This window comes from Nansenia antarctica (assembly GCF_963989245.1).
Source record: "Nansenia antarctica genome assembly, chromosome: 15".
NCBI classification, from domain to species: Eukaryota; Metazoa; Chordata; class Actinopteri; order Argentiniformes; family Microstomatidae; genus Nansenia; species Nansenia antarctica.
Genome location: NC_137685.1, coordinates 28,836,195 through 28,908,283, shown reverse-complemented (window position 1 = coordinate 28,908,283; position 72,089 = coordinate 28,836,195). Strand labels below are relative to the sequence as shown.

General features: G+C 43.4%; 2 protein-coding genes across 2 annotated transcripts; both read right to left on the bottom strand.

The window, feature by feature from the left end:
* Nucleotides 1–909: 909 nt before the first annotated feature.
* LOC308171297 (neuronal acetylcholine receptor subunit alpha-4-like) lies at nucleotides 910–5,552 on the bottom strand (the record flags this gene model as incomplete). Its single annotated transcript, XM_080546131.1, has 8 exons — nucleotides 5,424–5,552; nucleotides 5,094–5,138; nucleotides 4,862–4,971; nucleotides 3,911–4,127; nucleotides 2,875–3,558; nucleotides 2,488–2,517; nucleotides 2,023–2,253; nucleotides 910–1,035 (listed from the first exon to the last, which is right to left on the bottom strand). The coding sequence occupies exons 2-8, from the start codon at nucleotides 5,121–5,123 to the stop codon at nucleotides 910–912; spliced, it is 1,428 nt and encodes a 475-aa protein (XP_080402257.1). The 5' UTR covers nucleotides 5,124–5,138; nucleotides 5,424–5,552.
* A 15,710-nt stretch (nucleotides 5,553–21,262) lies between these two features.
* On the bottom strand, nucleotides 21,263–66,279 carry LOC308171296 (uncharacterized protein; the record flags this gene model as incomplete). Its single annotated transcript, XM_080546130.1, has 4 exons — nucleotides 66,234–66,279; nucleotides 39,212–39,676; nucleotides 26,914–27,112; nucleotides 21,263–21,299 (listed from the first exon to the last, which is right to left on the bottom strand). Exons 1-4 carry the CDS (start codon nucleotides 66,241–66,243, stop codon nucleotides 21,263–21,265), a joined length of 711 nt encoding a protein of 236 aa, XP_080402256.1. The 5' UTR covers nucleotides 66,244–66,279.
* Nucleotides 66,280–72,089: the final 5,810 nt, after the last annotated feature.

Below are 72,089 nucleotides of genomic sequence, written 5' to 3'. Positions count from 1 at the left end.
GAATCCTATTGAGATGCTGTGGGGTGATTTGAAACGGGCTGTGCATGCAAGACAAGACACCCCTCAAACACCACACATCTGGAATAATTCTGCACGGAGGAATGGGAAAAACTGTGTCAGAGATTTCATTGAGGTTATTTCAGCCCAAAAGTGCAATACCAGCTATGAGGGCAAGTTAGTTTTCTTTTCTTTTTTTAACACATTTCACTTACTTTCAGAATGTCCTTTTGGCCATTTATTTGTTATTTATAGCTCATGGACCTCAATATATCCTGTGTATCAACAGCCAGTCCAGGTGCGTCCCAATGATCTAAAGCAGCAGCGTCCTCCTCTCTCTATCTACATATCCTAAATACAAAGGTTCCATCTCACAAAACATAATGGGATGTAAAAACTTTGACGCTCAATATCTCTGAACGACCCTAAACGGAGATAGAACCTTATAATTCTAAGCTCACGATACTGACCTGGAAACACAGGACAGAAGAAGACAAGAGGGAGGACGACTTTCAGCTGATGGTTTCATCTGTTCAGGTCTATAATGTCAGTGCAGAAGAACAGTAGGAGACAAAGAGATACGTAAAGGCAGCACTCAAGTTGAGGGGGGGTGGCATGGCCCCCCTGAAATAAAAACAATCAAAATCATCCCCCTTCTAAAACTGCCCTCCCCCCTTTCTATCCCTTATGTCATTTTATCAATGAACGTGGTATTACTGCTATTTCAACATTTAGTTTTGCGCATATTGAGTAAAACACTGTGGGCGAGGGAGGGGGCACGCACACATGCAATGACATTTTTACCAAGTCACTGACGCTGTGGGGATGCTAAAATTGTCCCCATATGATAAAATCCACCATCCCCCCTGATTGTCTTTTACAACTTGAGTCCTGAGTAAAGGAATGGAGTTTCTAGATCATTCCAGCCAGCCAAGGAGGCAGGAAGAGGCCGACGGTCCCCAGGATGCACACCAGGATGAACACACAGAGGAAGATGCGGTCGATCACCATGGCGACATACTTCCACTCCTGCTTGACCTGTAAGGCAACGGACACAACAATACATCCGTGTCTCAGTCCAGTCAGAGAATAAGACAAGACAATGTTGATTATTAGTTCTGTTATTATGATCATAATGTTTCCTTATTATGTGAACCGGTTTTAACTCTGTTGTAGTGTGTTGTTGTGTAGTGGTCATGTGACCTTGAAAAAGGTAGCCACATCATGAACTCACTGGCATCATTTATGGTATTTGTGTGTGTGTGTGTGTGTGTGTGTGTGACATAGATGGTCAATCATTAAATACACATTTCATACAGAGAGTAAAAATTATTGGGCTCTATATTATTTTCAGCCGGCATATAACGGAAGCAGGACGCAGGTGTATTGTTTAGTTTGCGTCGGCAAGTAACAGGTGAAAATACCACAGTGCTAGGCTAGGGGGCGCTGTCTCGCATGCACTCAGGTGGGCTGAATAGCGGTCAGGTGCACTGAACAATTCTGGCCTTAAAATTAAAAGCACTAATATTACAGACACGCCCCCCCCCTAACACCAGCTCCCACGTTCGCACTAGAACTTGTTTTTTTTACGTAGAACAGCACAGAACCCATAAGGTTGTGAAATAATTGATTTCTCTTCCAAAGCATGTAGTGCTTCCAAAACATTACACCATACTGTATTCTTATTCAGTCACTCATCCACCTAATGTAAAAAGGGTAGGCGCATTAATATAGTTTTTTGTTTGGTACTTTTGAGTTTTCTGTTAAGATGCGTAAGTGAAATTTTGTTTATAAAAGTTGCAATGTTTTGATTATGTACTCATGGGGAAAAACCATACATGTAAAAAGTGTAGGCGCAATAAGCCATGGCTTCAGCCTACACCTTTTTGGTCCTGGTGTTACGCATTGTGACTGTGTAAATTTGTTATGTTTTTAATGTTTTTAATGTTTAATATCTGTATTATGAATTGACCAAAATAAACATTCTCAATCAATCAATCAATCAATCAATCAATCAAAACCTACAGAGAAGTCCATGTCCTCGGCTCGGAGGTGGTCAGCGATGTACTGCACCCCCTCCACAGCCTTCCACAGGGAGGGGGACAGGGAGAGGAGACCCTGGGCGTCCCCGGAGTTGCTGGAGCCTCCAGCCTTGGTGCCGTTTGCCCGGCCTGGACCCCCGCCGCCTCCTGTGTGACGCCGACACAGGACAGGACAGCTCTGCCTCCTCTCCTCCCCCAGGGGGTGGGGCTGGTTCTGGGAGAGAGGCTGTGGCTTACTGAGGCTTTGACCGTTCAAGCTCTGCGATGGAATACAATGAAAATGTATTGTATGATTTTTTGGGGGACAAGCTGATATTTGTCTTCTGCCTTTGCTGACCCTCCAACACATACGCACACATACTCATACACACACACACACACACACACACACACACACACACACGCACACCTCTAAACTGGGGGTCCTGAACCAGCATCCATGCATTACCTTGGAGGCCACCTCGTGCAGGCTGCAGTACTGGATGCTGCGAGAGCGACCGCAGACAGAGCTCTGGGGCCTCTCTCTCTCTCCCAGGCCATACTGCACACTGAGGGAACGGAGCTTAGGCCTGCCCTGGCAGTGGTGGTGGTGGGGGTGGGGGTGGTGGTGGTGCTTCTCCCTGGGGCGATGGAGGTGGGGGTGGAGGGGAGGAGGAGGAGGAGGAGGCGGTGTGGAGCAGCCTGGCCGGGTGGAAGAGAAGGAGGAGGAGGAGGAGGAGTGGGGTGGTGGTGGGGGTTCCTCCAGGAGGATGGTGTACTGGCTGTGGCTGGAGGAGAGTGACCCGCCCAGACCCGTCTCCGTGCGCCGACCCAGGGAGAGAGAGGACGAACGGGCCAAGCTGTCCTGGGGGGCACCCTGGGGGGAGGTGGCGGAGGAGGAGGTGGAGGGGGAGAAGTAGGGCTCGTCCACGGCCCCGGGCCCAGAACACACACCGCTACCCCAGACGCCACCCCCCCCCGCGCCGCCGCCGCGGCCGACCCTGGTGCGCATCATCTCCACGAGCTTCCCGCCGTTGACCTCTTTGACCACGGCCGGAGGACGCCGTATGCACAGGACGCCGGGCACGACCTCCAGGAAGACGGCGCGCACCCAGCGCGGCATGGTGTGCGTGCGCGGCGAGCGGTGGTGCACGTTGAGCACGAAGATGGTGATGATGATGGAGAGGGTGACGAAGATCATGGTGAAGAGGAGGTACTCGCCGATCAGCGGGATCACCAGCGAGGTGGAGGGGATGATCTCGGTGATGAGGAGGAGGAAGACGGTCAGGGAGAGGAGGACGGAAATGCACAGGGTGATCTTCTCGCCGCAGTCGGAGGGCAGGTAGAAGACCAGGACGGTCAGGCAGGAGATGAGGAGGCAGGGGACGATGAGGTTGATGGTGTAGAAGAGAGGGAGCCTCCGGATGAGGAAGGAGTAGGTGATGTCGGAGTAGACCTCGTGGCAACATTCGTACTTCTTGATGTTGTAGTTGGCCACGGCGCTGACGAGCACCCACTCGCCGCTCTCCCAGTAGTTCATCTGGCGGTCCAGAAAGAGGGGCAGGGAGAGATGGAGAAAGAGAGAGGAAGGGAGGGAGGGAAAGAGAGAGAGGACAAAAGAGAAAGAAAGCAAGAGACAGAGAGATAGAGAGAGATGAGAAATGATAAAGGCATTCCGTTCATATTGACCCATAACAGACAATGTGTCCTCAACGTCACAGCCTGGAATGTAATGACAGGGGAAAAGAGCAGAATTCTCACCTGGTCCACGGTGCTGGTCACTCACCTGGTCCACGGTGCAGGCCCACTCCCCTGGTACACATTGGCTGGCCCACTCACCTGGTCCACGGTGCAGGCCCACTCCCCTGGTACACATTGGCTGGCCCACTCACCTGGTCCACGTTGCTGGCCATGCTGACCAGGTCGATCTTGGCCCTGTCGTAGGTCCACGAGCCAAACTTCATGGTGCAGTTCTGCTGGTCGAAGGGGAAGAAGGTGACGTCGATGCTGCAGGAGGACTTGTAGATGGCCGGGGGGACCCACTTTATCCAGCCGTCGTGGAAGAGGTGGGCCTTGGTCAGGTGGGTGATGGTGAAGTCACCGTCGGCACTGGAGAGGAGAGAGAGGGGAGTGTTGTGGATATAATTGATTCTTAATAGATTTAGTAGAACTTACAAAGCACAAAGAGCTTAGATCAATTGTCTCCAAAGAGGCCTTTTATTAAGCCAATGTTTACATGAGCGCAGCAGCAAGAAGCAAGCAGGAAGCAAAAAGCCCCCAACGATGGGCGGGACTCATATTTATAGAACTGTCCTTGGTCATGAGGTCACCATTCTTGGGAACCAATCATATTATACAAATCTGTGATTACATAAGTTATGGGCCCTGTCCATAGTCAGAATGATTCACTGCGCCACAAATCTTGGCTCATACCTTACAGGAAGGAAATGGGCCTTCCTTGAGTGCTAGATTCTGCCCCGACTTACAGTTCTCAGTATAACATGATATAAAACCACTACAGGAGCCAAACGAATCACACATGTACTGTACATTCAAGCTACAAGCACGATTCGATTGGAGTGAGATTGTATGCAGATGGAGAGGTAGAGTATCTTAACTCCATGGTTAGTATGTGGATGGAATGTATATGTACAGCATTCTGTATTTAGGGTATTTGGATGGAGTTTATGTCTATTAGGGGAGGCTGGTTGAGGCATCAGCTACCTCCACCAGCCTTCCCTGATATGTATATACTATCATGTATTTGAGGGTGGTGGGTAGCCTGGATGTTGGGGGCTATAGTGGATCAATAATGACACTTTGGGGTGAAAACCTAAACGTACTTGTTGTACAGAACGATGTCTGGTCTCCAGATGAGCTGTGAGGGGATCCTCATGGACGTGATGTTTTCATATTCTCTAGGGTTCCACCTCAGTTTGTAGTCGTACCACTCCTGAAAGAGCAGAACCAACAGTAACAGTATGGCAACACAAACAGACAACCTCGACACCAAATCGCTGTCCAAAAACTGCTGTTGTCGACAGTATCCATATGATTCAATGGAGAGATACTCACTTGTTTCACCCAGACATTTGTGGTCATCATTTGATTTTTCTCGTCCTTGGAGGAAAAGAACAATGAGACAGAGTTGGCTGTTGGAAGGGGATACGTACTGTATGATCACGGTCTTAAATGACTAATAAAGTGCAAATTCATGGTACCCCTTGAAAAGAAAGGTCACATGTTTCAAGTGTCATACTGTACTATTAGCACCACAGATTCTAATTCATTATGATAAGGGAACGTAATTATTATAATAATTACGTATCATTATTATAATAAGGGAACGTAGGATTTACAATGTAAATATCACAGGAGTGAAATCAATGGTTCATTGTCCCTCACCACGTCGATGAGCTGAGCGATGGACAGGCCGAAGCGTACGCTGACCACGTCAGTGGTGTTAGCCACGGGCCGTGCTAGCTTGTTGTAGCGGCTGAAGAGAGTGTTCAACAGCCTGTCCTCCGCCTGAGCCCTGGCCCCGGGGTGGGAACACTCTGGAGGAGGGGAGGAGGGGGAGTAGGGGAGGGGGGAGAGGGGAGGAGGGTAGAAGGGGGAGTAGGGGAGGGGGAGAGGGGAGGAGGGTAGAAGGGGGAGTAGGGGAGTTGGGAGAGGGGAGGAGGGTAGAAGGGGGAGGGGGCAGAGGTGGGGAGGGGGGGAGGAGGGTAGAAGGGGGAGAGGGGAGGGGGGAGAGGTGGGAGAGGGGAGGAGGGTAGAAGGATGTTGTTTGGGATGAGTAGGATAAGGATGAGAATTAGGGGGAGAAACAAAGGGGAGACAGAGAGACAGAGAGACAGTCAGAAATGAGAGGAAGATGGAAGATGGAGGGATGTGAAGAGGGGAAGGAAAAAGGAGTGATTTTAGCGGGAGGGGGGAAGAGGGAGAGAAGGAAGAAAAACAAACATTATTTTACATACAATTACACATTACACGTAAACATACAGTATTCATCGTAAAGTGTATATGCGACCTGCTTGGATTGTTTTACTAACGACACAGTACACGCTTCATGGTTCAATCCCATTTGATGTCCACCATTGATCAACCTCCAACCATCCAATCTCCATCTGCTTCATATTCCTCCCCTAAAATATAATGGATCAATACCAGCACAATGGAGCTCTTCATCTTTGGAGTTTGCATGCAGGGAGCATACACTACCTTCTCATCTATCCTTCTCTTGGCCTTCAATGTAATCCCTGTGTTCTCTAGAGTAATCCCATCATGGTAATACCAAGATGCCTTTCCCGTCAGTAATATCTGTACATGAACTTGAATGACCTACAAAACGAAGTCATATAACCATAGCAGTGGAGGCCGGTGGAGGTAGACATCGGAGGATGGGGCTCATTGAAATGCATGGAACGGAATAGGGAATGGTTCCTTATTCCATCCCATACATTACAATGAGCCCCGTCCTCCGATGTCTACCTCCGCCAGCCTCCCTGAGCCATACATTCAATTGCGTGACGCAAGATGTGTGTTCTTTTGGCTACATCATGTGGCTTATACATTTGATCATGTGTGTATCCTGACTTGGTTGTTTGAAAAGATCTCAAAAGAATATAATTGATGGTATAATTTGGGTTCATTCACAACTGAGACTACCTCTTCCCACTAGAGGGCGCTGTTCGTGAGCTTAGGTTCTAAGCTCTGTTAAGAATAAGGTTCTATCTCTGTTTAGGGCAGTTGAGAGATATTGAGCGTGTTTTATGAGATGGAACCTTTATGAGATGGAACCTTCGTATTTTATTAATTACTAACTAAAAAATGTCAACATTAAAAAAAATAACACCACACAGGCATTATTAAACACCTAATGGATCAGAAACTAAATTTTGACAAAAATAACCTTATAATTCTAACGTCACGTGTTACAACATAGAGTCCAACAGTTTCTACTAACCTTATGTGTGCGTTCTACAACGTAAGATTAGATCAGATTCAACTTTATTGTCATCGCATTGTACAGAGCACTGAGACAACGAAGTGTAGTTTGGCATCTAACCAGATGCAAATAGTGGCATAGTGCAAAAGACATGATATTATAGACAGTGCATGATATTACAGTGTAAGGTATTACAGTGAGTATAAATAAATTAGTATAACATATACATGAGATGAATATCAATTGATATTCAAAGTATATGTACAGCTGAACAAGGGCAATAGGTATTGAGGTATGTTACATGTAATGTAAGTTGTATAATTGGAGACCAATAATTATGACCATAATAAATATGGTATGTGTAAACAAGCAGTTCAATTGAAGTCCTGAGTGTGCAGCCAGTAGAGGTATGGGGGGGGGAGGGGGGTACACTGATACTGGGAGATCATGTTCCTCTTGTTGGGGGGTGGAGGGAGGGTGGGGGGTTCAGCAGAGGAACAGTTGCAGGGAAGAAGAAGCTGTTCCTGAGCCTGCTAGTGTGGGAACGGAGACTCCTGTTCCTCCTCTCGGATGGTAAGATGATAAGCCCCACCACCTCTACACCAACACGGCAGTCGTGCTGCCCGATCACGTCTCTTCACAACACTGGCTCCCCGCTGGTGGAATGAGCTTCCCACGGCTGTCAGAACTGCAGAATCACTACCCATCTTCCGTCGTAGACCCATCTCTTCAGGTTACACCTTAAGATCTTATCAACCTAATTTTTCTGGTTTTCTGCTCGAAATGACATGCCCACAGTGAATATAGAATATCTCCACAATCACAAGGGCCTTCATAATGATCTTGTTATCAAATGAAAGCTAACACCTGTGGGGTGGCTGTAGAAGTGTCAGAATCAACATCTATGTTACTGTGTCAGAGCAAATAGAGCTAGAACATTATAAAACATCTCAAATTCAGTCTCCGCCTAAAAAAACAACAGCTTTTACAGTGAATATCACCTTGGAAACCTGATAACGAAGCCCAAATCATCTAGGAATCAGTACTCCAGGGTCTTAATAGTACTTGTGCCAAAGTCGATGCTAGTAATGTGAGCAAATGCAACTTTGTACCTGTTTTAGTACAGGTATGTTTAGACGGACACCTATATGTTTAGGCCATTTGGAGATATTGTGGCACCATCTTTGACCTTTGACCTTTCTCATGTATCAGATTTTTCTCTTTTTTTTGGGGGGGGGGGGGGGGGATTTTTCTCATTTTTTGGGGGGGGGGGGGGAAATTCGGGGTTGAAACCGGACATGACACATTCTCCAGTTGGAGAAAACTGGATGTGACTTAGGCCGTGTTTACCGTCTCGGGAAAAAAATGGTGGCATCGTATAGCATGCAAAGTTGTGAAAAAAATGTAAAATCGATGAAGAGAATTGATCGAGGTAAACTCTTTATATCACTTCGGATCCACATGGGGGTCCGTTGGCTCCTATGAGGACTGCTCCTCCTGAGACATCTTCTGCCCCTCAGCACTGCGTCTCCTGAAGACACCCGCTTTTCCCCTCTATTGTGTCCCTAAAAACGTATATTGCCCCCCTTGTACGGTTTCTCTGTTTCTCCCCCCCCAAAAAAAATGTTTAGAAGAAGGTGATAGAAGAAGGTTTTTCCTTCTATCAATGGCCCCGGGCCTGAGCTGGATTACTCTTCCTGCTACGACTGGTGGATTGATGATTCACTTGCTTACTATTCAAATGTACAAATGTATCAGTGTAAGTCGCTTTGGAATAAGGCGTCTGCTAAATGCCAAAAATGTAAATGTAAAAATGTAAATGTAAGCCTCACTTTAACACATGTTCATATCAATGAGAGAATTGAGCCTTTGGAACCCGGATCGTCAGTAGATACTGAGGTAAAGTATGATCATGTTAAACACATAACAATGTTATGTCGTGTAAAGGAATAGAATTAATTTGTAAAGTCAAGGTGAAGATAAAAAAATTACTGAGTTTCCCCCACTGCAATCACTATCATTGCACACAGTTTTTCAGAAGTAGAATTTTCCTCGGCTACACTGTGGTTTATCTGTCAGCTGCTGAACTCTTGAACGTGTATCTCTCTATGTACTCCCCCTTCACACTCCACAATACCTTTTTGCCTTTATGTGCAAGAAAGAGGGTCATAGGACATAATAAAACATATCTATGTATAGCTGCTATTTACTGTACCTTGGAGAGGGAGAAAACACATTTCCCACGAGATGATAGGAGTCGATAGGAGACATATTGCTGAAGTTCCCAACTTCTCTTGTTGCCCATAACATGGAAAACAATCAAAGTCTCCTCCTTTCTTTGAGCTGAACCACCATCTGTCTTTCACTCCTGGTTTCCTTTGATTGCCTTCCTCTGTTGACTGATAACCCGATCTTTACCTGGTCTTTTTTTTTAACAAAGTTGGCCGAAAATCAACATTTCAAAACTCCTGTCACTCCTGTCTCTCCTCTGTCTGTCACTCCTGTCTCTCCTCCTCCGTCCCTGAGTGATGTTGACTTCAGTCAGGTCTGAGGCTGACTACTTTCCTGTTCCATCCAAATGAAATACATCAAAATGATATCCTTGTGTTCAGGTCAAACATAAATGAATCCCCCCCCGCCCGCCCTCTCTCCCCATCCTCCTCTCTCTGTTTTCTCTGTTTTCTCTGCTCTCTCTGCTCTCGCTCTCGCTCTCTCTGCTCTCGCTCTCGCTCTCTCTGCTCTCTCTCTCTCTCTCTCTCTCTCTCTCTCTCTCTCTCTCTCTCTCTCTCTCTCTCTCTCTCTCTCTCTCTCTCTCTCTCTCTCTCTCTCTCTCTCTCTCTCTCTCTCTCTCTCTCTCTCTCTCTCTCTCTCTCTCTCTCTCTCTCTCTCTCTCTCTCTCTCTCTCTCTCTCTCTCTCTCTCTCTCTCTCTCTCTCTCTCTCTCTCTCTCTCTCCCCTCTTCAGACCCAGGGAGAAACATTCCCCGCCTCAGGCACCTGCGTACTCTCACTCAGAATGGGTAGCAGGTCACATTCTTATTGTGTGCTTGCCACTATCCATTAAATGAGCTTCAACCCTCCTATCCATAGAAATGTCACAACAATATACTTCTTTTGTTGGTTGGCAGACTTTCATCTTACCGTTGCTATACAGTATGCACAGTACTCAAGTTGTAAAAGAAAATCAGGGGGGGATGGTGGATTTTATCATAATGGGGACAATTCTAGCATCCCCACAGCATCAGTGACCTTAGTGTTCAGTGACTTGATAAAAATGTCATTGCATGTGTGCGTGCCCCTCCTCGCCCACAAGCTTGCTTTCCTGGTGGGACAGAGCATCCACAGAGAGCCCAACATGAACCTGGATGACTTCCTCTACTACCTGTGAGAGGGGAGCAACTACCTGAAGAGCACTTTGGAGTGAACTTGCCTGCCCTCTCTGCCTGCACTGCCCTGCCCTGCCTGCCCTCTCTACCTGCCTGCCCTGCTTGCTGACCCTCCTGATCTGCCTGCTTCATAGAAGCTCTGCCCCTATTCCCCGGAATCAATAAATACACCCAGCTTTGGGTTTTACTCTCCATCTGCCTCTTGTGTTCTGCACTAGTCTGGTTGTCACAAATAAAGAGAGTTGACTCAGTAGTAAGAGGGCATTGGCTGGCAACCATAGGTATCATCTTTCATACAAGCACAACATTGACTTCAGAACATCCATTTCTGGGGAAAAGTAACCACACATTTCACTTTCCCCTTTGAACATCCAGAGGAAATTAGATGCAGTATGTCCATCCAGAATCCATGTTCAGCTCTGTTATGTGCTTTTCCACAAAAACAGGCATTTCCCATTGATCTTGGCTACATCAAAACAAATGATGTTGATGAGACGGACCAGAGAGGGACTACGGAATGCAATCATAAGCAGCATCAAAACATGTCTTCTAGTTTAATGCTACTGTACATCTTAATACATATAACAAGATTAAAAAATATATACATTCCACATAATTTGATTATTACTTTCATTTCTTAATTCGGGTAGCACAAGAAAACATTGAATTAAATATTGAGTGACAATTACTGTAATGAATACAGTATGTAATTCATCTTATCAACTATGATGTTGTGTATGGTATCATTGTAATCCTTGACCTTCAAAACATGGGGGTAGACATCATTTGTTCAGTGTTAAGTTATCATGTTTGGTTCAGGAGATATGAAGCAAAATACATTATTCGGCTATGGCGGAAAGGAAAATGCCCGCCATGGCCACCTGAACATTTCATGATGTTGTGTATGGTATCATTTTAATCATTGACCTTCAAAACATAGGGGTAGACATCATTTGTTCTGTGTTATCATGTTTGGTTCAGGAGATATGAAGCAAAATACACAATTGGGCTATGGCGGAAAGGAAAATGCCCGCCATGGCCACTAGGAGGAGTTTTTGCGAGGGCTCCACGTCTGAAAATGTTCAGCACCCCAAACTGTACAAGTGTACCAAGTTTTGTGCTTTTATGAAAAAGTGAACAATTTTTTCACATATTAACCGGACTATACCAACTAGTGGACATATTTTAGATTGGAGCAAATCGCATGTGACTTGATTACGAAAAGGGGAGGTAGAGCTCTCCCCGAAATGTCCGTGGTCGTAGTGATTACTGCGCCGTTATACTACCAAAAAGTAGTTCTCTCTCCTACCCAACTGTATAGCCTACTATATAACTATACAATGAGTATGTGTACAGTGTATAGTAAGACATTTGTTTTACTTCCTTTGAGTCGAAAATGCTGCCCGTGTATTCAATAAATAACATATTTATAGAATTCAGTATTCTGTGAACCAATGAATGACACGAGAATTGTATGACGTGCGCAGTGATACTCAGGGGTGAGAAGCCCTACAAATGACCTGATACAATTCGTATCGCAGACAGTTGATCAGATTTGAAAGAAGTCACTTCTATGTAAGTACATCTAAGGCGTTCTGTGAGGAAATAGAGCTAGCTACACGATGTTTATGACCTTACATGCTGCCAGATAATCACTGTCAAAGTAATTAAAGAATATAAGCTTTTAATTGAGCCACATGAGATGGTTTCAAGTCCAGTTGCCACCAGTTGTGATTTTAGCGAGCTAGTTTAGACAGACTGCCTGTTCTAACGCGATGTTTAAATGTTCAATAATATTAGCCAGTTAGTAATTAATACATCTAAAGCAATGCATTTTAACTGTAGACTACAGAAGCAACGATGACTCTATTAGCTAATGTATGAAGTACAAAGTGGTTGTTAGTTAGCTAGCTAAGGCTGGTCTCTTGCCTCGTGCAGCACTTTGCGCCAGTATGTGGTCACGACTGTGTAAGTAAGTAAAGTAAGTAAAGCTTTATTTATATAGCGCCTTTCGTACATGAAATGCAACTCAAAGCGCTGTGGTCACATAGACATGTGCTCGTGACTGTCTTTAACCATCTATGGCACCTTGTTGCCTCTAGCCATTATTGGCCTTTTACATTCACACAATGCATCCCCAGTTATGATGCAATACTTAGAAAAAGAGGCAGGGCCGTAAGGAACCAATAGCAGTGTTTGAATTTGTCACATGTCTCTCTGGAGGCCATGCAGCATCCCTTTCTTCCAGACCTTCCCACAACAATTAGCTTAGACATTTCTGTCCACAAAAATCGATTAAAAACATATTTTCCTGGCCTTTTTCAACTTTGAAAAAAATATATTCACAATAATAGGTAAGTAAAGCTTACTTTCTAATAGTTTAATTTACTTTATTTGCTAATTAAGTAATGGAAACAATCCTAGTCCCTAAAATTAACTACTCTGTCCATTTACCTCATAACCATAAAACCAGACTCAACAACCTAAACAACTCCATTGAGAAACTTAGCCACATCCCCCAAATCCCCCCACAGGACTTTCACACCTACCAAGATCTGATTCATTGGACAGTATGGACACCCCTTACAGGAACTAACATTTGGACTCTCTGGCAGAAGTCTTTAAACTAGTGACCCTCTCTAGCGCAGACCAGCGGGAGAGCGGTACTAATCCCCATCACCTAGAAACGAGTGTCAAAAGCATCTTCAACCTCTCTAAGTCCTTCCGACCTACCCCAGCCCAAATTTCCCTACTCAAAAGGGGCCTCTCCTTTATCCCCACCCTCGACTTAACCAAGAGGTCTCGCACGCGATTACAAACGGAGGCTCTCTCCTACCACAGGCGTCTAGAATTAATAGCCTTCTTTGATAAAGACCCCGAAAACACAGTAGAGATCCCCCGGTTCCTACCCAAATCCACCTGGGAACCTTCCTACACCCAACTCCCCCATTTACTATCCTGTCTGAGGCAAGCGGATGACGAAGCCATCTCCTCCATGCCCCTTCTCCGGGAAACCCCCAACCTACTACCAGAAGAAGTCTCAGCCCTCAAATTACTCCAAAATGACCCACACATAATCATCAAACCGGCAGATAAAGGCTCAGTGGTCGTCGTTTTGGACAGAGACCAATACATCACTGAAGCCGAAAGACAATTAAATTTACCACAATATTACACAAAACTAGCGGCACCTATCTTCCCCAACACTGCCTTAGAAATCTTTGACATACTGTCAGAATTACACGGCACAGGCCACATTAATGACAAACAAATACGCTACCTGGCCGGTGAGGTAGATCCACAAGCCAGATGCTTTTACCTCCTCCCTAAAATCCATAAACCCCCTTCCTCGTGGCCTAAGCTACTTGAGATACCAGCGGGCAGACCCATAGTCTCAGACTGCGGCAGCGAGACCTATGGTATTTCAGAATATATTTATAATTTCCTTAACCCCCTAGCTACTCTTCACTCTAGCTATGTTAAAGACACTTACGACTTCATAGCCAAAGTTAAATCAGCCCAGTTGGGCCCCAATGACCTACTCTTTTCAATGGACGTAGACAGCCTATATACTAACATTGAAACTGCACCAGGGTTAGCGGCAGTCCGCAAATGCCTATTGGAGAATCCGGTAGTGGGTCGACCGGACTTTCAAATTATGAGACTCCTGGAAATAGCACTTACCAAAAATGATTTCAACTTCAATGGCCAAACCTACTTGCAGATCAAGGGAGTAGCCATGGGCAAAAAATGTGCCCCAGCCCTGGCAGACATCTATATGGCAGAATGGGAAAGGACCATCCTCCCCCTCTGCCCCCTCAAACCATCTTACTACCTCCGGTACTTAGACGACATCTGGGGCATTTGGCCTTACTACAGGGAAGAATTCAAGGAATTCGCTAATATACTAAATTCCCACCACAAATCCATTACCCTCAAACATAGCCTTGATTTTAACTCCATTGATTTCCTAGACACCACAACCTTCAAAGGAAATAATTTCCCCCTTACAGGTAAACTGGATATTAAAGTGTTTTTTAAGGACACTGATACCCATTCCCTCCTCCACCGAACTAGTTTCCATCCTCCCCACACCTTCAGAGGCCTAGTAAAGTCCCAATTACTTAGATTCCACCGATTCCAGACCTTCCCACAAGAATTAGCTTAGACATTTCTGTCCACAAAAATCAATTAAAAACATATTTTCCTGGCCTTTTTCAACTTTGAAAAAAATATATTCACAATAATAGGTAAGTAAAGCTTACTTTCTAATAGTTTAATTTACTTTATTTGCTAATTAAGTAATGGAAACAATCCTAGTCCCTAAAATTAACTACTCTGTCCATTTACCTCATAACCATAAAACCAGACTCAACAACCTAAACAACTCCATTGAGAAACTTAGCCACATCCCCCAAATCCCCCCACAGGACTTTCACACCTACCAAGATCTGATTCATTGGACAGTATGGACACCCCTTACAGGAACTAACATTTGGACTCTCTGGCAGAAGTCTTTAAACTAGTGACCCTCTCTAGCGCAGACCAGCGGGAGAGCGGTACTAATCCCCATCACCTAGAAACGAGTGTCAAAAGCATCTTCAACCTCTCTAAGTCCTTCCGACCTACCCCAGCCCAAATTTAGAAACAGAAAACATAAAAACACAGACATGCGTGATAGAAGCCTCTCCATGGTAGAGGCAAGCAACCATACTTTGATTAGAGTCAGTTTGAGGATAAATGTCGATATATTCTGACAGATTACATCTCCATGGTAACGCCATCGAGGTAACATCAACAGATGATAAGGAAGTGGTGGGCGTGGTCTCAGGGGGGCACAGGAAGTGCTCAGGGCATGGTGACATCACATCCTCTCTCCTCCGATAAACATTGGCTGTGTTCGGAATAGCGTACTAGCATACTCAATGAGTATATACTGCATACTACCTACTAAATTCATAATAATACTGTAGTATCCGAAAACCAGCCGACCATTATGCATCCGCCGGGAGCGGCGAATTTAAACCTCCATTTTAAACCTCCATTTGCTAAAATATGTAATTTTGGCTTTACAAGTGTTAACATGTCATTTTATGAAGTTTTAATATGTTTTCAGGCGAGAAAGTAACCACATATATTCCCAAAATGTGTCCAGTTTACCAAAACAACACGTTTATATATCTGATCTGACGATTTTTTGCGCCTTCTGTTCGCTAGCTGCGTTCGTAAATTCGCCCTGGAAATATGATCAGCACTCATGGAATGCCTCTTGTCCAATCAAATTACCTGGTCCCTTTATGACGTTGCACCCAGTGTGCGCTCCGGCGCTCTCAGAGCGATTTTAACTTCTCCCTTCATCCAGGACACCTTGTGCATAGTCTACCCACAAATAGAGTGCTTATATAATAAAGTTCCATGAACAAGAGTGCTCCAGGCACAGGCATATGGATGCTTAGGGTCATGGTCCTGTTGCTCACGGCCATACTAGCCTGAATACGACCTGTCGTAGAGCGGGATAGCAACGGGAGCGTTTTGAAAATTATTGTGTGCATGAGAGTTTGGTGTTTGAATATTTGCGTAGTTTGTGTGAGTGAAAGGAGAGTCAGTGTGTAAGAGTTTATTCCCCCAGCAGCTTGCTGTGAGGGGGGATATTTTAGTTTTTTCGTTTTGTTTGTACACGGACGGCTCAAACATGGTAAAAGAACTCGGAACGACAGACGACACGACTAAGAAAACGGACACCGGCATGGCGAAAGAAGGAGAGAGAGAGAGAGGAGATGGAGAGACAGAGAGGTAGAGATGGAGAGAGGGAGGAGAGAGAGAGAATAGCGAGGAAGAAGCAGGCGGCGGAAGCGAGGGCGAATGCGGAGAGAGAGGAGAGAGAGGGAGAGAGGAGAGAGGAGAGAGAGGAGCCGGCCTACAGCAAGGAGTTGACGGTGGCGGTGGAGCTGGTCGGCGAGGAGAAGGTGACGATGATGGCGCTGCTCCGGGCGACGAAGGAGGTGTGCGGGCTCGTCGTGGGCTGTCGCTACATCAGATTAAACAAATACGAAGTCACGATGAGCCATCCAAAGGGGAAAGAGAGGCTGCTCGACGGCTTCAAGATCAAGGAGACGAGGGTCATGGCGAGGGAGCTGTGCGGGGACGAGATGGTGGTTTCCTTCATCGGGCTGCCGGTCTACACCAAAGACGGGGACATTTTACGGAAACTATCGGACTGGGGGGTGCAAGCGGTCTCCCCGATAAAGAGGAGGATGTGGCCGGGGACCAGCATTTGCGAAGGTACACGTTTTGTTAAGGTGAAATTCAATGATGTTGTTAAGTCACTGCCGTACTCGACCAAGTTCGAGACGGACAATGGGTCTGATTTCTTTCGGGTGATTCATGACAGACAGGTGAAGGTGTGTAGGATGTGTCTGCAGCCAGGGCACATCCTACGGGAATGTCCGGAGTTCAGGTGCAGAAGGTGTGGGCTCAGCGGGCATTATGCGAGGGAATGCGCGACTTTTGAAAACAAGTGCAGGGGGTGTGGGGACCTGGAATCCCAATGTAAGTGTAGGGAGGAAGAGGAAGTAGTGACGAGTCCATCCACTGTTTTTAGACAGAGGGAGGAAGAAGGGAAGGGGGGAAAGGGGGAAGAGGAAGAGAAGGGAGAGGGAGAGAAGGGAGAGGGAGAAGAGGAAGAGAAGAGCGAGGGAGAGGAGGAAGAGGGGATGGAGGAGGGAGTATCGTTGACAGCTCAGACTGTGTCAGAAACTCAGAGTACGAGGTGGTCGGGACTGACAGGAGAGAGTGGGGGGGGGGGGGGCATGGGGTCGAGCCTCGACAGCTTTATGGGGGTAACCCAGGCATCGGAGTTGCAAGGGAGCGCACAGACGACCGGGGGGAGAGGTTCCCAACAAGAGCCTTTGCCCCCGAGAGTCGCGCGCCCGACAGAAGCACAAGAGGCAGGCAACAAATCAAAGGAGGGAACCCCCATGAACAACGAGTCGGAATGGCGAGGGGCCGTATCCGTAAGCCCCCCCCCGAAAACATCTGAAAAGATGTTAACAAGTGTCAGTGACGATGGGTGCGGGGAGCAAGACGAGTCTGAGCTGTTGACGATAGTGGGAGGGAGGAAGAGGGCGCTGTTAGAGGGGAAACTAAAGCGCAAGTCAAAGCAGCAGAAAGCGGAGGGAAACAAGAAATAAAATTAAAATGGTAGTAAACATGTTTATCCTCCTACACTTGTTTTCAATGGTCACGCTTTCCTCCATAAACATCAATGGGCTCAACAATATGGAGAAGCTGGAGGAGGTGCTGGTGACTTTCACATCTGATTTTCTGATACTGCAGGAGACAAAGTGGACAGACACCAAAATGACAGAAATCAAGGGGAAATGGAGGGGTATGCTGTTTGCAAATAATGGGACAAACAAATCATGTGGGGTAGCAATATTAATTAAAGACAATAGGGTAGAGAATGTAAGAGAGGTTTTGAATGACGGGAAGGGTAGAGTAATAGGGATAGCATTTAATATAAATAATGTTATGTTTAGATTAATCAATGTGTATGCACCAAATAGAGAGGTTGAAAAGAGGGATTTTTTTGTAGAACTGGGTTTGCACTGCACAGGGAATTGTATTTTGGTGGGTGACTTTAATGTATTTTGCACTAAGATGGATGTTTATAGAGTAGATAGTTTTAAGACAGATTCAGCTAGGAGGGGGTTATTAGCAGGGGTGCACATAACTTTTTGGGGCCAGTGCTCAGAGGAGCACCTAGGGATGCTGCTTGGTGCTCCCCGAGCTCACGAGTCACGACCCGTCCCACAGGATGGATAAAAAAGGGATACATGGATAACTTATATTAGCAAAACGACATTTATTCAAAAATAAGATGAACAAACAAATGATTGTGTGCAAAACAAAAGAAACAAATGAAAAATCAAATGACTGCTCTTTAAGCATGAAAGTCTGTCAGACTCCTTTAAACACAATGAAATCAACTGACATCTCTTTAAGCACTAACTGAATGTCTGTTCTTTAAATACAATGAAATCAACTGATATCTCCTTAAGCACTGCTCTGTTCTGTAAACACTGAAATCAACTTTCAACAAAAAGTTACAACCTAAGCATTTACTTATGCTACAAGCTTAATCATCATCATCACTGCTCTCTTGACTGTTGTTAATACTGTCCTCAATTTCAACCATGGTAGAGGATGTTGTAGGCTATCACTTTAAATAGCTCATTATTTTGATTGTTGCACAAAGTCTTTTTTTTTTCCTTCTAATATAATTCCCAACCATATTCCCTGGGTCAGGGGTCGAGGTGCGATAATGAAGCTGTAAAACAAACGTCTGAACGTTTGAAAGCTTCAGAGAAAAGAAACGTGAAGTGCCTTGGTGTTGTTTTTCCTTTTAGCGACGAGTCGTTCGGGACTGAATTTTCACGTGTCGGCGTGATAACCATGCGATGCGCGATACGCGGAATGAAAGTACAAGTTACGATACTTTCCGAATGTTTTCGTGAGGGGAGTCGCCGTGGTCGTCGTCGGTGGGTACATTGTGGTCATGAAAGGATATGGTATTGGTATTAACGGGCAGTCAGCAGTTAGCAGTAGGAGTTTTGAGGAAGTCAATTCCTCTCCCAGCGCTTCCAGCTGTTGGTGCGCAAGAGCGCGTTCATGCCGCTGATCCTCCGCGCAACATGCATTTTGGCGACGCATGCGCACTGGCGCACCAGTTATGTGCACCCCTGGTTATTAGAAATGATAGAGCAGAGAAATGTAATAGATGTGTGGAGAGTTAGGAACACAAGTAAGAGAGAGTTTTCGAGAAGACAGGTAGTTAGTGGGGTTTTGAAGCAGAGTAGAATTGATTTATGTTTAGTGTCACAGGGGATAGAAAAGGAAATAGGGGATATACAACACAAATTCACGGGGTACAGCGATCTTGGGTTTTGGAGACAGTGCAGGAGTATTATGAGAATTTATTAAAAAAAGGTAGTGTAGACAATGACAGTGTAGGAAAAGTTTTGGGGACAGTTGAGCATAGGTTAGCGGATAGTGACAGGGAAGGGTGTGATAGGGATTTATCAGAGGGGGAGGTCACCTTAGCCATTCAGAGCTCAAATAATGGCAAAAGCCCGGGCTCTGATGGCTTACCAGGTGAATTCTACAAGTGTTTTAGTGCAGTGCTTAGTAAGATTTTGTTGAGGGTTTATAAGGAAATGGAAAGGGTAGAGAAGGTTAGTGAGTCGATGGCAACAGGGTTAATTACTTTATTATACAAGAAGGGTAGAAAGTTACAGTTAGGGAATTACAGAGGGATTAGTTTATTGAATACAGATTACAAAGTGTTAGCGAAGATTTTAGCCAATAGGATTAAGTCAGTAGTAGGGTCCATAGTGTCATTGACTCAGGCGTATAGCATACCAGGGAGAGATATAGCGGATACAATAGGGTCAGTCAGGGATACAGTGAAACACATGAAGGAAGAGGGAGGGATAGTGTTGAGTGTAGATTTCAATAAAGCTTTTGATAGAGTAGAGCATGAGTTTATGTTTAGGACGTTAGAGAAGTTTGGTTTTGGGGAGAGGATAGTTCAGTGGATTAGGTTACTGTATAGTTGTGCAAAGAGTAGGGTAAAGTGTAGTGGAGTTTTGACAGATAGTTTTAGTTTAGAAAGATCAGTTAGGCAGGGTTGTCCGTTGTCCAGTCTGCTGTATAGCATTACAGCAGAGCCACTGGCGACGATGTTAAAATCAGACAGACACATTCAGGGTATACATATTCCAGGGGGTGGGAGGAGTTTAATACATCAGTATGCAGACGACACAAACATAACAGTTAGGGACGTAGATAGTGTGAAGAGAGTAGTCAAGTTATTAGAAGTATATGGGAAAGCATCAGGGGCCAAAATGAATGTAGAGAAGTCAGAAATACTGTGTGTAGGGAGTGTAGACATGAGTGAATGCGATTTACCTTTGAAAGTGGCAAAAGGAATGATAAAAGTGCTAGGAGTGAATGTGGGTGTGAATGAAAAAGAAGCAAGGGATGTAACATGGACAGGGATTTTGAACAGGGTGAAACAAACACTGAATTCATGGAGAAGGAGAAAACTGAAACTAAGGGGGAAGGTGACGGTAATAAACTGCCTGATCCTATCAAAGGTGAACCATGTTTTAAGTGCACTAGATTTACCTTTGTGGGTCACGAAATAATTGAATGGGGTGATAAATAGTTTTTTGTGGGATAGCAAGCAGGCACTAATTAGGCACAGGGTGTTAATAAATAGTTACAAGAATGGGGGGTTAAAATTGATAGATATAGAGGTGAAGAAAAGGGCACTTAGGGTCAAAATTGTGAAAAAGTTTTTGTATGGTAGGGATGAATATTGTTGGATGGGTTTCTTTGAGGATTATTTGCACAGGTATGGGGGGTGTGGTGTGAATGGTCTTTTAATGGTTTTTAATAAACCACGGTATGAGGGAATGTCACTGTTTTATAGAGAGGTGTTTGAGGCATGGGGGAAATATTTAGAGCAGGTAAGGTACAAGTGTGTAGGGAAAGATGAGGTTTTAAATCAGCCCATCTTTTTTAACCCGAAGATAAAGTATAATAGCAAGATGATAGTTAGTAAGCACTTTGAACAGGCAGGGTTTAGACAGGTAAAACATTTAGTGTCAGAGAACAATTTCAAAACAGAGCAGGAGATAGTGCAGGGAATAAGGGCAGTGAATAGGGATATAAGAATAGGTGGGATTGCAGGAGTGTATAATAGAATTAGGGACAGTATAAGTAGGGAATGGAAAACTTTAATGTTAGGACAGGGAGAGTGTTAGGGTTGAATGATGTTTTCATAATGTTATAATGTTGTGGATGTTTTGAAGAGGATATAAATGTTTTAAAGAGGACACATTTTGTCCTATTCTGCGATGTAGGCTCCAACCTTGTGCTGGTTGCTGCCGCACAAACATACAAGCTCACCCCCTGTCCACTCCTTATCTTCTGTCCCAGCTGGGCCTCAGGATTGTCTGAGGGGCCCAGCAATAAAACTATTTATGTTAAGGTACATTCCATGAGGTTGTATATGTTAAGCTGGGCATTCCATGGAACTGTTTATATTGAGCTGTACATTTCCATGAGAATGTTTGTGTTGGGCTGTGCATTCCATGAAACTGTATACATTAAGCTGTACTTTCCCATGAAACTGTTTATGCTAAAAACACTGTTTTGTTCATCAAACGCCTCCCCCTACCCATGTGTGTTCTTAGCAATGTGGGCTTCCTCACGAGGCTGGCCCCCCCTGTACATGTGTGTCTTCCTGTGTATGAGAATAAAAGACTGGCTCGGAGGAGGAAAGAATCAGTGTGAATCTGGGGTCTCTCTCGCAGGAGAGGCCTGAGATTCATTCTCCTTGCAAGAAAATAAGAATCATGATTGAATCCGGGTCTCTTTGTTGTTTAAAGTCTACTACGGTCTGTTTGAACTAGCGATGGGTTAGCATGGCCTGCTTTACAACCAGGCTGATCAGAATATAGCATTTAACCCTATTAGAACCGAACAGAGAGGCAGGTGAGGAAAAAAGGATGGTAGAATTAAGGGTAGAAAGGAAAGGTTTAGAGGTCAAGTTTGAGGATGTGAAAACAAAAGGGATATACATGGATTTACTGGGTGATGGGTTGGTGAGGCCAGCGTCAGAGAAGGTGTCGGAAAGGGTTTTTGAAGGTTTTGATGTGGGAAAGGTATGGGCAAATTTGGGTGTGAAATATAATAGCGTAGAATGTGAGCACAATGATTTTAAGATTAGGCACAATAGGGTTTACACAAATGTTGTATTGCACCAAATGGATAGGAATGTAGGTAGGGTATGTGATGTATGTAAAGGGAGGGATGAACATTTTGACCACTTTTTTGTTGAATGTCCAAGTTTGTCTGTCTTATTTGTGAAAGTAAAGGGGTTGTTAAGTGTACACTGTGGGGTTACCGTCATGAATGAGATTGAATGGAAGGAATTGTTATTGTTTGGGGTGGTGGGAAAAAAGAAAGAAGTGAACGTAGATTTGGTTAATTTTTTGTTGAGTCACGTAAGGTATGCAATTGTATGTAGGAGGAATGTAGCACATTATGAGGGGAAAGTTACCAGGGTGTGGGATTTGTTTGTGTCACTATTTAAAAAGGATGTTAGGTTAGTGCACACACTGGGGAAAGCAGATTTTTGTAAACACTTTGTCAATAATAGCACTTTGGTGACTATTACGGGATCAGGGATGTTAGGTTTTAATATAGAGGATTAGTATCTGTGTTTGGTTTTGAGTCAGTGTTTATGTTTGTTTTATGATTTTTCTGAGTTGACCAAGGGCTGCCAGGCATAGATAAGACCTGGTATGCTACTTGGTCTCATGTTGGTTTTGTCTATTCTGGTTTAGGTTTAGGGTTTAGGGTTAGGGTTGTGTCTGTCCCACTTTTTGCGCTGTCTGTCATGAATCACCGTGTTTTTTATGTGTCGTATCTTTTGCTTTATCATTCTTTATTGTTTTATAATTTCTTTATTTGTTGCAGCATTCTATATTGTTTCTTTGTTTGGATTATTTTGCGTATGGTTTATTTGTTATGTTGATTTTATGATTTTTATGATTTTACCAAGGGCTGCCAGGCATAGATAAGACCTGGTATGCTACTTGGTCTTTTTTGTTGTCGTCTTTTGTCTATTCTATGTCTGTCCCACATTTTGTGTTGTGCTGTCTGTCATGTCTCACTGTGTTATTTACGTATCGTATCTGTATGTGTTTTGTGAATAATGTAAATAACCAACTGAAAAAATTATCTGTGAAATGTATTTTTGATAATAAAAGAAAAATAAATAAATAAATACGCCCGATCTCGTCCGACCTCGGAAGCTAAGCAGGGTTGGGCCGTGTTAGTACCTGGATGGAAGACCGCCTGGGAATACACGGTGCTGTAAGCTTTTCGTTCCTCCGCGTTACCGAGGAGAGGCGCGTGCAGCGGCCGAGGAGAGTGTACTCTTTCCGGATAGACATTTATGCATGCTCTCGGGGTTCGAAACATAACTTCCCGGGGTGCCAGCGGGGTGGTTGATGGCTCAAAATGACCGTATGGTGAAGTTAGCAAAGTAGTATTGTGTTTTTACCACCTTCCTAGCCGGTGTTATTCACGGACAAATACGGTGCCCGGGGCACACTCTTTGCGGGTTAATAACGTCGCTTTACCGGGGCTTACGGTGAAAATTCAAATGTGTCCGGACAGGAGAGAGGGGCGGGATCGTAAATCACTTTGAATGGAGTCGATTGGAGACCCCCATCGATGTCGACACTGCTCGGCATACTGCTACTAGCTTACTATATTGTTGTCTTAACAGTTGGTAAAATAACATGATTAAAATAAATATATATGAGCAATACTATATCGTGGGCAAGTGTAACGGAGTAGAAAGTACAGTTCAATTATAGCTAAAATAGAGCTAAACTGCGCCCTCTAGGGGTTTAATGTAAATACAGCTGTACAGTGCATAGCGCGGGACGCAACATGATCCTGCTCAGTTCATCTGAAAACATTGACTGGGTAGGTCACGTTTTCTACAGGGTCTGAGATCGAATATCATTTGAGAGATTATCAATGTACCTATGTTTTATTTGAATGTTTGATAAGTAAGATAGCTGTTTTGAGTTTCCCCATTTATAGTATTTTAGTTTGGAACATATCACAAGTTTGTTAATGTGAGTTTTCTGTTGTTAACAATGATGGCGCTAACGTGAATGTCCGTGTGTAACATCATTTTAGAATCTAGCCTGATGACCCTGCAACCGTGTCCACAAATTGATGCACTGTATGTTTTCTACAGGTAATATTATTATTGTTGTGCTATTGTATGTCTGTTGTTCTGCCAAAGTTAGTAGACCGTATTGTAGGAGGTTGGGTTTTCCATCTCGCTAGTTTGCACCACGCTCGCAGCTAACCTAGCAGTCAGGTTGCAGCCATGTGTTGCACGTGGTGTGCATGCGTGTATTCCAGTTGCGCTGTTTTTCTATGCATTGTATTGTTATTGTTAATATATATATAATTGATTGTTTGACTGTTCAAATACCACTATACGATCACACAAGTGAGGATTTATGTAGTCTACACATTTTGTATTTTTGTTTCATATTATTGTTATAATTTGTGTAGTATGAGTGACTACTGTATGCTCAGTTCATCTGAAAACACTGACTGGAATCTAGCCTGATGACCCTGCAACCGTGTCCACAAATTGATGCACTGTATGTTTTCTACAGAATAAATGAACGTGAGCCATCCAGCTGAGAGTGATTCATGCAAAGATACACCCCGTCACACAAGCACTACAACCAACTTGTCCGTCTGAAGCTACAATACTGGGATCATTCGTGATTGGGCTACAAACAGTCAAATACTAGGCGAACATGTGTGTAAGACACAAATAAACTTGGATTTCATGCATTTCAAGTGGCATATTTGTAATCATGACGATGTAGTCATGTCTAAGAATGCATTTCATCATGTTAATTCCAAGTATAGTGAAAATACCACCGCTCATCCGTGATCAGACTTAGCTGGGGTGCTGCAGCTGAAGAGTATCAAATAGAGTGCAAAAAAGCAGCATCTGCACACTCAAATATGTGCAAAAAACAATGTTTATTGCAAGCTTTCGGTCCCCAGGCTATCGGACGATGTAAACAATAGCTGTATGACAAGTTTGTATGACGCAGTTTGACGAGGCTGAAAGCGCACAGGGTTGCCAGATGGGATTGACAATTTACAGCCTAAACTTTCTATAACCTCAAAATCAAGTAGCCCATTCGGCGGTGACCCGCCCCATCTGGCAACCCTGGACGCAACTCTGCAATTCTGGACGCGAAATGCATTTAGGGAAATAGGAGACGAGATAGTGTCCATCAAAACCGACTTCAAATTTCCCGGAAATAACTGCTCGCCTACTAAATTTCTCGCATACTCAAATCTCGCATACTGTACGTTCGGAACGTACTACATACTCAAAATCTACGTCATATCTAGTATGAGTAGTATGCTAGTATGCTATTCCGAACACAGCCATTTATTTAATCACAGGAGCCACATGCAGACAGGTTCAACACTGTCACCAGTAGATGGCGCTCTACAGCAACGAACTTCAATCGATGTCAGAGAGGGACATGAAATAACAAGCAGACACAGTTAACTGTATAATTCTCAGCATTTTATTGTGCAAAGTACCAGACTCCACTGTTACCAAGACAAACTAATTTCTAGAAAGAAAAACTGAAGCTTCGCCAGGTAACTCAAGCCCAACACTTATGGTGGTACCCTACTGGTGTGGGGAGGTACTACAGGTAGTCTAACACAGGATATCAGTTTTCAAAGCAAAAAGAAAGAAATATTCAAGTATTAAAAAGTAATTCAGCGAAATTAAATGAATAATAATTAAGAAAAAGAGTACAAACAGATAGAACTGTTATAATATTATAATGTATGAACATTGTAAAATAGAGAGGAGGGGGGGAGGAAGGAGGGAGAGGAAGGGAGGGTAGGAGGAGAGGACGGGAGACATTGAGAGAAAATAATCTAGAAAAGGCTCATGTCATGACACAACCGTCTCCCTGATCCGATCAACAAGTACATATCCATACAGTATATGATGGTGCAGCCAGCAGAACCCCCCTTCTTCTTTAGGGCCCCTGCCTCCTTTAAACTCCTCCCACACTGGGAGCAGTCGTGTTAACTAGTGTGTGTGTTCTCTGGTGTGTCTTTAGGTTTCCTGCCTCACTGAAACCCTTCCCACACTGGGAGCAGCAGAATGGCTTCTCTCCTGTGTGTATTCTCTGGTGACTCTTTAGGTTTCCTGCCACACTGAAACCCTTCCCACACTGGGAGCAGCAGAATGGCTTCTCTCCTGTGTGTATTCTCTGATGGCTCTTTAGTTCATCTGCCCGACGGAAACTCTTCCCACACTGGGAGCAGCAGAACGGCTTCTCTCCTGTGTGTATTCTCTGGTGACTCTTTAGCTCTCCTGCCTGACTGAAACCCTTCCCACACTGGGAGCAGCAGAATGGCTTCTCTCCTGTGTGTATTCTCTGGTGACTCTTTAGGTTTCCTGCCTCACTGAAACCCTTCCCACACTGGGAGCAGCAGAATGGCTTCTCTCCTGTGTGTATTCTCTGGTGACTCTTTAGGTTTCCTGCCTCACTGAAACTCTTCCCACACTGGGAGCAGCAGAATGGCTTCTCTCCTGTGTGTATTCTCTGGTGTTTCTTTAGGTTTCCTGCCTGACTGAAACTCTGCCCACACTGGGAGCAGCAGAACGGCTTCTCTCCTGTGTGTATTCTCTGGTGTTTCTTTAGGTTTCCTGCCTGACTGAAACTCTGCCCACACTGGGAGCAGCAGAATGGCTTCTCTCCTGTGTGTATTCTCTGGTGTCCCTTTAGGGATCCTGCCACACTGAAACCCTTCCCACACTGGGAGCAGCAGAACGGCTTCTCTCCTGTGTGTATTCTCTGGTGTCTCTTTAGTTTGCTCATATAACCAAATCTCTTTCCATACTGAAGACAAGAGTGAGTCTTCTGTCCTCCTTGAGTCTGTGGTTGTGATTTAAGGTGAGTTGGACAAATGAAACTCTCACTGCAATCTAAACAGTGGTGATTCTTCTGTCTTGAGCTCCTCCTCCTCCGTCTGTGTTGTTTATGGCTTCCTGATGCGGAGGAGCTGGGCTCCATGTCTGAGTCTGGGTTGGAGCTCTCTCCTGTAAGAATAGGAACATATACAGGATTAGAAACAACATGAGAACAAGTGCTGCTTCCATAGACTCAGCAGTGCCAGAAGTAACACCACATCTCTGGAGTCTGCACACGCTGTGGGAACATGAAGTGTTCAGAGTGTTAGGATACCTGTAATGGAAAACTGTAATATTCCATCCTTGATAGAACTGTGTCATTTAAATTGGGGATGCACCCAATTGAAATTTCTTGGCCGAAGCTGAATTTAAGGAAACATTTGTCCGAATACCGAATGCGTACCGGCAGTTTTTCATTTCACTATTGATCACTTTTATTGAACACTCCAGCAGACATTAGGCTATACCAGGGGTAGGCAACCTTTTTGATATGAAGTGCCATTTTAAAATGTTCTTGTTAGTCAGTGTGCCAACCACAATATCAACATTAATTATGACTCGACATCAAACCAAACCAAACAGACCAACTGATCTGCATGAACAACAATTTTCAGCAAAGAGCTATGTATGCAAAGCCATGTATGCTAAATAAACAGGCCTAACAGTCAACTAACTGAAACTTGAACAAAATGACCAACATAACATCTAAGACAACTAAACTTTGTGATGCGTAGCACAACTTTAAGCAAATTGGAGCGCTCAATTTCTACCAAAGTTGCAATGCTAACTGCGCTCCCTATGGTTATCATTTTAATAAGTAGGCCTAACTGGATGGTGATTATACAAGGGTCTTACTTGTATGAATTATACTTTATATTTATATAATTATGTGGTTGTTACTTACATTTTATTCTTTTATTCCAACCACAACAAACTTTTTTTTGGGGTTGCAAAGAGCTATGTATGCAAAGCCATGTAAACAGTCCTAACAATCAATGTGATCCCTGGCCCTGTTTTCCTTTGCTCAACTCCATTATCTGGGGGTGGTATTTGGTCACTTTAACTAACATGGCATGTCATTCACATCTACGCTCTCATCAAGTGCGAGGCTAAACACCGTCGCATCTTTCAAACCAGCGGTCTGCTGCGCTTTCACGTTTTCTGCCATTTCTCCTATTCTTCGTTCCACACTTCTGGCTGACACTGGGATGTCTTTTATTCTTGATTTTATTGTGTCTTTGTTTGATAAGCCTTCAAACAAAACATCTGAGCTACAGAGGAAAGCCTCCTATTATTCTCCATCAGTGAATGGCTTTCCACGTTTCGCAATGCAATGAGCAATGCGAAAGCTTGCTTCAGTTGCGTGATTTTTAGCAGTGGCAAATGCTTTAAAGGTGCTGGCCTGCTTCCCATACCTTGACACAGCACGTCTTATTGATTCGGCCTTGTCTGTTTCATCCTTGAACGACTTCTGATGTTTGGTCTCTTAATGCCGTTTAACGCTTGAAGTTCGGCAAACAACATTCTCGTGACATAGGACACATACAGCACGGTCTTTCTGGGACACAAAACCCCACTCTTATTATATATTATTATTATTATATTGTTATGTGTGCTTAACAGTAACACTTGTATCGAATCGAATTCAGAATTTTACTTTGAAAATTGGCGCAAGAAATACGGCTCTCGTGGAGTGGAAGAGAGACTAGGGCTGCATTCGTAAATTCGCCCTGAGAGCGCCGGAGCGTCCCTGAGACCGCCTCTAGACTCTAGTCCAATCAAATTACTTGGTCCCATTATGACGTTGAACCCAGTGTGCGCGAATTTACGAACGCGGCCAACATAAAATAAAATAAAAACATTCTCCCATTCTCGCACTTATTGCTTGCGTGCCACTGTTTAAGCTGTCGCGTGCCACTGCTGGCACGCGTGCCATAGGTTGCCGACCCCTGGGCTATACCAACAGCACAATAAGCACTGGAAATAAATAAATAAATAAGAACAGCATTGCTACTCAGGGTTTTTCCTGCCACAAAATGAGGTTATGACAGAGAAGGTTTGTTAGTCCCCCCCCCCCCAAAGAGCCACTGCTTTTTGGTCAGGCTGCATTTGCAAATAAGAATTTGTTCTTACATGTTTGCCTGGTTAAATAAAGGTTAAATCTTTTAATAAAAAATAAATAAAAAATAAAATCCAAAACCTATTGTTGACTGTCTGATTAATACAACTTTTCAGCAATTGAAACCCCTGACAGACTTAAAAACTGATCATTTTGCAAATAATACATTAAAAGGAGCACTGACTAACGCTAGTATAGGCTCAACTTGTCATTCTGGATAATGGAACAGCAAGCCAACTAATGTGACTTTCAGGATTTTTGATATGAAATAACGTTTCGACCTAAGACTATTCTGACAGTTGACAAAGTGACGAGTGTGCAAGCCCAGGGCTCCACATGTTGCTGGCTGGTTCCTTGTTTTGTCTTCGCTAGCAAACACCAAAGCTAAGCTTATTTGCAGCACAGCGCCACCAGGGTTAAGGTTAAATAGCGCCCCTGCCACCACATGGGCGCAGTGCCGCAATTGCAGTTAGAAATGACAGAAATCCACCGAGTGCAACGCTTGTCGAAAATACGACCGTCAGAGTTTTGACGAGAGCTGGAGGCGGCAAGAAATATGACGGAGGCGGCCGCCTCATAATTCTCTATGCAGGAAAAACCCTGAAACCCTGCTACTATTCACCTGTTGATAGGATGTGTTTTTCCATTGTGCATAGGTAAATTCTAAATACTGTATCATTGGTAATTATAATCAAGTTGTAATATCTAAACTGTTGAGATTGAGCAAACCTCTCTCTGTCTCTGTCATGCACAAACTGACCATGCTTTTCTCTGTAACTGGACCGGAGCCAGATTTAGACCACGGCTAGTGGGGCCAGTATACCTTGCAGCAGGGAAACCTGACTAAGGGGCCAGGGGAGAGACTGGGTCAATAGGTCAGTATATTTAGGACCGGCCAGTCAGCTGACCAGAGTCAGGTAACTGAATTGCCATGACGACCAACCCGTTATGGGATGTAATCATGAATAATGATTTGCAAGGTACAGCTGATTCCTGTGTCAGCAGGAATCTAGATTATAAGGAGGCACTGTGAATGTCATTCTGTGTGCGTTCTCTGTCTGTGCCTGCGACTGAACACACCCGGCGCCGTGAATAAACTTGTATCTTAATTGTCTACTTTGAGCAAGCTTTAATTAATTACTTTGGGGAATCAACAAATCTCGGCCTCCGCCCATCATCAGAGAATCATCTATTATCAATTGGCGCTTTCGAACAGGATCAGCTTCAAAAGGTAGGAAATGTCTAACCATATTGACTATCTTCCCAGCTGTACAAAAAACCTGTAATTTCTTTCCTTAAAAGGAGAAAATGGGATGGATGTGATGATGGGGGATAATAACTAAATTGAAAGTTAAAGGACTAATATTAAACTAAGTTTGAGTACTGCTGTTGATAAACATGAAGGTCATTAATTCACATATTGGATAATACGTTATAAAAGGACAGAGCTGCTAGGTGTCACTCTGGAGGAGATATACTGAAACTGGATATTGATTAATTCATAGAAGAATTGATTAAACGGAATTGGGCATTCTGTGGGTTTTTATTTAAACAAGTAATGGTAATACTGTGGACAGGGTTACAGTACAGATCTTATATTGAGGTATTTGACAGGAAATAAGGTGAACTGCAGATCACGCTTGAGTCAACAAAGTTATGTTTATCTGTAAGGTACAGAAATAAGGTATTGTGTAATAGCACAGGATTTGAAACTATGCAGAAGTAGAATGTTGATTAAGACGGTTAAATGAATAAGGGATTAACACGTAAGTGGTTATGGTATGTAAATTAAGGTGTGATTAAAGAAAAGTGTTTTATAAGAGGTCAAGCAATGTGGGTATATTCTGTAGAGAAATAGAATAATGAAGGAATAAAGGACAGCGGTAAAAATACAGTTGTAGGACGATAAGAATTTGAACAGATATGGTTTTTGTGTTAAATGTTAAAGCGTAACAGATTTGAGTGACAAGATTGACTAATTGAGACAGGATAGAATAGATGAGACGTGGATTTAAATGACCTTGATGAAACGCAATACAACAGACTGAATTAAAGTATACAAGAAGTAATGAACACGAATTGTGTAACTATAAAGCTCTAACGAGACAATTTAGATAAAATAATTCCCTTTTACTAACATTGTGTGCATTTTAATTAATGAAAAAAATGGGTAATCAAACTTCTAGGACGGTAAATTGTGATAAACGAACCTTGAAATATAAATCTGAGAGAGATCTACCACGGGCAGAAAGGAAAGCCATTAAGAAACTATTGAAAATTGATCCACATATAATTGATATTCCGATAAAATACACTAATACAGTGACACAAAAAGGATGGATTTTACTTAAATTAGGACCATTCTATGCAGAACAATTTCTAACAAAGATTGCGGAATGGAGTGACGATAATTTCCCAAGTATCGGGAGTTTTGAAAAGAATAAACTGAAGATTATTGACGAATATTTGATATCAAACAAAACAATTAGAGATCCAACATGGGATACCGATTACATGAAAGAAGTCTATCAAGCATGGTTAATAATGTCTAAACAATGGCCTGGTAATATTGTCAGAAAGCAGGAACATGATAGGCCTAGCAAGAAACGGGAGGTAGAGAGTGTCTCTCCCATAAAATTACGGGCTGAGCAGGCTGTGACATGCAGCGTGGTCCAGGTGCAGGCACCGTTGCTAAATATAGAAGAGAAAGTTCTGTACAAACCATTAACGTTATCTGACGTATCTAAGATTATAGAAGACGCACCCAAACCCTGGATTAACCCTAAAGAATTCATAAATTGGTATAAAACAATGTTGTTACATGGTAATTTGAATGGCACGGATTTAAGATACATTCTGATCACTTTAATGCCAGATGTCGGAATTGATACTTTGATAAATGCTTGCGAAACTTTAAATGAACAAAATGATGGACCATGTAAAGGAAAAACAATAAAAGAACGTTTCCCATGGCTTGATAAGGAACACAAGAATACTCACATTGAACAATTAACCAAATTTCTAAACGACCATGCCAGCCAAAACCGTGATATCTCACAAATTCTTAACTGTAAACGTAAGCCTAATGAAACAATGTCTGACTTTGTAATCAGATTCCAAAAGACCTGGAAAGAAAAGGCAAATTTGGAATTAGAGGACAAACAAAACATATTTTTTACAAACATGATTCTAGATGGTATTCATAGCTTTCATGTGACGTCACAGCATAGTGGAAACGCCCACCTGACGGGCAAAAGGCACTTTTTGCGGGCAAAACCCACGGGCAAAACCCACTTTTTGCGGGTTAATAACTTTGATTTCCCGTGGGTTAGGAAAATAATTCCAACGTGTCCGGATAGAGTAGAAGACAGGGAATCCAACACTATTTGAATGGAGTCGATCCTCCACTCCTATCACCGTGGACACAGCAAGGAGCGAATTCCCAGATATAAATATTCCCTCGCCTCGCTGACAGCGGGAGTTGGGAGTTTCGTCCAGCAGCCGGTGAACGCCCGGTTGATCGAGTTTCATATTAAAAGTATATGTTCTCGGGGTGTCAGCGTGGTGGTTAAGGGCTCAAAATGACCGTATACTGATGGTGAATTTAGCAATAATAGTCTTATGTTTGTACCACCTCCATAACCGGTGTTATTCACGGGAAAAGCCGGTCAAGGAGGCACCCTTTGCAGGTCAATAACTTTGATTCTCCGGGGGTTAGGAAAATAATTCCAGCGTGTCCGGATAGAGTAGAAGACAGGGAATCCAACACTATTTGAATGGTGTCAATCCTCCACTCCTATCACCGTCGTGTATCTTGATAGTTCTTCATGAGTGAGGTGGTCTAAATAGTAGGCAGCCATGTTGAGCGATGTTGCTATGATACTTTTTGCCCGTCAGGTTGGTGGTTGCTAGGGAAGAAACCACGTGACTGAAAGCTATGAATTGGAGACGATGCGAAAAACTTCAAATTATCGACACCAGACATTTTCTCATTGACCCCAGCATTGATAGAAAAACGGATAAGGGAACTGGACGCTCTGGGATTGTTTAAGCAACCCCAAGCACAAGCTTTGGAGCTTGCACAATACACAGAACTAGACGGATGGAATGAATACTAAGCATTATGGGTAATGAAGTCTTACATGCATGTCGTGTGATATAGTTATATAGTTATAGTTATAGCGAAATCATTGAGTTAAGTAATAAAAATCCTTGTTTTGATTAACATATTTTAAACAAATACTAAAGAGTGAAATGAATAACCATTTCATTTTTCAGGACAAGCGAAATAGCTTAGTACTAACATTCAAAAAGTGGTAAGAGACGAGTGCATTTGTGCTCCACAAAGCTGCACCAGAGGCAGACAGACACTGTGAACCTACACTATTAATAGAACTGCTCTTGCAAACAAGACGCAGCTTCTGTGACACAGAGACACAGACACGCATTCTTGCAGATAACACATAAAAGTGTTACACACATACATGTAAATGTAGTTGTCCCTTATTGTAATTATCATACAATTCTGCATTGACTCAGCAAACGTAACATTTGAATTTACTTAGTAAACAGAGACATAGACCACGCATTAATGACTGTTAATGTTCACACAAGCAAAGAGGAATATGTGACATTTTGATGGGAGGATAATCCCAAACGGACAACACCTGGAACATTATGACAACTCTTGCCAATTCGATCTCCTGACAGAACCAAGACAATGCAGAGAAACTGGGCGACGGACTAAAACGGGGTCGCTGCTGAAGGGTCACTCTAAACAGAAGTGGGGGCGAAAAAGATATTGAACGATTGAACCAGATGAGAGAAAGTGGAAATCACAAATGATAATTCTCTGTGTAAACTGTAAATGTAGATGTTGTTTTTCTGTTTGAAAGCGGAAACATGATAATGACATGACAGACTACAGACTTTGATAAAGCAATTACACATACGAATATGACAGTACTTCACACAATCAACAGTGTTAATCGGCCAACAGCTGAATGCACGAGCATTACACGTTGATGCAACATTTATGATAAACCATTCACACTGACTCAAGAATGTCTCTGATAAATATACTAAAACCAACGGGTGATTGACTGAGAAATATTGATTATAAGAGAGGGAGAGAACATTTAAATGTTCACAACAAACTTAAACCTTAATGCAAAATACGCTTATACTGTACATAGACCAACGGGGAAGTATCCACGCTATCAATAATAATTGTGATCAGAATTTTTTAACATACGGGTAGAATAGAACCTATCTACCTCCTTTAAAAAATATGCTTATGGGAATTGACTCAGATTGCACATTGACAGTGACTAAACTAAGTATTGAAGACTGATTTGGAAATTAAAGGGACGGTTCACGGTTTTTCACAACCCACGTCCTAGTTTGATACCCATGAACCTCAAATGACAAATCCTTTTGTTTCCTCTAGGAGCATTGATGAAGGACGAGTTAACCCATTTACGGGAAACTAAAGTGTCTGTCTAACTGTACTTAACGATTGTGCAACCTTTGTATCTAAAACGGTCTCAGCAGGCAAGTGCATAACTCACTATACTGGGGGGACCACGGGAAGCCCAACCCACTCTCAACTCTGACGATAGGACCCAAGCAAAGGGGAAAACGGACACGTATTATGACAAACGATTACTGATTCCAGTACCATAATGATGACTATCTCTGCTATTAACAGCTATTCTTGATGTTGTTGTGTATTAAGATTGAAACTAGGACAAGAGATACCGGACAGACGATGCGTGCCGAGAGAAACCGTGTGATCCAGACCTCATTATGGATCAGGGGGATACTAGCCACAATATCGGTTATGTATACGATCTGGGTGATAACTAACGAAACAGACATTACTTTAACTGAAGACTCTGATACTAATCTTGTTCGCATGCGTCGTGACATCCAGGGATTTAAACCAAATAGCGCACTAGACTCAGTTGCAGGAGTTTGTCAGGTTGTTAAAGATTGTTGTACATATTCACCACAACAGGATTAAACCTTTAAGATCAGACAATGGGGACATAGCACAACGAACAATAGGGGAGAGAAAAGTAGGGGGTGAGGATTTAGAGTTTCAATAACACTGTTAAAACATTTGAGTAAGCATCATGATGGTGAATGAAATAATTTCTACTGTGAGTCTCTCAATAACACAGCAACAAGACAAAAGGACAACAAGGCTAAAGCAGACAATAATGGAAGAATGCTCCATCATCATCAGATAGTGCCTTATTGCTACCGGAAACGCATAAGGTCCCTCTGTTGAAGATCGACCTAGGATATCAAAGAACCAAGACAAGACACCACCTAAAGAAACTAATTAGGGATGTCCCGATCCGATACTGAGATCGGATATCGACCCGATATTGGTCCTGAATGCTGGATCGGAGATCGGACCAGAAAAAAAAAAGGCTCCGATCCGCGTGCCCGATCCGCGTCTGTGTTACGTCTGTGTTTACGACAGTTTGGGCTTTACGACATGTGCCGTATTACGTTTTGTGTTACACTCGTGTTTGATTAAATGGAGTTGCCAGCTCCGACTACAAGCTCTGAGTTCGACTCCGTTATTGAACATAACATTGGCGAGATGCGAGAGAAACTCCCCCCAGACAGCAAAATTGCAAAAGCAATAACGGAGAAATTGGTTCGGTTTATTGTGCTCGACGACCAACCACTTTCGGTGGTAGAGAATGTGGGGTTTCGGAGTTTAATTGAACACCTAGAGCCGCGTTATACTTTGCCCAGTCGGCATTATATAACCGAAAATGCCATCCCGAAAATGCACAATGAAGTGTGTGAGTTCCTCGCCAAAGTATTGGAGAATGTCGATGCTATTAGCTTCACAACGGACATTTGGAGCTCAGACGTGTGTCCAATGTCGTTGTTGAGTCTCACAGCACACTGGATAGACTGATTTTACTTTCAAGAAAGCGGTGCTGCATGCCCGTGAGTTCCGTGGCTCACACACTGGGGATTCCATTAAGGCAGCCATGGAGGAGATGCTGCTCGAATGGAAAATTAACAAAAGCAAAGTCCATGTCGTTTTAAGAGAGGTGGTCACTGAGTACTGCAGAGTACTATTTTTGTTGCTTTAATAAAGGCTGGCAGTCTTTAATTTTACTGTTGTTGGTGTGGACTATATACTGGGGAGGTATTTGAATGAATGAATGAATGAATGGTCTTTATTGTCATTGCTACAGTACAGGTACCAAACAACGAAATTTAGGAGGGGTGGCTCCCCTGGTGTTAGGAAAAAAAATAAATAAAAAAAATAATATTCAGGGGTCAAAAAATTTATACAAATATCGGATCGGTATCGGTATCGCCGATACCCGAAGCCCAGGTATCGGTATCGGTAGTGAAAAAGTGGGATCGGGACATCCCTAAAACTAATTGACTATATCCCTATTTGTTAAACATGTATAATTGTGAAACAAACTATGGAAAAACATTTGATTTGACTTAATGATGGAAATGATACCTACTTCATTTGTAATGAGTATTTAGACATAGTAATGAGAAACCTATTTGGATATTTTCTCCTTTAAACAACAAAAGTTTTTTTATCCAAAGAAGGTGATTATTAATCAGAGTAGTTTAACCACAAAGTGACCTTTTACTCATGCCAAGTCAATTGTGGAATGAGATGTTTGTTCGTTTTGTCAGGCCACATGACTAAAGACTTATATTTGTCTGTGGGGAAAATCATTTAATGACAATTCCGGAGGAGGAATGTAAGATCTCAGCCATGTGGAAAGAAAGAGATATAATTAAAGTTACTGTCCATTAGAGGAGAAAAAAAAGAGTGAGCTGATAGGATGTGTTTTTCCATTGTGCATAGGTAAATTCTAAATACTGTATCATTGGTAATTATAATCAAGTTGTAATATCTAAACTGTTGAGATTGAGCAAACCTCTCTCTGTCTCTGTCATGCACAAACGGACCATGCTTTTCTCTGTAACTGGACCGGAGCCAGATTTAGACCACGGCTAGTGGGGCCAGTATACCTTGCAGCAGGGAAACCTGACTAAGGGGCCAGGGGAGAGACTGGGTCAATAGGTCAGTATATTTAGGACCGGCCAGTCAGCTGACCAGAGTCAGGTAACTGAATTGCCATGACGACCAACCCGTTATGGGATGGAGACGAGCCGAACGTACATCTAACTTTAGTGTAAACAACATGTTTGACAGGAGAATAATGATTTGCAAGGTACAGCTGATTCCTGTGTCAGCAGGAATCTAGATTATAAGGAGGCACTGTGAATGTCATTCTGTGTGCGTTCTCTGTCTGTGCCTGCGACTGAACACACCCGGCGCCGTGAATAAACTTGTATCTTAATTGTCTACTTTGAGCAAGCTTTAATTAATTACTTTGGGGAATCAACAAATCTCGGCCTCCGCCCATCATCAGAGAATCATCTATTATCACCTGTATAACCAGGGGTGCACATAACTTTTTGGGGCCAGTGCTCAGAGGAGCACCTAGTGATGCTGCTTGGTGCTCCCCGAGCTCGCGAGTCACGACCCGTCCCACAGGATGGATAAAAAAGGGATACATGGATAACTTATATTAGCAAAACGACATGTAGTCATAAATAAAGATGAACAAACAAATGATTGTGTGCAAAACAAAAGAAACAAATGCAAATTCAAATGACTGCTCTTTAAGCATGAAAGTCTGTCAGACTCCTTTAAATACAATGAAATCAACTGACATCACTTTAAGCACTAACTGAATGTCTGTTCTTTAAACACACTGAAATAAACGGACATCTCTTAAAGCACTGCTCTGTTCTGTAAACACTGAAATCAACTTTTCAACAAAAAGTTACAGCCTAAGCATTTATTTATGCTACAAGCTTAATCATCATCATCACTGCTCTCTTGACTGCTGTTATCACTGTCCTCAATTTCAACCATGGTAGAGGATGTTATAGGCTATCACTTTAAATAGCTCATTATTTTGATTGTGCAACAAAGTCTTTTTTTTTCTTTTTTCTAATAGAATTCCAAACCATATTCCTTGGGTCAGGGGTCGAGGTGCGATAATGAAGCTGTAAAACAAACGTCTGAACGTTTGAAAGCTTCAGAGAAAAGAAACGTGAAGTCCCTTGGTGTTGTTTTTCCTTTTAGCGACGAGTCGTTCGGGACTGAATTTTCACGTGGCGGCGTGATAACCGTGCGATACGCGGAATGAAAGTACGAGTTACGATACTTTCCGATAGTTTTCGTGAGGGGAGTCGCCGTGGTCGTCGTCGGTCGACTGTTGTGATGGATTACTCGTCAGGCCTTCGGCTGAGGTGACGGCAAATAGTTACTTAGTGGGGCTGGCTTCTTGGATATTTTGACGGCTCGTCGGGTGCCTCAGTGATGCAGCAGTCAGCAGTTGGATTTTGAGGAAGTAAATTCCTCTCCCAGCGGTTCCAGCTGTTGGTGCGCAAGAGCGCCTTCGTGCGGCTGATCTGCCGCGCAGCATGCATTTTGGCGACGCATGCGCACTGGCGCACCAGTTGTGTGCACCCCTGTGTATAACCCTGCTACTATTCACCTGTATAACCCTGCTACTATTCACCTGTATAACCCTGCTACTATTCACCTGTATAACCCTAACTCTTTGACTTCAATAAATGGAATGATCATTTAAAAACTGCATTTTCTATTTACTCAGGTTATCTTTGTGTAATAGTCAAATTGGTTTGATGATCTGAAACATTTAAGCGTGACAAACATGCAAAAACACACAGAATTGGTAAGGGGGCAAATACTTTTTCACAGCACTGTATATGCGACCTGCCTGCTGAGACCGCAGTAGACATGACACATATCAGATTCATATCTGATAGAGGCCGGCATGAGATTTAGGCCTGAATGGGATCTGAGAATATCAGAGTCAATGTGCTTGTTTACTGCTTACACCTGCATGTTACATAACCCATCTGTGCCACATGAGAAAAAACGTGAGAAAAAAATCTGAATTGTGTCACTTGGACCTGCGGTGTAAATGCAGCCTAAATATCTGCCAGCGCCCTTTGATCTACTCATTAACCTGGCCTTCGCCAAATACATAGCATGAACTCACCATCTTCATCATCCTCACCAACTTCATCATCTTCACCATCCTTGTCCTCTTCATCCTCCTCTTCCATCACCACATCTTCCTCCTCTACTTCCTCTTCTTTCACCATCACATCTTTCTTCTCTTCTTCCTCTCCTCCTTCTTCCTGTTCTTCTTTCACCATCACATCTTTCTTCTCTTCTTCCTCTCCCCTTTCTTCCTGTTCTTCTTTCACCATCACATCTTTCTTCTCTTCGTCCTCTCCTCCTTCTTCCTGTTCTTCTTTCACCATCACTTTCTTCTCTTCTCCTCCTTCCTCCTCCTCCTCTTTAATTGCCACATTGAGTTTGAGTGTTTTCCTGCAGTCTTCCAGCTTCACTGCCACCATCCATCGGCCGTGTGTGCTTTCCAGGGCTGCAGAACCACAGCCAGAACCAGGGGACTGTGTGGACCTGGGGTCAGACATGGTAGCTGGGCTGTGAGGTGGATCTGTGCAGTGGAAACAAAGGAAGCATAAACAGTGAAGAGTATATTTCTCAAACAATACCAACAACAACAACCCCTAACCAGACACTTAACTCTCTACTCCCTCCACCTGTCATTCTAACCAGACACTTAACCCTTCTAACCAGACACAACCCTTCTAACCAGACACTTAATACTTCTAACCAGACACTTAACCCTTCTAACCAGACACTTAACCCTTCTAACCAGACACCTAACCCTAACCAGACACTTAACCCTTCTAACCAGACACTTAACCCTTCTAACCAGACACCTAACCCTTCTAACCAGACACTTAACCCTTCTAACCAGACACTTAACCCTTCTAACCAGACACCTAACCCTTCTAACCAGACACCTAACCCTTCTAACCAGACACTTAACCCTTCTAAGGGGGTGTTCACCTTCCGCACCTTCAGCGCCTTTTTACATACAACCCTATGGGAAAAAGGGAAAAAACTGCCGCTTTTTAAAAAAAGCAGCCGTCTTTTAAAAAGCGTGAGAAAAGCGCAGCTGCCGCCGCCTTTTTCAGTTGAACTGAACTTGACTTCAAAAAGCACAGCCTTCACCGTCTTTTTACATACAACCCTATGGGAAAAGGAAAAAACGTCCGCCTTTTAAAAAGCGTGAGAAAAGCGCAGCTGCCGCCGCCTTTTTCAGTTGAATTTATTTAACTTTTCAGAAAGGCGCTGTGTGTCGTCAAGCGCCTTTCTGACAGCTGACCAATCAGGACGAGGAGAGTAGGTACGCGTGTACCTTCCCTAGTAACCAACTTCCTAGCAACCGGTGTTACAAGGCGTCAGACCCATCAAGATGGAGAAAAACAATGTATCAGTTGAGCAACTCGTGATTGCTGTTTCACATTACACCGAGTTGTATGACATGAGTCACAAGAGATACAGCAACATTCACATCAAAGACTCAATCTGGGAACAGATCGGTAGATCTTTGGGTTTTTCTGGTAAGTAATGACAATGGACTCATTCACTGACAGCTAGGTAGTTAACTGCTAAATTAACGCTAGATAGGAAAGGTATGCAGCAGCAAATGGAAATATCTCCGAGATAAATATAAGAGGGGGAAGAGAGAAGAGCAGGAGAAGGCCAGGAGTGGTGCTGAGGGTGGTGTCAAGGAGAGGAAGTGGAAGTACATGGACATCCTAGCATTCCTCGAGCCTTACAATCAGGATAGGGAGACCACCTCCAACTTTGAATCTCCAACAGAGATAGGAGAAGTAGTTAAGTAGGCTATTAGTAATGTGTCTTGCAGAAAAACTGTGTATGTGGGCTATGGACCAATGAAAAGACAAAGACCAGGGGCCTCATTTATAGAAAGTACCGTATTTTCCGCCCTATAAGGCGCACCGGAGTATAAGGCGCACCTTCAATGAATGGCCTATTTTAGAATTTTTTTCATATACAAGGCGCACCGGCTTATAAGGCGCACCGGCTTATAAGGCGCATAGAATAGATACTGCAGTCAAACGTTTGACTGGGGTTGCGTTACGCCCAAGCTCCACCTACTGCGTTGCGTCACCTCTCCATCGGTGTTGTGTCAACTTCCCGTTGTCCAAGCTCCACCTGAGCGTTGTCACCATCAACGTTCTACCTGCTCCACTGTCAAAAATATATATTTTTCCACCTCAAGTATCAGCCGTTCGTCATCCATTTTTGCAACAAGCGTCAAGGACCTGCGGTGATTCACAGCTGACTCGCGTGAATAGCAATTCGCAATAGCTGCAACCACGAGATATAGAGTAGTTAGCTACAAGCATTTTCAATCTGCTATTATCTCTATTAGTGGATTAACCGCTGTGGTGATTTAACAGCTGATAAAAATACATCAAGTAGACTACAAACAGAGCAAAACAACACCAGAAAACAACCAATAGGCTATACAATTATAACCAACAACCAATATGTGACAGCTCCTGGTGAAATGTGCAACGTACTTTTTCAGTTTTTACACATGCTTAAACTACAGATTGTAAGCTTTCAAATGATGTGTCATACATTCAAATCAGAGAAAGATTGAACACGACAGGCGTATTTGAATGTTGGTTCATCTCAAACACTGAATGGGAGAACAAACGCTGCTAGCGGCTAACAGCTAACAAAACACATCGCTACGAAGGTCTAAACTGTATTTTAATAACATGACAACATACTGGGAGAACATCGACATGCTAAAAACACATAACTACACATAACTAGATGAACACACAGTTCTTGCTTTTGAACACGAGCTAAAACGAAAGTATGTTTACAAATCAACCCTCCCTTACCGGTAGCCTCCGGCAAACGAGAATAATGAATCCAATACACAAATGATAAGTGTTTAGTGATCGTTAAACTGTTGTTTATTATGTCGAGTGGGTACTTTAAAACTTCAAGTTGAAAGCACCAAGAATCTCACTTTGTTCCCTCGGAAACTCTGTTTAGTCTTCTTGTGGTGTGGGACTGTGAGTAAGCACAACACCGGTGTTTACTGATTACCGTAATGCTGCAAGCGGTGTGAGTGTCCGAATTGAACAGTTGGGTGAGTACGGCATCCATTCAGAGCACATGATAGAATAACAATAGCATGTAGTGCCGAGAGACGGGAGTCGGAGGCGGCGTATTAAATGTCACAGCTAGACGTTTATTGACAGACATGAACCAGTTGTTATCACACACTTAAAACAGGAACTAAAACTCAGTACCACCCACTTAACCCTCCCTACGGAACAATACTCCCAACTATTAGTTCCGGGGGTGAATTATGTTAACCCACCACAAGCATAGCATTCGCGGAGATTCCAAGATGGCGGCCGTCGTTTACTGATTACCGTAATGCTGCAAGCGGTGCGGCTTTGTAGTTTACCAGTCGTACTGAAACATTGTATTATTATTAAAAAAAAAATATTGGTCATGTAATTTTTACATTTTGATCCATATATAAGGCGCACCGGGTTATAAGGCGCACTGTCGTTTTTTTTTTTTTTTTGGGACTTTTAAGTGCGCCTTATAGGGCGGAAAATACGGTACTTTGAATCAAATTTGATCTTACCCGTGTCGTACGTGGAAACGATCGTAGCTCTACGTCAGGTATTGACTTGACGAACGCACATTACCTACTGGTTATGCGGAGTTATTACAGGCATGTGAGCTGCACTGCCTACTGTAATTCATGCGACGGCTCGTAATAAAATTAACGATGTTTTTATCAGCCGAGAAAATTAGTTTAATTCAAGATTTAAAGGGAACTGATGTTTATGATTTTATTTCAGTCTTCCTTTATATGCCAATAGGTTATTGTATGATGTAATCATTCTAGATTGAGGCGTGATAAAGGCGGTCGGGTATATCCCAGCCCTCCTTCATCCGCATGATGTGATCGGGGGAATTCGGGGGCGAGCGTTTGCGACCGCGCGTCTATTTCTGATAAAAGACTGTCGATCTCCTCCTCAGTAAAGTTTTTCTTCTTTCGTTTGTCTACCAACATGTGAACTCGTCAAAGGTGCTGTACAACACCTCAATTAAGCCTATTTATAGCACTTGGCTTAATTCAGCCGCTATAATTGAGCCGCTATCACAGGGCGTAAATACAAGGCTCATTCACCTGCGTTCAATTTCAAGTATATTTGTTATTTATAGAAGGAAGTACGTACGCAATTTTAAACAAGCGCGGTTTTATCAATAATGCAGGGCCCGACAGTGTGACTGTTTTGGTCGCATTTGCGAGTGAATATATTTCTGTACGACTTGGAAATACATTCAATCGCACCAGTGCGACTACTGCTGAACTACTGTCATGCGCAGTCAAACTTATGTGTATAAGCGATGAGTCAATGAAAACAGTGAACAGAAACGCGTGTCGCAGAAATGCTTCACGCGAGTCCTCTCGTAGCGCTGTGTGCTTCCGGTTTCATTACAAAGAGGTTAACCCTATATGTGCCTGACGTCTAACAACATTCAAATGACTAACTTCATATTTTTTCGGATTTCAATGTATGACACATCATTTGAAAGCTTATGATCCGTAGTTCCAATCCACAACACGTCACATTTGAAAGTGTTTATGTAATTTTTTTACATTTGAAAGTGTTTTTTGTTTATATATATTTATATTATACAATTTACCAGTCATATTATGGAATGTGTCTAAATGTTAAAGTTCCATAAGTATAAGCAAAATAAAGTAACAGTTTGTAAATAAATAGTAGCATTTCAAAAAATTAAAAACACGAACCGTGAACCGTGACCCAAAAACCGAGGTTCATACCGAACCGTGGGCCAACTGAAATTAATATTCTTACTTCCCCTTTACATTGTGTGAGTCTCCATTTTTATTACGGCCAAGAGCCGGTTATGATCATTTTGATATGTTATGATTATGATCATTTGTTGTCGTTGACGAAAATTGCACAATTTTCATTGTGCTACTGAAATTATTGGTGTGCTACTAAATTTTTCAACATGGTAGCACAGTGCTACCTGGGGAAAAGGTAAGCGTCAAGCCCTGCAATAATGCTTACGACCATTTAGAAAAATGTGCTTACGTGCAAGTCAAAGATGACGTCCAAGTACATTTTTATAAATGAGGCCCCAGCCACTGACAGATAAACGTTCAGATTCACCAGCCACTCAATAGTAAATCATTATTTTGTGTCTGAAATAAATCTACCAGCCACTCTCATATTTTATCAGCATTTGGCCCTGTTATGGACGTATGATTAGGCGGGTGTTTAAGAAATGTATAAACTTGGAAAACGTAAATGTTCAAGTGCTGTGTTGGGTTTTTCCGTACAGGATCAAACTGAGGACTCCCTAGGCCTAGAGGATAGTCTACTTTCCACAGACCACATGCCTCCCTCAGTGACATCTACACATGCCTCCCTCAGTGACACCAGTCCTTGCCTGTAGGGCTGTCCCAAACGACTATTTTTCTAACGATTAATCTAGCGATTATTTTTCCGGTTAGTCTAACGATTATTATTTTTACTGTTCGATTAATGTATCACTTAATTTCCCCCAAAATAATGGCTGTATTGTCTCTCTCTGTTTAACAGTGTCTTTATAAAGCACTCTGGGTAATAGCTGCTGCTCTTATAAAACAAAGCAGCGTGTGACATGCACATTACTCAGACGGCCGCCCCTTTAAATGATCAGCTGATGTATGGGGGCTGTCTGTGGGCCCGCAATTAAACACAGACACCTTTAATTCGGCAACCTGCTACTACTACTACTGTAACTGCCCCTGTCAAACAGCCCCAGACACAGGGCAGACTCACTGCTATGTTTAGCCAACTTGAATGCCAACATGGCCATCAGGGTTTTTCCTGGCTCAAAATGAGGCGGAGGTGGTACCAGTGGTGTTTGACAACGGGGGGGACCCATGAAGCAGGGCTGTCTGGGGGTCCTTAAACATCAAACACTTAATTTCTTGCATTCTGGTGAATTGATATGCACCAATTTGTGCCCTTTCTGCATCAATTTATGGTGGAAATGTCATTATTTATGTAAAGGAAAACACAATATTCAGGCACCAGATGACCATTCAAAATATAATGTAATATAATGCAATATAAGGCTCTGTATGTATTAATATAAGGCATTCTGTACTTTCAAATATGTATTCTCCTTGAGCAGTCAACATACTATCAGCTATTTCGGTAGCAAAAACGAAAGCTAACTTATTTGTGAAACAGCGCCCCCGCCACCACGTCGGCGCAGTGCCGCAATTGCAGCTAGATTTTTTTTTTTTGCGACGCACCAACGCACATTACGCAAGTCGACGTATTGACGTATTGACGTAGTCGATTACGTCGACTATGTCGACGCGTCGTCCCAGCCCTACTTGCCTGGTCCCTACAGACCCTACTACTAAGTCTAGTGGCTGGGGGAAAAGGAAGGCCTCTCCTCCAGAACCTCCAAGAGAGCTGACCCCATACCAGGCTCAAATTATACACAGATTAGACCAAGCACAGACCAAATACACCGAAAATGAACACTACCTCCTCAGTTTGGCACCCACATTAGATCGTCTTGACCCCCGAAAGCAAGCCATGGTGAGGCTTCGCTTCAAACAAGCCTTATTTGATATTGAATTTGGAGAGTAGTGAGTTCACTGATCAGGTAGTGTTCATTTTTGGTGTATGTTGGTGTGTGTGTGCTTGGTCTGATTTGTGTATAATTTGTTATTATACTGTACATTTGTATAGAATATAATAGACTTTATTGTCCTTGTACAGTTGCCTATACATATGTATATAGTACATTTGCCATGTTTTGTATATATTTTGTAGATTTGTATGTAGTCCTCTTCTTCCTGCTTCTGAGTAGATTAGACGTGTTTCTCCCTCGCTCCTCTCATACCACTGCTTTCCAGCTTTTTTCTTGCTTCTTTTTTATAGTTTTAACATTTTTTCTATATAGCTGTTATTCCTACCATGCCTGCTATCTGTCAAAGTTGTGTGGATCTTTCAAAGAGAGTAGACTTATTGGAATATACTCTCCAGGGGCGACTCTCCGCACTCGAGAATCGCTACGCTAATGGTTCTCCACCCACGCAAGCCTTTGAAGAGGATTTAAATCAAAATTCACACTTCCCAAAGCTAACGAGGCAGGTGACAGCTGCAAAATTCACTGGACAGATGAATTATCCCCCGAAACTACTGAAAAGCAGCCAACTGAAGTCCTCGTTAGCACCGTTAGCATCATTAGCAACAGGTAGGCCCGAGCCATGGGCTTGCATGACTAAACAGAGCCGAGATAGGAGTCTGAGACACCGGCCCGCGGAGCAGCGAGCTGGCATGACTCCCAAGGCCCGAGATAAGAACATCAAAGTCACGCCAAGATTTCCCAGGCCTGGGAATCATGTGACTCCCCGGCCCCCCCCGGTGACTCCCCGGCCCGCAGACACGAGCTCAAGGTCACCCCCTCCTTCTTCTACTTCTCTGTGTGACATGCAGCGGATGAAACAGACTTCACCTCCAAAAGATACTTTGTTGATTGGAGACTCGGCGATCAGAAACGTAAGAGGTAAAAAATTACATATCCACTGTCTTCCTAACCTAACGGTCTCAGAAATAACAAAAGATTTGGAAGAAACACTGTCTAAAAACCCAGACACAAAGCGTCTTGTATTACATGTGGGACAAACCGATTCACGTAAAATGGGCTCAGTAGACTTGAGACGTGATTTCATGGAACTTTTCAATAGACTTGACAAGCTTAAGATTGAGACATTCATCTGTGGACCGCTACCCACTGTTGACAGAGGTAACCTGGAATTCAGCCGGCTCCTAAGCCTTAACACGTGGCTCTCTGGTGCGTGCCAACTTAAAAGGCTGAAATTCATTGACCACTGGAACATATTCTGGAGGCAGAGAGACCTATTCAAAAGAGATGGCCTCCACTTAAACAGATCGGGAGAATACCATTTGATGAACAACATACTCTTCAACCTCATAAACTCTGCTCCCCCTTCCCTCGCTCTTGAACCAACTGAAAGGCCTACAGCGCAGGATTCTTCAGACTCAGCACAGGCAGCTGAACTGCTCACAGTGGATAAACTCTCCCCACAGTCCTGCGACTCATCACAGCCTACAGTAAAGGGCCCTCCAAACTCATCACAGCTGGCTGAAGTGCGTGCTGCAGATGACTTATCAATCTCCCCATCGCAACTGCCTAAACTGCGCTCCACAGTCGCCAGGGCAAAACTAATCATTAGCCAACTCGTTGAACCCCCACTAAGGCGACGGTCCAGTCCCTTTCCTCTCCCCCCACCCTCCCTCCATTTACATTTACATTTTTGGCATTTAGCAGACGCCTTATTCCAAAGCGACTTACAATCAATACATTTGAATACTAGGGATGCACGATATGCATTTTTCCCAACCGATACCGATACCGATGTTTACCCGCTTCTCGTGGCCGATAACCGATATGATAACCGATATATATATATATATATATATATATATATATATATATATATTTATTTATTTTCCTAGCACCAGGGGAGCCCCCCCTCCCAAATTTCATTGTTTGGTACCTGTACTATATCAATGACAATAAAGACCATTCATTCATTCATTCATTCAAACATGGACATGATATGATAACCGATATGAGAACAGATATAATTTCACAGTTGATAACCTGTAGTTCATGCACACCTGAAGGTAAGAAAGGCTATGTAGTGAGCAAAGATTGATGATTTAATATTCCATAGTGATCTCACCGAATCTAACTTACATCACTATTGTTAACACAACAAAGAGAACACTTCTGACTCTTCAAATGTTCATTTATTATTTCCTCTAACAAACAGAATCTGTTATAGACAGTGCACAACGCTTTCTTTAGCCAAGATCTGGCCTTCTTTTATGAAACAAAAAAGGCTCACCTAAGCCTTCTCCAAACATGGTTTCAAAAGCCCCGCGGATGGCTGTCGCAGTATGCGAACCGGAGAACTCCTGCGCATGCAGCAGTGTCTTCATATTGAAGTCCTCATCCAGCCACTGGGCCGTCAAACTAAGCATACTGACTGGACTAACGTCAGAAGTCCATATGTCCGTGGTAAAACTTATCTGGCTTACGCTAGTATCGATCAGACTATGGATGTGTGTGGCGACTGTATCATACAGAGCAGGCAGGCACACGTCTGCAAAATAGCGGCAACTTGGGAGTGTATACCGGGGCTCTAAATGTGAAATTAGCTGGTGAAATCCTTTATCTTCTACTACAGAGAAAGGCTGGTCGTCGAGGGCCATCAACTCCATTATTTTTTCATTGATTGCTTGAGCCTTTGAGCTGTCTGCTGTCTTCCTGCAGTTTTCAAATGCGTGTTCAATAGGCACCGCGGCTAGGCTACTGCTTCTGAAGGCTAGGCTACCACCGCGGCTAGGCTACTGCTTCTGAAGGCTAGGCTACCACCGCGGCTAGGCTACCTTCTGAAGGCTAGGCTACCACCGCGGCTAGGCTACCTAGTGCTTGATATTCCTTCCATACAGCGTGCTTGCAATGGTGAATCTTAAGGTGACTTATGAGATTCGTTGTGTTGTAACTCGTAGACCTTTGCCCTCCTCTCCGAACTTTTGTCGAACATGTGTTGCAAATTGCAAACGCACTATCTGCCTCGGAAACTCTGCAGAATGTCCACACCGGGGAAGGCATGTTTCGATCTCGTCTCGTCTATACACTGCGTGCCTGTACGCAGGCGCAGCAGCATGAGCGCGGAAACCGGAAGCAGAAATATTTCCGGCTTCATATAAAAATATCGGTTAAATATCGGCTAAAATTTTATAAAACCGATAAATACCGATAAACATTAATTTCCCATTATCGGGCCGATAAATATCGGTGCCGATAATATCGTGCATCCCTATTGAATACTAAGCATGTGAATCAGCAGTCCACCATTCGTTGCAGGAAGAGTACTCTAGCTCGGGCCCGGGGCCACTGATAGAAGGAAAAACCTTCTCCCTATTATCGCCTTCTACTATTTTTTTTATTTTTTTTTTATATTACTGGAGAAACTGAGAAACAGTACAAGGGGGGCAATAGAAGTTCTTAGGGACACAGAAGAGGGGAAAGCGGGTGTCTTTAGGAGACGTAGTGGTGAGGGTCAGAAGATGTCTCAGGAGGAGCAGTTAAGATGTAACCTGAAGAGATGGGTCTTCAGTCTACGACGGAAGATGGGTAGTGACTCTGCCGTTCTGACAGCCGTGGGGAGCTCATTCCACCAGCGGGGAGCCAGTGTTGTGAAGAGACGTGATCGGGCAGCCCGACTGCTGTGTAGAGGAGGTGGGGCCAGTCGGCCAGCCGAGGTGGAGGAGCGGAGTGAGCGGGCAGGGGTTTGGGGGGTTACCATTTCCTTCAGGTAGGCAGGGGCTGTCCCTTTAGCTGCCTGGTATGCAAGCACCCTCCCTGCCCCCGACCCCCCAAACCACTCTGCCCCCGACCCCCCAAACCACTCTACCCCCAACTCCTAGAGACACTCATCCACTGAGTCCACTGAGCTCTCCTTCCTCCAACTCACGCCGTTCCTGCCTTTCTCAGCTAAGTTAGAGAAAATGGTGAAGACAGGAGTAGAGCTCACCCCGAAAGCTGCTCCATCTCAGGCAACTCTCCATTCTACAACACCTGGCCCCACACTCCCTGTGACGCCAGCCTCATCAACAATGCCAGCCTCATCAACAATACCCATCGCCCTACCCCGCCACAGGATGCTATCTACAACACCCATCCCCATCCCCCGGATGACACCCAGAATCAGTTGATGCTCTAACAGTCCCTGCTTCCATAGAGTTGATACCATTGACATTCCTGATATAAAGCTGGGACTCTCAACTCTTGCTATCCCTGTTCATATCAGTAACAGAACAGTTAATTGCAAGTCGGAATGCTTTATACACCCCTCAAATTTAATTTCTGTACCCTGCCACACACAGCCCACAGAGACCAAACACAAAACCACTCAAGCTAGCACTTTTCAATGCCAGATCCTTAGCTAATAATTCTCTCTTAATCAACGACTTGATTAGCTCCTATGAACTAGATTTCTTATTTATCACTGAGACCTGGTTAGATAAAGATAACAAGACACCAATTCTTATTGAGTCAGCACCCCCCAATTTTAGAACCTTAGATGTCGTTAGATCCCACAAAAAAGGTGGTGGAATCGCCTCTTTCTTCCGAGACAGTTTTAACTGCAAACAGAAATCCTTCGGGGAATTTTTATAATTTGAATATCTTTCAGTTGTTTTTAAATGTTCCACTCGAATTATTTTTATAATTGTATACAGACCACCCCAATACTCTACTAGCTTCTTTAATGAACTTACAGAGCTTCTCTCCATCATTACTACTGAATTTAATGGTCTGATCATTGCTGGTGATTTCAATATTCATGTAGATAACTCAGAGGACAACAAAGCCAAAGAACTCTCTGTTCTGTTAGATGTTTTTGAACTTCAACAACATGTGAACCTCCCTACTCATAATCCACTCTGGACCTTATCATCACCAAAGGCCTAGATATTTCAAATGTTGTTGTAACTGACATTGCCCTGTCTGACCACTGTTGCATATTCTTTGACGTATCTATCTTTCCTGTTATTCAAACTATGTCTAAAACTATTTCAAAATGATATATCAATGAAAAGACCAGTGCACTGTTCACACAGGCCTTTTCCCTAGCCCCCCCCCCCAAACTTCTATTCCAACCTCAGTAAATGACCTTCTACACGATTTCAACTTAAAAATCAGAAAAAACATTGATGATATTGCACCCATTAGATCCAAATGCATCTCTGGTAAGCAAAAAGCTCCCTGGAGAACGGCCCCATCCGTAAAGACCCAAAAAAGAGAATGTCGTAAAGCAGAGCGCAGATGGAGAAAAACAAACCTTCAAGTCCACTATGATATCTATGAAGAGAATCTTCAGAACTATAACTTAGAAATAAGAAGTGCCAGGCAATCATTTTTCTCTAAGATCATAAACAATAACATCAATAATGCCCGCATGCTTTTCAGAACTGTTGACAGACTAACAAATCCCCCAACACCCATTGCTCAGGAATTTCACTCAACTAGTAAATGCAATGAGCTTGCATCCTTTTTTAACAATAAAATAGAAACCATTAGACAAGGCATTAGGTCTTCTGTGTCAGGCATGAAAAACATGTCCCCATTAACAACCCCAAATAGGGGGGACATAACAACCATGTCACAATTTAACACCATTGATTACAAGACCCTAGATAAAATCATGTCACGTCTTAAACCATCCACCTGTGCCCTTGATGTCCTGCCAACAAGCTTTTTAAAAAACATATTTAGCTGCATGGCAGGCGAACTAATACAAATAATTAACACCTCCCTTTCATCAGGAATCTTCCCTGAAGCCCTGAAAACTGCAGTTATTAAGCCTCTACTAAAAAAGAACGGCCTAGACCCATTTGTACTAAACAACTACAGACCCAAATCAAACCTTCCCTGTACAGGAAAAATTATTGAAATGGTTGCCCACGAACAACTTAGCAATTATTTGACCCTAAATAATCTCTTTGATGACTTTCAATCAGGCTTTCGCCCCCTACATAGCACTGAAACGGCCCTTATTAAGGTCCTTAATGACATTCGCGTAAACACAGACTCCGGAAAAAGCTCCGTTTTGGTACTACTAGATCTTAGTGCTGCCTTTGACACTGTAGACCATGACATTCTAATAGATAGACTAAAAACCTGGGTAGGACTTTCGGGCACTGCCCTAAACTGGTTTAGATCCTACCTACAGGACAGAAGCTACTATGTCTCCATTGGCAACTTTGTATCTGACCAAATTAAAATGACATGTGGGGTTCCCCAAGGGTCAATCCTTGGCCCCCTTCTATTCAATCTCTACATGCTTCCATTGGGACACATCATAAAAAAGAACAACATTGCCTACCACAACTATGCGGATGACACTCAATCTACATAGCCCTCTCACCGAACGACTATAGTCCCATTTGACAATCTCTGTAATTGCATTGAGCAAATAAACGCCTGGATGACACAAAACTTCCTCCAACTAAACAAGGACAAAACAGAGATAATTGTATTCGGTGCACCTGACAAAAGATCGAAAGTCAGTGCAAAACTTGATTCTCTCTCTCTTCACAGTAAAAAACAGGTCAGAAATCTTGGTGTAATTCTAGACTCCGATCTAAACTTCAACAGCCACATAAACTCAATAACTAAATCAGCCTACTATCACCTGAAAAACATAACAAGAATGAGAGGTTTCATGTCCAAGCAAGACCTTGAAAAACTCATCCATGCATTTGTTTCGAGTAGACTTGATTATTGTAATGGTCTACTAACAGGCCTATCTAAAGGAGCTGTTCGTAAATTGCAGCTCATCCAAAACGCCGCTGCTAGGGTCATAACAAAAACAAAGAAATTTGAACACATTACAGCAATCCTGAGATCCCTGCACTGGCTACCAGTCTCTCAGAGAATTGAATTCAAAATCCTCCTAATTACATACGAATCACATAATGGTCTTGGACCAAAATACATATCAGATCTCCTCCCACCCTATATTCCCGCAAGGTCCCTAAGGTCAGCTGAGACAAATCAGCTAATAATTCCAAGAGTAAAAACAAAACACGGTGCAGCAGCTTTCAGTCACGCTGCTGCATGCTCCTGGAACAAACTCCCTGAAGAAATCAAACAGGCCCAAACCCTTAAAATATTTAAATTTAAGCTAAAAACCTTCATGTTTTGCACCAGTTATGATTAAACACAAACACTTCTATCAATGTATTTTTTCCATTAACTATTGTCTTTTTAAATGTTTTATCTATTTACTTCTTATATTTGCTTTTATTCATTGTAATTTTTATAGGGATGCACGATATGCATTTTTCCCAACCGATACCGATATTTACCCGCTTCTCGTGGCCGATACCGATACCGATACCGATATTATTATTATTATTTTATTTTTTCTTTCCTAGCACCAGGGGAGCTCCCCCTCCCAAATTTCGTTGTTTGGTACCTGTACTATATCAATGACAATAAAGACCATTCAGATATCATTTCACAGTTGATAACCTGTAGTTCATGCACACCTGAAGGTAAGAAAGGCTATGTAGTGAGCAATAGTGCTGTCCCAAACGACTATTTTTCTAACGATTAATCTAGCGATTATTTTATCGATTATTCGATTAGTCTAACGACTAATTTATCGATAAGTCTAACGATAATTTTTGTACTGTAAAAAATAAAAAATAAAATAAAATATACTTATTTGTCTCCACCTCACTGCTATGTTTAGCCAACTTGAATGCCAACATGGCCATTTAGAAGTCTGTCCATCACCACAACACATAGCTAGCTAACGTTACTCTCGCTGCTATGTTATGATTAGCTAAATTGATGCTAACGTAGCATGCGAGCTACGAGCTAGATAACGTACAGTAGGTGCTCGCACCACAATGACAATAGGCTACCGTAGCTAGCCAGCTACATAGCTAACATTACTAACACCAGAAGACAAGACATACGAACTGTGGTGAGCTACATTGCTTGTGTAACATTAGCTAGTAGCTATCCATTTTTCACTCATACACTTAATTGTCTCGCCTGGTAAAAGAAAGGTAAAAAAAAAAAAAAAAAAAACGCCATTTTTTAAATTTACGACTAACCGACGCATATTACGCTAACCGACGTATTGACGTAGTCGGTGACGTCGACGACGTCGAATAATCGTAACAGCCCTAGTGAGCAAAGATTGATGATTTAATATTCCATAGTGATCTCACCAAATCTAACTTACATCACTATTGTTAACACAACAAAGAGAACACTTCTGAGTCTGGCGAGTTGGGAGTGCTTAAAGTGTCCTACCATCTTCCTCCCGATCGCAACACAGTCGGATATACTTCTCTGGCTCAGTACAGCCTCATTAACGGCAAGTTGTAAACTGTGGGCCATACAGCCCAAGCTTGCAACTTCACATTCTTCACAAGCCCTGACCATATTGCGCGCATTGTCCCTCAGCACAACGTGCACCCGCTCCTTAGGTATATTCCACTGTCCAAACATGGTTTCAAAAGCGCCGCGGATGGCTGTCGCAGTATGCGAACCGGAGAACTCCAGCGCATGCAGCAGTGTCTTCTTCATATTGAAGTCCTCATCCAGCCACTGGGCCGTTAAACTAAGCATACTGACTGGACTAACGTCAGAAGTCCATATGTCCGTGGTAAAACTTATCTGGCTTACCCTAGTATCGATCAGACTATGGATGTGTGTGGCGACTGTATCATACAGAGCCGGCAGGCACACGTCTGCAAAATAGCGGCGACTTGGGAGTGTATACCGGGGCTCTAAATGTGAAATTAGCTGGCGAAATCCTTTATCTTCTACTACAGAGAAAGGCTGGTCGTCGAGGGCCATCAACTCCATTATTTTTTCATTGATGGCTTGAGCCTTTGAGCTGTCTCGAGTGAACTTCCTGCTGTTTTCAAATGCGTTTTCAATAGGCACCGCAGATTTTTTTTCCGTGGCTGGGCTAACGTGTTCTGCTACGAGTGCTTGATATTCCTTCCATACAGCGTGCTTGCAATGGTGATTCTTCAGGTGACTTATTAGATTCGTTGTGTTGTAACTCTTTGCCCTTTGCCCTCCTCTCCGAACTTTTGTTGAACATGTATTGCAAATTGCAAACGCAACATCTGCCTTAGAAATTGTGAAGAATGTCCACACAGGGGAAGGCATGTTTCGCTCGCGTCTCGTCTATACAAACTGCGTGCCTGAGCGCGGAACCCGGAAGCAGAGTGCGGAAACCGGAAACCGGAAGCAGAAATATTTCCAGCTTCATATTATCGGTTTAAATATCGGCTAATTTTATAATAAATACCGATACCGATAAACATTAATTCCTCAATATCGGGCCGATAAATATCGGTGTCGATAATATCGTGCATCCCTAAATTTTCTTATGCTCCTCTTGCTGTATTTTTAAATAATGCATGTAAAGCACTTTGAATTGCCCCTGTTGTATGAAATGTGCTATACAAATAAACTTGCCTTGCCTTGCCTTGCCTTTTGTATATGTTTTGTATGTATACATGTTTTGTATGTTAATTTGTTAATTTTATTTATAAAATAACAATAAACATAATATTATATGTATTGTACATTTGTATAGTTCATTTGTTCTTTAAATAATAACTGACAAGACCACACCTCAACTGAATTAGTTGGGAATGTGGGATGTAAATGTATTGGATACAGATCCAGTGACTGCGAAGAACACAAGAACTAATAGTAAGGGAAACATATGAAAATCTGCGAAGTAAATCGTTACCAAGAAATTTCTTCACCAATGTGTTTCTAAAGGTGTGTAATAACATGTCCTAAAAGGTTGAAATTCAACTCCTGTGGGAAACCTCATAAAAAACTGCTCAAAGTTGGGGTACCGATACCCGATTTTCGAAAATTCGAAAATGCTTAAATTGGACTTGAGTAACTTTTGAGGGGTCAAACTAGGCATTTTTCATGATTCTGAGTTGATTGCAAGCATTTATTTGTCACCAAGAGCACTTCCTGGTGCAATCCCCAAACCCCCCCCCCCATCCCCATTGGTGGTTGGCATTCAAAGTGAGGAAGTTTGGAGGTAACAGGTAACATTAGACAACATTAGACAGCACCAGCAGAGAGGCACTATGATGGGCATGGACACTTAGTCATAGGCCTCACTACATGTGGAACAATAGAACCAGGCTGCTTGAACTACTCATACAGCCCAGCAGAGAGGCACTATCATGGAGGTCATAGCTCCAGAAGAGGGGTGACTGGTAGACAGCTAGGCCCAGTGAGGGCTCTCCTAATCGGACTGGCAGTGTATCACATATAGCCTGGAGGTCAGAGCTCCAGAAGAGGGGTGACTGGTAGACATCTAGGCCCAGTGAGGTCACTCCTAATCGGACTGGCAGTGTATCACATAGTACCTGGAGGTCAGAGCTCCAGAAGAGGGGTGACTGGTAGACAGCTAGGCCCAGTGAGGGCTCTCCTAATCGGACTGGCAGTGTATCACATAGAGCCTGGAGGTCAGAGCTCCAGAAGAGGGGTGACTGGTAGACAGCTAGGCCCAGTGAGGGCTCTCCTAATCGGACTGGCAGTGTATCACATATTACCTGGAGGTCAGAGCTCCAGAAGAGGGGTGACTGGTAGACAGCTAGGCCCAGTGAGGGCTCTCCTAATCGGACTGGCAGTGTATCACATAGTACCTGGAGGTCAGAGCTCCAGAGGAGGGTTGAATGGTAGACAGCTAGGCCCAGTGAGGTCACTCCTAATCGGACTGGCAGTGTATCACATAGTACCTGGAGGTCAGAGCTCCAGAGGAGGGGTGACTGGTAGACAGCTAGGCCCAGTGAGGGCTCTCCTAATCGGACTGGCAGTGTATCACATAGTACCTGGAGGTCAGAGCTCCAGAAGAGGGGTGACTGGTAGACAGCTAGGCCCAGTGAGGGCTCTCCTAATCGGACTGGCAGTGTATCACATAGTACCTGGAGGTCAGAGCTCCAGAAGAGGGGTGACTGGTAGACAGCTAGGCCAAGTGAGAGCACTCCTAATCGGACTGACAGAGTAGCAGTTAGGCCCTGGAGGTCAGAGCTCCAGATGAGGGGTGAATGGTAGACAGCTAGGCCCAGTGAGAGAACTCCTAATCGGACTGACAGAGTAGCAGTTAGGCCCTGGAGGTCAGAGCTCCAGAAGAGGGGTGAATGGTAGACAGCTAGGCCCAGTGAGAGCACTCCTAATCGGACTGACAGAGTAGCAGTTAGGCCCTGGAGCTCATGTGACCTCCAGCATAGGGCCACAGGCCTAGTCACAGCACCCATGGAAGGTGTGTTGTCTCTGGGCTGTGTGTCTAGCTGAACACCTCTGGTAGTCCTTGGTACATCTCATGTTGGTACATCTCTTCCACAAGCTATTCAGCTTCACTTTCATCTCCCTTTTTTTAGGCCTCCATAACAGGTAAGTTACTGCCCAGCAGAGTGTCTCTCTGAGTGAGTAGCTGAGTGAGTAGCTGAAGCAGCCTGGTTCTATTGTTCCACATGTAGTGAGGCCTATGACTCTGTTTCCATGCCCATGATAGTGTCTCTCTGCTGGGCTGTGTGAGTAAATGAAGCAGCCTGGTTCTATTGTTCCACATGTAGTGAGGCCTATGACTCTGTTTCCATGCCCATGATAGTACCTCTCTGCTGGGCTGTGTGAGTAGCTCAAGCAGCCTGGTTCTATTGTTCCACATGTAGTGAGGCCTATGACTAAGTGTCCATGCCCATCATAGTGCCTCTCTGCTGGTGCTGTCTAATGTTGTCTAATGTTACCTGTTACCTTTAAACTTCCTCACTTTGAATGCCAACCACCAATGGGGGTGGGGGGGGTTTGGGGGTTGCACCAGGAAATGCTCTTGGTGACAAATAAATGCTTGCAATCAACTCAGAATCATGAAAAATGCCTAGTTTGACCCCTCAAAAGTTACTCAAGTCCAATTTAAGCATTTCCGAATTTTCGAAAATCGGTTATCGGTACCCCAACTTTGAGCAGTTTTTTATGAGGTTTCCCACAGGAGTTGAATTTCAACCTTTTAGGACATGTTATTACACACCTTTAGAAACACATTGGTGAAGAAATTTCTTGGTAACGATTTACTTCGCAGATTGGTCAAATATCTGGTAAAATGCCCTTACTATAAGAAGAACTCCAAGACGCCAGACCCATCAAGATGTAGCACAATGTAGCACATGTTGTAGAATGTTGTAGAATGAACTCGTGATTGCTACTGGTGTTTCATAACGTGGTTCCAGTGTTAGCAGCATTCGGCAGAAATCTTCATTTTCCGCAACACTGTTGCAAATATACCCAGTTCAACACAACACACCTTGTAAATATACCCAGCGATAGACTTGGTAATAGTCGTAGCCTCTGGGAGTAAAAGGGAAGCCTGGTCTGCCTCTTAGACATGACTACATCGTAATGATTACAAAGATGCCACTTGAAATGCATGAAATCCAAGTTTATTACATATCCGTAAACAAAGTGCAACTTCTCTGCTTTCAGAAACTGTTTGATTTTTTTAGATTGGGCATATAGTTCATGAATTACGATAGTTTGAAGGAACGCTGTAAAATCCTTTCTAGACACGAATCTATCGGCATTAGTCAAATACATGCTCACATCCAGTCATCCGCTCACTGCTCTCCATCAAAAATGGCACATCCATCAATAATATTACATAATAACAACTGCTCTGATTAGATTGCTTAGATTGTTTAATACATCAACGGGGGAAAGCGAGATGAACTCGCGAGTATCATGCTTCCTCCATTGAACGGAAAGTCCTATCTATTCCATGCAAAGTGTTTTAGCCTTCCCCCTTTCCACTGGTAATAAGGAATTGACAAGAATAGATCGATATAAATAGATCAACATAATGCAGCACTATCATGCACAGATCAGCCTTAAAACATGTAACGTTATATATATATAACGGAGCGATGTATTTCTACGGAAAGGCTGACTGACGCGGGGCTCATACAATCTCCGTGTGTGAAAGAGGCTTGAATGTTGAAATAACAGTAATAGTATTACAATGTTCATTGATAAAATGACATAAGGGATGGAAAGGGGTTTTAGAAGGGGGATGACGAAGCGCGCTCGACTGAGGAACAGCATAGGCACAGGACATAGCATAGTCGTAGCCTCGGGGAGTTAAAGGGAAGCCTTGTCTGCCTCTTAGACATGACTACATCGTAATGATTACAAAGATGCCACTTGAAATGCATGAAATCCAAGTTTATTACATATTCACCTAGTATTTGACTGACTGTCAGTCACGAATGGTCCCAGTATTGTGGCTTCAGTTGGGTTGTAATTGTGCTTGCTGCAGAGCACAATGTTATTGCTGATATTTTTGTTTTAATCCTGTTCTTTTACCAACTGTTAAGACAACAATAAAGTAAACTAGTTACTTTAGCTAGCTAAAGATATTGGCCCCCCAAATAATTTTACAACTTATAATTATGTTTAGGGATGCACGATATTATCGGCACCGATATTTATCGGCCCGATAATGGGAAATTAATGTTTATCGGTATTTATCGGTTTTATAACATTTTAGCCGATATTTAACCGATAATATGAAGCCGGAAATATAAACATGCCTTCCCCGGTGGCGAATTTGCGGAACCTAGGATGGTAGGGGAAGGTAGGGCAATACCGCTACCTGATTGGTTGGCGAAGCAGGGAAGGCGAGTCGGCAGCCAATGAGGGGGCTCTTCACGAGTGCTTCGCCAACCAATCAGGTAGCGGTATTGCCCTACATTCCCCTACCATCCTAGGTTCCGCAAATTCGCTCCCCGGTGTGGACATTCTTCACAGTTTCTGAGGCAGATAGTGCGTTTGCAACTTGCAATACATGTTCGACAAAAGTTCGGAGAGGAGGGCAAAGGTCTACGAGTTACAACACAACGAATCTCATAAGTCACCTTAAGATTCACCATTGCAAGCACGCTGTATGGAAGGAATATCAACACTAGTAGCCTAGTAGCCTAGCCGCGAAAAAAAAAGCTGCTGTGCCTATTGAACACGCATTTGAAAACTGCAGGAAGTTCACTCGAGAGACAGCTCAAAGGCTCAAGCAATCAATGAAAAAATAATGGAGTTGATGGCCCTCGACGACCAGCCTTTCTCTGTAGTAGAAGAAAAAGGATTTCGCCAGCTAATTTCACATTTAGAGCCCCGGTATACACTCCCAAGTCGCCGCTATTTTGCAGACGTGTGCCTGCCTGCTCTGTATGATACAGTCGCCACACACATCCATAGTCTGATCGATACTAGCGTAAGCCAGATAAGTTTTACCACGGACATATGGACTTCTGACGTTAGTCCAGTCAGTATGCTTAGTTTGACGGCCCAGTGGCTGGATGAGGACTTCAATATGAAGAAGACACTGCTGCATGCGCAGGAGTTCTCCGGTTCGCATACTGCGACAGCCATCCGCGGGGCTTTTGAAACCATGTTTGGAGAAGGCTTAGGTGAGCCTTTTTTGTTTTCATAAAAGGAGGCCAGATCTTGGCTAAAAAAAGCATTGTGCACTGTCTATAACAGATTCTGTTTGTTAGAGGAAATAATAAATGAACATTTGAAGAGTCAGAAGTGTTCTCTTTGTTGTGTTAACAATAGTGATGTAAGTTAGATTTGGTGAGATCACTATGGAATATTAAATCATCAATCTTTGCTCACTACATAGCCTTTCTTACCTTCAGGTGTGCATGAACTACAGGTTATGAACTGTGAAATTATATCTGAATGGTCTTTATTGTCATTGATATAGTACCAAACAACGAAATTTGGGAGGGGGGGCTCCCCTGGTGCTAGGAAAGATTTTTTAAATAATAAATATCGGTTATCATATCGGTTATCGGCCACGAGAAGCGGGTAAATATCGGTATCGGTATCGGTTGGGAAAAATGCATATCGTGCATCCCTAATTATGTTACGAAGTTTCTCCGCATTGAAGGTATATAAGCAACGCAGGGTGCGCTCGTAAATTCGCTCTGAGAGCGCCGGAGCGCACACTGGGTTCAACGTCATAAAGGGACCAGGTAATTTGATTGGACAAGAGGCATTCCATGAGTGCTGATCAGATTTCCAGGGCGAATTTACGAACGCAGCTAGCGAACAGAAGACGAAAAAAACGTCAGATCAGATATATAAACAGGTTATTTTGATAAACTGGACACATTTTGGGAATGTATATGGTTACTTTCACACCTGAAAACATATTAAAAATTCATAAAATGACATGTTAACACTTGTATTGCCAAAATTACAGCTTTTAGCCAATGGAAGTTAAAATGGACGATTTAAATTGCCCGCTGCTAGCTGGTGCGAAATGCATTCTGGGAAAAAGACGGTGGCTGCGCTTTTTTCCCATGGGTTGTATGTAAAAAGACGGTGAAAAGGCGCTGAAGGCGGCGCTTTTTTCTAAAAAAAGACGTCAAGTGTGAACGCCCCCTAACCAGACACTTAACCCTTCTAACCAGACACTTAACCCTTCTAACCAGACACCTAACCCTTCTAACCAGACACCTAACCCTTCTAACCAGACACCTAACCCTTCTAACCAGACACCTAACCCTTCTAACCGGACACCTAACCCTTCTAACCAGACACTAAACTCTCTACTCCCTCCACCTGTCATTCTAACCAGCCTGGGAGTAACTCTACCAACAACCTAACAGGGAGGACATGAACACACTCACTGTTACTAGGATAAAACACACACACATCAAGTATGTTGCTATATCATTTGATGTGTGACCAGAAAATGGGGCATAAAATAGTAAAATACATAAATATAATATGTATGTATAAATATAGGCATATATGGCTTTTTCTGATGCAGTTACATGTGTCAAGACAATGAAGGCTTGTTGCTTTATCCAGACCACAGGACATGGTTCCAGTAACTCATGTTCTTGGATTCATTGTCTTCAGCAAACTGTTTGCGGGCTTTCTTATGCTTCGGTTTCAGAAGAGGCTTCTGTCTGGGGCGACGGCCATACAAACCGATTTGAGCACTGGGCACTGACAGGCTGACATCCCACTTCTGCAACCTCTGCAGCAATGCTGGAAGCACTCGCACGTCTATTTTTGGAAACCAACCTCTGGATATGACGCTGAGCACGTGGACTCAACTTCGACCCTGGCCTCCGAGTGGAACCTGTCCTGGAAAACCGCTGTATGATCTTAGCCACTGTGCTGCAACTCATTTTCAGGGTGTTGGCAATCTTCTTATAGCCAAGGCCATCTTAGTGAAGCGCAATAATAATTTTTTCCAGCCACTCAGAGAGTTCCTTGCCATGAGGTGCCATGTTGTCCAGCATTCAGAGAGAATTGTGCCCAAAACACCAAATTTAACAGCCCTGCTTATCATTTAGACCTGAATCCTTGTAACACTAACGAGTCACATGACACCAGGGCGGGAAAACAACATCATTGGGCACAATTAGGACATGTTCACTATGGGGTGTACTCACTTTTGTTGCCAGCTGTTTAGACATTAACAGCTGTGTACTGAGTAATTTTCAAAGGACAATAAATCTATACTGTTATTCATGCAGCACACTGACTACTTTAAGTTATATCAAAGTTTCAGTAGGATAATGTTATCCCCTGAAAGGATATAACAGAATATTTGTAAAAATCTAAAGGGTGTACTCACTTTTGAGATATACTGTATATTTATATATACAGCATATGGATGTTACGTGCCTGTTACCTGCCGCTTTCAGTTCTAATAGTTTAGATCTCGCAACCAGGGAAACGCCTTAAAGGGAGCAAGACACGAATCTACCGGCATTTGACTGCCGCTGGACTGAGGAACAGCATAGGCACAGCACATCGCCATAATAGCGATTTTTTTGTTATGCTTGTTGCAAGAGCCAGATATGGTCCTGTCATATGTGTTGTAATTCACTGTGTGGGCATGGGGTGGCGCTGTCACAATACCTGAGGCAGGTCTTTATAAGGTAGTACATTTGTTGTTATCGTCAGGTGTTGACCCCGGAAGGGCAAATAGGTTTGACCGCAAGGGCGCTGAGTTTGTGATTATTATTGTTTTGTATCAGTGATTAAGCCATAGATGGCAATCAGGAACGCAATAAAGGTTTATTATGCAGCAAACCAATGACTACGGATCGTGTATAACCAACAGCACACATCAAACTAGAACGCACGGCGTGTCAACCAGAGTCCGCGGGTTAGCATCTCAGTAGCTCAGTATTAGACTGTGCTCCTTTAACACTTGTTGTAAATAAAAGTTCTATGATGCATTGAAATTACATTAAACTAAGATAATACGATGGTTAGCATAACTTTTCTAATCTTTATTAATAGGTTATTACAGAAACAGTAAGTGACATTTTCCTAGAGCGAAATCTGTTGTGGTATTTAAAGATGGCGGTTAGCGAAGAAATCTATGAACATGGGATGACGATTTCCATTGACCAATCAACGGTGTGCAGCGTCACACGTCACACGCAGCCTGGCAAAAAGGTACCTTTCGGCCCTGTAGTTCCTGCTCGTGAAGGGTAGCTAAAGAACCGTGCCGTACCGTGCCGTGCTGACCCGGGCCGACAAATGGAAAAGCGCCATTATACTTTCAAATTGAACATGATAAATATGTTGTCTATGTGCAATCACAGTATCTATTTGACTAAAAACATGTAAAATCTAATTCCGATTTTGTGTTTTTCTTATTATTACACTGTTATTACACTCTTATAACATGCAGTCAGTTGTAAATAACTGACAGATTTTGAAAAATGGGCCAAAGCAGCCAGACGGTGTGGCGGGACGCGTGCTGACAGACTGCGCTGACCAGCTGGCGGGGGAGAAACATGTCTTTTATACAATAATGATGATCTTATCATTCACTGAAGACTGGATGAATAACAAGAATGGTATGTGACTAAAAGTGCAGGTGCTAGATAAAGAGAGACTCTCACTCCCTTCTCTCCAAGGCTAAAGTGAAATAGTTATGCTCTGTGTTATCTGTACCCACGTGATGTTGTACAAGAACTGAATGTTGAAACTATAAGAAGAACCAACCCCATAGAGAGGTGGGCTTTGTACTTTGGAATAGGGCTGGGCAAACGATCAAAATTTCTTTTTCGATAATCGCAAGAATTAACGATCAATTATCGATTAATCGATAAGCTTTTTTTTCATTTAAAAAAAATAATTAAAAAATATTGGGAATTTTTTTTTAAAACGTTTTTCATTAAAACAAAAACAAAAATCCTTGGGGAAAAAACTTTATTTGTGTTGCCATTGCACACATTCATTCATTCACTTTCAAACTAGACACTACAGTCAGATAACAATCCTCTTAAACAAGGCAGTGAGTAGCCTAAATTGTTTAACTTTAAAACACATTTTACGTTATAAATAAAAATATAGAAAATAAGTAACTCACCATAGGAGCAGTAAAAAACAGTTACTCACAAATAGGAGGATGACTGAAAACGTTAGTGTCCTTAAGAGCGTCCAGCTTAACTTAAATGTAAACTCCAGCGAGAGACTGTAGGCGGCAGGCCTTCTTGTTCTTGTTCAAAGATGATCATGTTAACATGTTCAGGGGTGAGAGACGAACGCAATCTGGTGACACGTGGACAAACTAATTTCCATTATTATTATTATTACAAAAATACAAAAATACAAATATTAACGATTATCGAGCAAAATATTTTGTGATCGACCAAGATCCTTATCGATCAATTATCGATCGTCGATCATTGATGCCCACCCCTACTTTGGAACCCTATGTTGACTGGGGCCCACCCGCTGTGCCGACGGACCACGATGCCGACAGTTTATTAGCGGATTTCTGCGAGAGCTGACAAGACGGTACATGTGGGAAAACTAGGGTTAGGGTTAGGTGCTAGGGTGCTACGGTTAAGGTTAGGGTTGGGGTTAGGGGTAGGGTTGGGGTTAGGGGTAGGGTTAGGGATAGGATTAGGGTTAGGGTTAGACATGCCAGCATGTACCAAGTCGACGTAGCACCTAACCCCAACCCTAGTTTTCCCACATGCACCTAGACAGAGAAGCGGAGAGCATTCACATGCAGGGAGGGCTGTCGGCACAACGGTCCGTCGGCATATTGATGCGGCACCATGTTGACTGTACAGAAGCTCCTCTTGCAAGATTGAAATAAACACTCTGAAATGACATTAGTTAGAAAGGGATACAATCAGTAGGCAGTGTTTCCTCTATATGCATTTATTCGTGGCGGGCCGCCACGAATTCATTTTCTCCGCCACTAATTGATTCAGTCGACTTTATGACCGGAGAACAGAAAAAATCAGATTGAAGCTAGTTTAGGCCGCTTTCAGACATACATTTCGTTCCGATTTAGGATGTAGTAAGTTACAATATGTTACAATGTTGCAATTAACCTCGTCGACGCGCTTGCAAAACAGTTTTGTGGTTGGTCCGAATTTAGCAGGACATTTGGATTTCTGGAAATCCCTTCCCTCTCTCTTAGCCCGTCGCCCGTCCCTTTAATCCCGTAAGCGTATCCTAATCGAAAATGCAACATCAGCGACGACCTTGGGTTCTTGCATTTACTGCTGTTCTCTGGTTCATGTTCTTATACCAGTGTTCACTATAGAGTATTTTAAATGAACATTCGTATTAATGTAGTCTAGTCTCTGATGTTCATGGTCAACTAAATCAGGCTATTTTGTGAAACAAATAATGTTCCCGAGCAGCCTCGCATCTAACGCTAGCTTCGAACTATTGATAGCATAAACGTTGGTAAATGTCACAAACGACACAGTATTGGCAGGGGGAAAGAAGGGGAGTCGGATTTACATGCTGGAAAAACATGCAGCTAAAATTCAGGGACAATAAGAGACACAACGGAGCTGTGGTCGCGTGGTCTAATTACAGGGCAATATGCGCGGGGCAAAAACAATCTATTGCCTCCCAAATCACCACGAACAGAACGGCGGAGGTACGGGTAAACAGGGCACATATTTTTTTAAATGTTGCTACCCTCTATTTTTCGGTGAAATTACGTCTTTGTATTGAGCGCCAGTGCGTGTTGCATACGCTACGCGCGCGAAAAAAGAACACTCCGCCACTAATGTGAAGAATCCTGGAGGAAACACTGAGTAGGCCTACAGAAAAATACAATCTCATAACAGTCTTGTTAGTCTTCGTCCAGTGTAAAGTCAATCTTGTAACTATGTGAAGCCTCCAGTCATGTAACTGTAGTCATTCTCCTAGTAGTCCAGACTGAGGAGGTTTATTTACTGTCAACAAACGGAATGAACGCGCAACTTCCACCAGAGAACCTACACGGACACTTTCACATAGCGGTTCATTTCATCCATATCAACTTCAGCACACAGCATCTATGTGACTTAGAGCATCACGGACATTTCAGGTGAATGAAACAGCTGCATTACAGAGACGCTCATGTTTCTTACCTGCGATCATGCGATATTCACCTTGTTATGATCGAGCTGGTCAACTTCCTCACGACCAGGAAGTAGTTACTACAACAACTTCCGCTTTGGAGGAAACGGCACAATAAAAGCTCAAATGTTTATTGAAACGTTGATATAACATTTGATTAGGAACAGTATAGTAATACTATAGTATAGTATTATAATATAATATATATTATTATATATACACTACCGTTCAAAAGTTTGGGGTCACTTAGAAATGTCCTTATATTTGAAAGAAAAGCACTGTTTTTTTCAATGAAGATAACATTAAATTAATCAGAAATACACTCTATACATTGTTAATGTGGAAAATGAAATTGTCTGGGTGACCCCAAACTTTTGAACGGTAGTGTATATATATATAATATAGTAATATTAGGAACAGTTTAGTAATACTGGGCCTCCCTTTGTAAATGACCCATTTAAAGACAACGTGTCTAAGTTATATTGTAGTTTAGTTTATTTCGTTTATTTGTAAAGGGACAATGCATTTTATGTAAATACGCCAGATTTAGCCAGAACAGAAGGCTAATTTTCATCCGTAGTCCCTTGCAGTGTATATAGCCTATATATGTGTGGCGGCCTGGGAAAACCCTTCACATGGTGGCATTTTGACATTTTCATTTTTTTATATTTCCATAAATTAGAAGTTCTCAGCTATTCATAACTGGTTGAATGACTGAGATAGCCCTTTATTTTAAAAAGTTATGAGCATTTTAATGTATCATGTCCAAAAAAGTGAAAGGCTTCAAACCACAGGATCGACGTGACGTTGACGTTAACGGTACGTCAACGTGACGTTGTTGTTAACGGTACGTCAACGTGACGTTGTTTCGCTAGCAAACTACCCACCACAAAAACATAAAAATAAGTACTTTCTCTTTTGTTTTCTTAAAATGTTTATTCACCATAATGTAGTATGGAGTTCAAAGTACTAGAATACCACATAATATCAAATAATATCAAAATATAATATCAAAATATATATATATATTGTGAGACAGTCCACCATGGATGGCTTTCCCTGTTGTTGTTGTTGTTGTTGTGTTTAAGAAAAAACACTGGATAAGGTATACACCAACATCAAGCGTGCTTACAAGGCTAGACCGCTAGCTCATCTAGGCATGTCTGACCATGTGTCAATCCTCCTGATCCCAGCCTACACTACCATGAGGAAAAGTGCTCCCATCACCACTAAGACTGTCAGAACCTGGCCAGAAGGGTCCGCTCCACTGCAGATCTGCCTAAATGACACCTCATGGCAGGAATATGAGGACCTGGAACAGTTCACGTCGTCGGTTCTGAACCACATAGCTGCACCAACTCAGTCACCGTGGACAAACGGGTCCGGGTCTACCCCAACACGAAGCCATGGATGACTGGGAAGGTCCAAAAACTGATCAATGAGAGGGACAACGCCTTCTTCGCAGGGAAGGGCACACTGCTGTACAGCACCACCAGGGCTAACCTAAAGCGCGGCATCCGGGAGGCCAAGGCAGACCACAGAGAGAAGATTGAGGAATGCTTCCTGAGCAACGACTCCAGGCGGATGTGGCAGGGGGTTCAGCACATGACAAACTTCAGAGCCAACAGGCTCACAGCCGCAGAGGACGACCCCCTGCTGGCGGAAAAGCTGAACTCCTTCTACGCCCGGTTCGACGAGGGGCGAACGGAGGTAACCACAACACAAACACCACTCTCTCCAGCTCTCAGCAGCCTCACCCTCACAGAGCATGAAGTGAGACGCGTGCTGAAGGCGGTGGACCCCAGGAAAGCCTCTGGGCCGGATGGCGTCCTGGGACGGGTGCTGAGGGACTGCACCGACCAGCTGGATGGGGTTTTCACCAACATCTTCAACCAGTCCCTGTCCCAGGCCACCATCCCACCCTGCCTGAAAACCTCAACTATCATCCCAGTCCCGAAGAAAAGCACGGTGAGCTGCCTAAACGACTACCGCCCGGTGGCACTCACACCAATCATCATGAAGTGCTTCGAAAAACTAGTCCGGGCCCACATAGTCACACGCCTCCCGCCCAACCTGGATCCATACCAGTTCGCCTACAGAGCCCACAGGTCCACAGAGGACGCCATCGCGACGACTCTCCACGCCACTCTATCCCACCTGGAGAGGGGAAACAGCTACGCGAGACTGCTCTTTGTGGACTTCAGCTCTGCCTTCAACACTATCCTTCCAGACAGGCTAGTGACCAAACTACTAGACCTGGGACTATCACACTCTATATGTGCATGGATCAAGGACTTCCTGTCCGACCGCCCCCAGAGACTGCGGGTGGGCTCCCACACCTCCACAGCCCTCAGACTCAGCACTGGGTCCCCCCAGGGCTGCGTGCTAAGCCCCATCCTCTACAACCTCTACACCTACGACTTCACCCCCGTCCACCCCAGCAACTCCATCGTAAAGTTTGCAGACGACACCACCGTGGTGGGCTGCATCTCGGGGGGGGACGAGGCGGCGTACAGGGATGAGGTAGAGCAGCTGAGCAAGCTGTGCAAGGTTAACAACCTGCTGCTGAACCAGTCAAAGACCCAGGAAATCATCGTGGACTTCAGGAGGAAAAAATCTGAGGTCCAGCCCCTGCTCATCGACGGAGAGAGCGTGGAGAGAGTCTCAACCCTCCGATTCCTGGGGGTGCACATACAGGATGACCTGTCCTGGAAGAACAACACAGCAGCCACCATCAAGAAGGCACAACAGCGGCTCTACTTCCTGAGAGTCCTCAGGAAGGAACACAACAAGCAGGAGATACTGGTGGCCTTCTACCGCGGCGCAGTGGAGAGCATCCTCACCTACTGCATCTGCAACTGGTTCTCCAGCTGCACAACCGCAGAGAGAAATGCGCTAGAGAGAGTCGTGAGAACAGCCCAGAAGATCACCGGCGCCCCCCTCCCCTCTCTGGAAGAGCTGTACAACACACGCTGCCTCAGGAAGGCCTCCAAGATCTCCAGAGACCCAACCCACCCTGGGTACGAACACTTTGCCCGGCTGCCCTCGAAAAGGCGGTACAGGACCAAGGCCGCAAGGACAAACAGACTGAAGCTCAGCTTCTACCCCAGGGCCATCCAGGCCCTGAACACAGCAAAGAACTAGGTTCTGGGCCCTGGACAGTCTGGACGGATTGATGGCAGCTGCTGGATTGAAAAAATCAGGTGTAGTGCTGAGGCACAAATGTGTACATTTCAAGCCTGCAAACTGCAACACTTTAAATGAATGTGCAATAACACTATGTGCAATATGACAACCCTAGTCGTTTTATCTGTACAGTATAGTATAGTGGATAGTGTACATAGCCTTTATTTATGTAAACCAGCTCCTTTCCCTTCTTGTTTTTTTCTTTTCTTTTTTTTCTTTCCTAGCACCAGGGGAGACACCCCTCCCAAATTTCGTTGTTTGGTACCTGTACTATAGCAATGACAATAAAGACCATTCATTCATTCATTATGTTACCGTTATTGTTGATTGGTTACTGTATGTCACATGATCACCCAGAGAGAGATATAGCTCGTTACCTAGGTTACGTAACAGTCAGTTAAGGGAACAACGCTCATCGGTATGGACAGCAAAGCTGCTGTTCTGTGCCAGAGCTAGTTTTCCCGTCATCTATTAACCTGCCATCTCGGACACAATTAGTTGTATCTTGTATTGTGTATTGAAGAAGTTCACTAAAGAACAAGAAACTGAGAATTCCTTGTCGTGTGAGTCATTATACCCACGCACATCAGACGAGCAAGTTACTCTAACGGACAAAACACGACAACTGGTATCAGAAGTAGCGATCATCCGTGAGTACATCCACCTGACAGAGGAAAAGCTAACGGAAGATAATAAAGTTAATAAGAGCCAAAGCTAACGGAAGATAATACAGCTAATAGGAGCCAAAGCTAACGGGAGCTAATCGGGGCTAACAGAAGACAGCTAGCTAGCCAGCTGACTGGATTCAGGAGTTAATGCAACAACTGCGGACAATTCCATGAACAGACAACTCAACAAAAGTAAAGGGACAATTACATGAATAAACAACTAAATAATACAAAGAGACAACTACATGAATAAACAACTAAATAATACAAAGAGACAACTACATGAATGAGAACAAGACAAGTGGAACAGACAATCCACCGAAAATAAAAGGACAATTACATGAACAGACAACTCAATAAAATGACAGAAGAACAAGGAGCTACAGTAGGACCTACTGAGCCTGATAGAGCCCCAACATGGCTACAAGCTTTGTTGGATAGCCAAAATCAGCAGACAAAACACCTGCAAATGATGCTAGCCCCCGTACTAACACACATAACAGGAGGAAATCCCGTTGCACAGCAAGCCTCACCACCACTTGCTGCTTCCAGTGGAAATGGGGATAAGATCTTACAGCGCCCCACATTGGACAGGCATGCTTCTGAGCCTAAAGCTATACCTTCAGCCAGGGGAGGCTGGTTCATTAGGGGCAATTGGACAATGCCCCACCAAAGGGAGAAGAGAGAGATTTTTTTTCTATGACTTCTAGACAGTGTTGCTTCTGAATATCATAGTCCAATCAGCTAGTGTTCTGTGGAGTATATCATAGTCCAATCAGCTAGTGTTCTGTGGAGTATGTTCCAATCAGCTTCAAGTCCCGCCCCTTTCAGGGCAACTTTCAGTCTACTCGAAATTGCACTAGGCTGTTCTCGTAGACTTGCATGTAAAATCTATTTTGGTAACTTCAGGCCATTCGGTCATTTGTCTATGGGGTTTTGGGACATGCACAAAGAATCGTACGTGCTTACGTCATGTCATACGGCCGGCGTCACGTTCGTTCACCATGTTCTGAACAACTCGGTTGAATCTTTAAAAGAAACACCGTTCAGCCGTCGTAGCAACCAGGAGAAATTAACAGTAAAGGAATTAGGACCACCCAGACCAAATTTAATTATAAAGCAAGTTTATAAGGCAGGGAAAATTGGAAAATCGTATAACCGAGGATTTACGAGGGGTTGGTATGAGAAGAAAACATGGCTAGCGGGATGTGAAGTAACAAATGCGTTGTTCTGCTTTCCACTACCGGACTTTGTAAACAAATTGAACAAATGGATTAGAAGGAGGCATCTTTTGTTCCCAACTTGAGGACATTGCAACTGGACCTATTACCGAAGTCAAACTTATCTCGTTTGTGGTCGCAATCTCCGCACCGGCTGTTAGGCTGCTGTTGGTCTTTTGCGAAGCCAGAATACACAAACTCGACCTGAAGGTAAGAGAGTCAGCTAAGATAAAAGCTACTTCAAACATTTAGTAATATTGTCAGCATGGTACGTTTTCTAATGTCGTCTTTTCACTTGTTTGTTTATGTATTCACCCAGCGCGCGCACACACACACACACACACACACACACACACACACACACACACACACACACGCACACACACACACAATAACATTGTGCAACAACAGCGTGTGAGATGGGAAATGTGTCACTTGTTGTTAGTCAAGTCCCAAGTCAAGCTCAGCTGATCACCTTAGCCGACATTTACATGATTTATTTGTTTACATGTTTGGCATTTTAGCAGACGCCTTTATCAAAAGCGACTTACAGTAGTGTAAGTAAGTGAATCATCTGTCCTTCAGTCATGATAGGAAAACCAAATCGATGCTGGGAGAAGGAATGGCAGACTGTATTCTGATTGTATCTTCTATACTCTTTGTATGTTTCTATGCTCTTTGTATGTGTCTTGGTGTAGGAGAAACGTAGGACCACGTTGGAAACAAGTGTTTCGGTACACGTTGACGTGTAGAAACTGTAGAGAGAAAATTGTAGAAATTGTAGAGAAAACTG